General features: G+C 41.5%; 1 pseudogene; it reads right to left on the reverse strand.

Moving 5' to 3' along the window:
- Positions 1–1,197: 1,197 nt before the first annotated feature.
- On the reverse strand, positions 1,198–58,829 carry LOC126278942 (twinfilin-like; annotated as a pseudogene).
- Positions 58,830–72,089: the final 13,260 nt, after the last annotated feature.

The raw sequence follows: 72,089 nt of genomic DNA on the forward strand, positions 1-72,089 counted from the left end.
TGTCGTCGCACAATAGTTTATCACGCAGTCCCCTGGCCTGCTGTGACCACCTTGGTGGCCTGATTTTAACACTACATGGCTTTTCTCTGCTGGTTCCTTGTGTCATTTTGTAACTTTATTCTGTTACATTATTGTTGTCAGGCTGTTACCCACGTATGCAGTTTTCGGCGACTGTGACGTTGTACTGTGTCGATCTTTACAATGAACTGCATCGGACTGAAATTCATTTCTAATGTCGTTTGTGTTGTCATATGATACCAACTACATCGATTTGTCACTGCACTTACCCCACTTCGTGAACATCATCTCGGGGTACAGGTAGACCGCAACTAGTTTCCCAGTGCTGATGCAAATGGGCGACTGCCTTTCTCTGCCACATTTCTGTCAGGAACCTGATTAACCCGGTTTTCATCAGTTTGATGCCCATTTGTCAACTTTGTGTGCTGCTGTTTGCGCTATCAGGCAGTACCTACTTTCATTTAGTCTGCATTTGCTTGAATGATTATAGTGATTCTGGTGGTGGCTCTTATTGCCATTGTTCTGCCCTCCTGACAAAGTATGTAGCTTGGTACGATTTGCATCTTGATTTGGCCCAGATTTTTTGTGTCCCTGTTTTTAAATTTTACACTGTGTGTCCGTATTTTCATCCTCCATCAATGAGATCAAAGGATTCAAATATAGACACGAATTTCTCGAGTTTTGTTTTGGGAAAAAATAATAGTTTCCTCTTACGTTTCTTGGCCAATTCGTCCTTTATATTTTCAATTTATCATGGTGAGACATGGCGATATCCCAGTACCTTGTTTTGTTGATGTATTTCCACAAGCTACCTCGACGGGCATGAAACAGTTCAGTCTTGAAATTTTATTGTTGAGTCGTTCCTGTGTTCCCGCAGACCAGTATTTGGCTACAAAAGACTTCTTAAATTTTTCTTGTGTCTGGTAATACTCGGCTACCTCTATAGCCCAGTATAGGGCGTGTTCTTCACTGTAACAACTTAAAAACCTCTTTTCTGAGGATTGTTACAGGAACATGGCAATGCTCTGCAAAACGTTCAAATGAACAGAATTTTATGAATATTTATTTAAGACACAAAGGAATTACGGACATTGGCTGCGAGCCGGCATTCATTTAAATCAACGGAGAAATTTTGAAAATTTGCGCTGGGCCAAGATTCGCGCCCTTGTCTCTTGCTTACTAGGCAGATGCGCTAAACAATGTGCCATTTTTTCTTATCAATGGAGTTCCACGGTTTGGTGGGCTGTTTGGGTTTGCTAATTTTGGCTGGCGAATATTTGTTTTTGGATGAATTGCATCATACAATGCACCTTCCATGAGCTCATCTCCACCTTGTACTTCCATCTTTTGTGTAACTGAGAGAGCAATATCCTGTCTCAATGTATCCAGAAGAGGTCCTTTGCAGCTTGAATACAACATTCTCTCCTTTATCGAAAACTAGTACCTTGGCACTGAATATATGAAACACTATGGTTTCCATGCAATCCCCTTCATGAGTGTGCTTGAAATTGGCTAAGTGATAGCGGGCGTTATTAGTAAGCATTTACTGGCTTAATTTAGCTACAGGTACATTTCTAGCAGTGGCAAGATGTTTGTTTCCTTCATCGAGATCTATCCTTACATGTACATAGTTGTATGCAGCATCAAGCTTGCCGATCTTCGTTTGTGATGGGAAAGGCAACTCCTGACACAGTCTGGTGTCTGCCGTCAGCATTGACACCAACTTCAGTGCATTTGAGTTCTGCTAGTTCTTCTTCGGCTGTTGTCAAAGGCGCTGGCTCCTTTGCAGCCTCTTTATGACGCATAAAACCATGTAATGCAATGCCTTCTAAAGTTCTACCATGAAGTTCTTGTTTCACCTGACCACTACCGAATTCTCGTCTAAGTGTAGCTCTGTTGATGCATAAAGCATTTCCTGGCGGATACGAGAGCTGTTTGGCGACCAGCTAATGACTACGCATTCATAGCGAGACGTATTTCTTAAGTTCAACCTGTATAATATGTATGATTGGTGCTCATCTTCGACAAGAGGAACAGTACCGTTGTCAAAATTTTCTTGCCATGTTCCGACTGCCTCTTTAAATGTTGCCAAAGAGAGTTACTCGTTCTCTATAGAGACCTTAAATACAGGAATATTTCCTAATTCACATTTTCAAAAAAACTTTTAGAGGGCGTCATTTGCGCTTTTTACGTCTGATGAGACATTTAATACTGTAGTAAATATGAATATAGAAACAAAATACTACCCAACCCTCCTTTTCGGAAAACCTACCAAAGTATTCAATGCCATCGAGACACGGTATACATCGCAACTGCATGGAGTCACCTAGCACGCCTCCCAACAGAACCAAATTTTTAACTCAGCCCCTTTACACATTATCCTCTTTACTCGCAGCTTTTCGCCAATTCTAGTAACAGTTCGAGCTTGGTGTGCATCCGCACTGACGGGATCACTGGTTGCCCTCGCCTTACTATGTGTGTATATGTGTGTGTGTGGTGTCTATTCTTTCGAAGATGTCCAAAAGAACAGACGCCATTTTGAATCAGCAGCCACTATGAATTAAGACACAAGGCATTGAAGACATTGGCTGTGAGCAGGGATTGATTTAAATCAATCTCCTGTTTATTGGGCAGATGCACTGAACACTGTACCGTCGAGACACAATGCATGGACTACCCTGACACGCCTCACACCAGACCCAAGTTCTCATCTTACCCAAACAAAACTAACGCAGTGCCCCATGTCAACTATCCTCGTTACTCGCGGCATTTCACCGATTTCCGTATCAGTTCGCACCTGGTGCGTATCAGCCCTGAAGAGATCTTTGGTCGTCCACGACTTACTTATATATGTCCAAAAGAACAGAAACCATTTTGATCCAGCAGCCGCATGAGTTAAAACACAAAGCAATTACACACATTGGCCGCGTGCTCGAGTACTACGTGCATTTGCAATGAACACTGCGTCTGGATGGCTCAGTGATGCCAGCGCGGTAGCTCAGCATGTTTTCGGTCAGAGGGCAAGACTGGCCTCAGTAATAAGAAAAAAAAAAATAAAAAAAATAACTGAGTGAAAGGATCAACGACGAACTTGGAACGGGTTTCACCTGACGCCCACCCCTGCCAAACGCAACCAACAATACTGTACAAAATGAAAAAAGTGGTCAGCGCATGTGCCTGATAAGCAGGAGACCTGGGTTCGAATCCCGGTTCGCCACAAAATTTCCAAATTCCCCATTGACTTGAATCAATGGCCGCTCACAGCCAATGTCGTAATTCTTCTATATTAATTCATAGTGGCCGCTCGATCAAAATGAATATTTCTTTTGTGAGAGAAAATCACCTGTAATTGCCGGTGTCTGCTCACATTTTCCTCCGGCAGCGCGTAAGTAACGAGGGTGCAGCCTCATATTACTTGGTGCATCGAGCAGTATCGCCAACATCTCACATTGCCTCACTGCAGCTTGCTCCACGTAGGTTCAAAATTGTGAATACCTATCGAACTCGGTGCTGCTGCCCGCCAGTCCTTAACTCAGATAATTATTTTTTCTCGTTTTGGATTTGCTTGCTGATGGCGTTACACCACAGTTCCAAATGCTGTTCTAGTTTTAGTTTCATTTTACAGTTCCATTTCTGCATAAATGACTGGACGATCCTGTTCAGACGTAACCTCATTTTTCATTCTACCGATTGCTTTTTGGAACTTCGCATGTATTCTTTCAGTGATCAATGAGTCAGTTCCCGACATCCAGGAAGCTAATTCATCTGTAAATTTTTGTTGTTGTAAACAATATTGTTAGTGTATTGATTTCCCTGTTCAGCAGCAACATGGTTTACCCAAACTGAGAGCAGTCGAACAGTTTCAGATAGTAATTTTGCAGCTGTCTGATTTTAATGACTTCATTGCTTAATTTCTGCACGAATTCTGGCGGTGCTGACTCTAATGCTAAAATTTCAGCTGATAATCGCTCTGACACAGCGTCTTTCTTTGAACAAATTTCGGTCGAGTATAAATTTTTTTTTTTCGAAATTTCTGTCGCTAATACCTTATGCTTTTCTGAAGTCTTTCGGCTCTGCAGACACAATCACTTGCTGCAATGAAATTTCAAAAAAATGTTTCAAATGGCTCTGAGCACTATGGGACTTAACTTCTGAGGTCGTCAGTCCCCTAGAACGTAAAACTAATTAAACCTAACTAACCTAAGGACATCACACACATCCATGCCCGAGGCAGAATTCGAACCTGCGACCGTAGGGGTCTAACGAAATTTCACCTACGCGTTGTAGGACTATGGGCATTGTCGAAAAAATTAACTCTTGTTTCTTATAAACTTCTGTTAATGGATCTGTCGACTGATGATTGACTTCCCTGGGCGGTAGATTCTTCCACTGCAGAGTTAATTCGACTTCCCTAATCTAAGTGCAATACATGTCTAGTTGTTTCGATATTTTTCCTCTAACACGTACATGAACAAAATTCCAAAAAAATCAAACTTTCCTCACTACCAGACTAATTAGTAGAAACACTTGTTACTTCATTCAGTGATTGACAATAGTAAAAGTAGCGTAGTAATGACCTTTCTAAAGTATACAGTCTAACAGCCCCTGTCCCTGTTATTGGCGCTACCCAATTTTCAAGCACTAGTCTTTTAATATACTAACTGACAAAAAAGATGAAGCAGCCACAAGTGGAGAAGAAAATTTATGGAAAATTGGCGGGTTCAGAGCGTTTGTGACTGAGCTTTAGCGTCTCATTTCCGCTTCTCACTATCGATAGCTTCTAGCTCGCCTCTAACCATATGACTATGTGATTCTAGGGCCAACTTATTGTCCTGTCTGCTCTGGTTGCATGTGTTTCTAAAGTGACTTGTGTTAATAAGCTGGCCTCGGAATTTTCTTAATTTTTGCGCTTGTATGTAAGTTGTCCAATGCAAGAGAACAAGCTCGTTCTGAATTTTAATATTTGTTTTCACTGTGTTTCTGAAGCTGGTGTACTCTCTAGTATTATTACTATTCAGTCCTTCAAGTTTCCTAAGTTATGACCTCCAGGTAACGGTAATACCTTAGCGAGTTTTTACTTGTATTCCTTCCTGGAGGAATTTACAGCTCCATTTGAGTAGTTCTCTTTTACGCCTCACATTTGTAGGAAGGCTTATTTCGTAGGACCCATGGCCTTATTGGAAAGGTTCAATAAAGGCAATCTTGGTTAAAGAAGAAATTTCAATTGTAGTGTAATTCAGTGAGTCATTTTTATCTTCGGTTTTGGTTGACAGCACCAACTAAGATGCCGTGAGAGCGTTCTGTGTCGGCGGCTTACTGCCACATAGGCTTGGCTTGCTTGCAAGTGTGTGTACGGCTCTCGAGCATTTCCTAGCGCGGCTTGCTATTTGTTTGGAGTTACGTGTCCTCACCGTCTGCGCTCAAGATGAGTACCTTATGTTATCTGAGATACAATCCAAATGAAACTTTTCTGTAGGTCAAAACGAGTTTACGTGATTAATTGCTTCCGCAAGGCGAATTTGCCATTCAATGGTATTGTCCCGGTTAATAGATAATGTAACTCTTCTCTAATATCTTGTTTTAAATTATTTGGTGTAAACCCTTTGAGTATGCCGTAAAGGAGAACTGTTATATCTTGTTAAATGGTTAATATTTATCTGTTGGTTGTGTGCCTAATACTTGGTTTTAAGCTCACTCGCAGAAATTTATCTAATACTCAGTTTTAATTACTTTTATTTTTATGGTTTATTTAAATTTTTAAATATAACTTTTTAAAGCCAGAATTATAAAAAGTCTTATCTTCTAGCATCTTGTTTAAATCTATTATTACTGTAATTCAGTGACTGTGTTATTCACCATTTTGTACACTTTCAAGTGTGTAAATTTAACAAGGCAAATTAACTTGGAATTTTCCTACCTATTTTTCTTAAAGGGGACCTGTTGTTACTTTGAAAAACAGGGGCCTAGTGCTTCCATGTCATTTCCCATCATTTTACTAGTACGGGGGCATTACACAGATGATCACAAAAACGAATCCTAATTTACCGTTCGTAATGGCAGACAATGGTCATCCAGTCAGCGCTGAGCCGCAGTTCGTGGCTGTACATAATGCGATGCCGTACAGCAGCAGTCCCTGTCACGGAACAACGCCGAATGCAGCCGTTCGTATTGTGGTGTCTAACGGCAGCTTAACGCTCCGGTCAGTATACAGGGGATAGGTAAAATAATGTGCGCACCTGTACTTACTTGGGATTGGTTCATAATTAAGGGTTTGGACCCCCATTTGCCCATAATACAGCTGCGACTCTTCTTGGAATACTTGCATATAATGATTGTATAGTCCCCAGTGGAATGTTATGCCCTTGTTTGATCAGAACCTCTTGTGATTCCTGTAGTGACGAGGGAGGCGGAAATTTTCTCCGGAGTCTGCTCTCCAATACCGCCCACAAGGGTTCATTAATGTTCAAGTCCGCGGACTGTGTTGGCCAGGGAAAACGCGGCTGTTCAGCTCTGTGAATGGGTGCATTGTAGTCCTGAAATATGGCATCATTGCTGGGAGACAACACCTGAATGGCGGGGTGCGCCTGATCACCTAAAATGTTCACGTAACCTTTGGCTGTAACACCGCCTTTGAGAGTAATGATGGGACCAGCAGAATACCTTGATATGGCTGCCCACACTATCACACTTCCAACTCCGTGCTTAACCGTTGGAATCAAGCAATCAGGATTGTACCCTTCTTTTGGCGTTCTTCACACGGCCAGATGTTGCAAATACCGAAAATGTTGACACGTCGGCCAATGCGACGTGTTTCCACTGATCAGCCTTCCAGGATTGATGGTCCTGATCCCACGTTTCAAGCTTCTCTGCGTTGGTTGTCGTATTAAGGGTTTCGGTGTAGCAGCTCGTCCATGAATACTCACTTTATGGAGCTCTCGGCGGACAGTGTCGATAGATACGTGTTATCGAAGATGGCTATTGAGCTCTGCAGTCTCCTTAGGCGAGTTAGTTTTGTGTTGTTTTGACTCATTTCGTGTTAGCGTACGACGCTCTCTGTCATTAGTTTTGATTAGCGCCCACTATTACGTTTACACGATAATGCCTTTCCACGCTTTGTATAGGCTCTCATGACTGTTGAAACAGTTGCTCTTGAAATATTAAATAAGTTGGCTGTCTCGGTTACTGATGCTCCAGCTAATCGGGACCCCACGATTTGTCATCTTTGGGACTCTGTTAGGTCTTTCATTGAATGTCAATCTCGACATCTGAATGCAAATACGAAGTGTGCACTACTCGTAAAAATCCTGCGCTGATGCATGGTCCGTACTGAACATGAACACTCCAGCGCAACACGTGCATTACCTGCGTTGTTGACCGTCAAACACAACAATTCCATTGCCACGACCGTTCACATTATTTTGCCTATCCCATGTACCTCTAGTGCAGCTGCTGCTAGGGAGTCCATTACTTACACTCGCATGACAGGCGCACATGATTGTATCATGCGGTTTTTATGTGCTGCAGTCATGGACTGTGCGGATGGTCCCGGCTGAGGTTCGAGTCCTCCCTCAGGCATGGGTGTGTGTGTTTGTCCTTAGAATAATTTAGGTTAAGTAGTGCGTAAGCTTAGGGACTGATGACCTTAGCAGTTCAGTCCACTAAGATTTCACACACATCTGAACATTTGTTGTGCTTGGTGCACAATAAGGCAAACCCCCTTTGTGATGATCGATCGGAACCTTGATTACGAGTATACAGGGTGTCCAGAAAAGGGCTCCCTGATTTCAAAATTAAATGTCTCGAAAACAAAGATCGATAGAGGATGCAGTAAACGGTATGTTTATTGTGAAAGCTGTAAGAAGTTTATACAGCAGTTTGAAATAATAGTTACAAAAGCTGCTAACAGATGGCACTGTACGCTGTCCAGCTCATATCAGCATCCATAAGTGAAATAATCGTATGAAAACAATCTTTGCAAACAATCTCATAACAACCTTTTCAAAATGTTCACCATTGGCACTACGGAGGTGGCGCAAACGAAGATGAAATTCACCATCACATTTCGTAGTGTCTCAACCGAAATGGATTCACATGCCACAGAGATCGCCGATTCAAGCTCGTCCAGCATGGCGGGATGCTTCGGGTAGACCATGTCTTTCACTGTGCCTCACAAAAAAAGTCACAGGGAGTCTAATACGGCAAATATGGAGGCCAATCCATGCCTGCACCAGTAAATTTGGGATATTCTAAAGCAATGAGTCGATTCCCGAAGTTTTCCTCAAGAAAGCGAAACACTGTTCGGTCCGATGTGGTCGGGCTCCATCTTGCATAAACCATTCAGTACCTGGTCGATCCTCTAACGCTTGCTGTGTGGCGACAAATTGTTCCAAAATTGCAACGTAACGTGCACCGGTGACCGTCCCTCGAATGAAAAAAGGGCCAATAATACATCTGCTGCATACTGCAGCCCACACAGTAACTTTAGGAGAATACAGGGGTTTCGCTTCACACCAATATGGCTTTTCGGAACTCCAAAATCGCCAGTTCTGCTTATTCACGAATCCATTCAGGTGGAAGTGTGCTTCATCTGTAAACCAGATGAAGCCAACATCAAACTCTTCATATCAATCATCGTGAGCATCTGATTAGCAAAGGCAACCCTTTGTTGCACAGCTCGTACGGGTATGGCCTGGTGCGTTTAAATTTTGAATGGAAACAAGTGTAGGCTCTTTCTCAGTATTTTCTGCGTACTGGAACGCTTCAAACCAGTCTCAGATGCAATTCTACGGACGGATGACATTGGATTTCGCTGAATAATTCCTGAAACTGTGACGATATTTTCAGGCGTAACTGAGGTTTGCTTGCAGCCAACATGCCCCACTAGATCATCAGTTACGCTGCCTGTTCGTTGAAATTTTGCGAAGAGCTTACGAATAGTCTTCGCATCGGGTCCTTTTGGAACATTATATGGTGCTAGAAAAGTTCGCCTTGTTGCCGTAGGACTCTCTTCTAACCTGTGGTACTCTAGCACCAGAAAAACGCGTTGTTCAATGGAGTACATGGTTTAAATCTCTTCCTTCGGTACGCTAACCTCCTTTTGCGTTTCAATAGTGGAACTGATCGCTCTGGGCTTCGGATGACTATTTATAGTAGGCATTGCATATGGCATTTACAGAGCCATCTGTTAGCAGCTTTTGTAACTATTATTTCAAACTGCTGTATAAACTTCTTACAGCTTTCACAGTAAACATACCGTTTACTGCATTCCTCTATCGATCTTTGTTTTCGAGATATTTCATTTTGAAATCAGGGAGTCCATTTCTGGACACCCTGTATATGCCCTCACTTTCCGACGCAGTCCAACATGTGGCCTCTGTCCTGTCTGGATGCCCTGCAAATCTGAATACTACGCGATTTGAGCAGCCTGCCGTATGGATTCACACAATGAAGCACCTTTCACGCTCGGTCACGGGATGATTACGCAGTCTCACACTAGTACACGGATCTTAGAGACGATCACTCAACATCTGACGTTGTTCACGCCCTTTGATATCCTACCACGCTAGATGTGAGCACTAAACACGAACAACTCAAATGTACTACGGTGGCCACTTGGTCTCAGAGAATGGCAGCTTATTCATTTAGATACCGGTCACGGTGTACGAGTATATGATTATAGTGACATTTTCTCACGTCGTCTGGGTTCTTTAATTTTTTTAGGCAATATACATGGACAGACAGTCACATAAATTATACCTATGATATTAACACTTTATTACATTGTATACCCGTACTTTTCCATTCCCAAACCACCTTTTACTATCACGATAATTGTAATCTGATCCGTCTGGTGCTTATCTACGACAAGCATCATTTCGTCCTACGACTTATTTCGATACGTATCGGTAGCAGATACCACTCCATCCCATCTTAGGTACTAATAAAAACTGTGAACTGTGTTAAGACAGAGAAACAATCAGCGGTGCATTGAAATGAGGTGAAAACTTCTGTTTGATGTTATCGACATGCCCAGTATGTTGAACTCATTCCATAGGTACTCCTACTCTATTAGCAGTTGCACAAACTGTGGATGACGCGGCTGCTGAGATTTCTGATCGACCATTATCAGCAACGCTTCAGTCACTTTGTCTGTACAGGGTGTTTCAGAAGCGATGGTCAATATTCAGGAATATGACAGGAATGATCATTCTGAACAACAATGTCCAGTTAACAAGTGCGCTAAAATGCATACCTTAACAACTATGAGCAAAAGTCAACCGTCTGAGAAAGCGCTATTTCGAAATAATTGTCTCTCGCGATTCTCTTTCGGCGTTCGCTCCGATGCTGCAAAAGTTCCACCGCAGAAGAATTTATGTTTTCAGTGAATTTTAAAGACTTGACAAGTACGTCTGCCACCAAAGAAGTAAAAGAAGGAAAATGAAGCGAGAGACAAGGGCAGAATTACAAAGCGTTTGGATCAAAGAGAAATTTCCCCGGGAATAAATGGCAAGAGGCCTACTGAATAAGTATGGAAATTACTTATTCTATATTCAGCAGTGTAGATACAAAGGTTTTTAAATACTTTCCCATTGCGTAAAGAATTCGTCATGTCACCAGGCGTGTGGGCTCGTACCAACTTGACACACTGCTCGTTTGAGTTAAAATCTTTGCAGGGCCCATCGCTTTTTCAACGCTGACTTATCAAAAACTATTTTCTTCCATAATACGCTATTTTCCATTTAATAACCCAGGGTACCGAGTCACAATATTCAGAAATAAATGTTACCGGTGTAGTTTATAACTAAATTTTCATATGTAAGAATGAAGAACGATGCAGTGGAATTTTCAAATCATAGCACAGAATAGTTGAAGACAACACAGCAATTAAATCAAAACATAGTTGAAATGACTTCCCCTACAACTATGGTCTATTCCGAAACCGTCAGTCAGTCCCCTCACCATATGCACTATTGCCACGGAAAATCTATACGCGGCTCACATTCTTGTGGAAGGCTTGCGGTAAAACGTGACTTTGAACGTTTCAATTTCAATATCGCTCATTAAAAATTTAAGTAGACTTTCATTTGCCACCAAGGCGATGAGAAAGCTTCGAACTACCTATAAATTTGAAATTATATCCATAAATTGATCCCGTAACCTCATCAGAAATGGCTATACGTTACATGGCTACAAAGAAAGAAGTGCTTCCTGAATGGTTTTATAAGTTACGCAGCAGTATTTCCATTACTGAGAAATTTCTTCAATTTGATAGTAAAGAAGAGTTATGAATGTTTTGCTACCATCTCGCAGAATGCATTAAATTATGATATGACGTAAATATATTGGTTTTAACTCAAGCTAATTTTTCTCTGAAACACTTTGAGCCACTCAGTTCTAAGAATCTTGTCTGCTACGCTGACAATACTGTGACAGTATACTCTGGCACAGTGCACTTAAAATAGCTAAGTTTGAGTAATACGTATGCACTATTGAGCTTACAGAGAGAATAAATTACAGTGGCTAAACAGGTTAGTTACAGTTGGAGTCACTCGCCATGTGCCGAGCACACCGTCGTGCCCCATTCCATGGCACCGAACGTATCCCGTCACGAGGGGGGAAGAGTCGATTACGTGCCGTGGAAACAAAGACGACTAGCTGAACAGCATACAAGCTGGAGAGGACGACTTTCCAAATAATTACATCAGGAAATACTTCAGCTTTGTGTGTCGATACAAGAAAAAATTCAACAAAGCTGTATTCGGGCGCTTAGATAGGTAAAAAGAAAAGAGGTGCACGATATGTTTTCACAACACGAATACAAAGCAGATCGGGTTATAGATGAGAAAAGTGGCTTCAGTGTAATTTTTGTTTTCCTTTCCTGATCTATGACGTCGTGGAATAGTTCTGGTAATCTGTAATTTAATTAAACGGCACTGGATTGTGTTAACTCTCGTGTGCATAACACAAAGTACCAATGAAACACTGGAAAAGAAACGCAATAAGCAGAAAATAATTGAATATGTAGATGATTTAATGAACTCAATAATTCTGCTTTTAGACGATAATTATTGGATTTACAGTGCATCACACTAATAAATGTGCGGCGTAATTTGAGTTTCGTGAAACTCTGTGCTGTTACGTTAGCGCTGATATCTAGAATTTCAGTAATGATGTTAGGATCTCCTGTTCTGTTAAGTCTCTACTCACTTCTTAATCATGACTCCAACACACAGTCTGCAGCCCGACATTTGAAAGGGGGAGAAAAGAGTCAGATGAAAATGTCAACTTTTTAAAGAGAAACACGAATGGCTTAGTGTGTACAACTAAAATAAAAAGCCAATAGAATAGTTTACAGAATGCACTTCAGGAAAAAAAATAACCGAATGGTAAACTAAATAGTTTCAAGTATGACACATGGCTCTGTCACGGAAGGACAAAATTAATTTGGATTTGATGATATCCATCCTAGGCAATTAACAGGATAAGAAAGTAAATGACAAACAGTGAGTGAGATAAACTTGTGATGCAGCTCATTCATAGTTTCTATCAGATAACATCTAAGCCCTATTTCAATCTCTTTGATTCCCTCTATGTTTCCCTTTGTGCTCATTACGAAATTAACGAACACCTCTCATAAATTTTTGTTTCCTACTACTAGCAATTGACTCCAGATGATTTTTCTCGCACATTCATATCAATAATAACTCAGTTCGCATGTTTTTCTGCTAAATAAGATTTTTGGTTCCTTGTTGGTTCTTCCTTTGCATACGATGTCTTTTTTCGTGTGAAACGCGTCTCTTATAGCATGTCTTCTAATTTAAAACCGTTGCATTTTCCGTCTTCATCTTTTATTTCCTCCTGTTGTTACTCTCGATTTGACGTAAAGCCTGATAACGACGAATATTGGCTGACAATATTTCAAGATACTCAGCGCAGACTAATACTCAGCCTCGGGACGTACTGTGTGTGGGCGGAAATTTCGTAGCGTTTTATCGGCCTCCAGCAGCGGTAAAGCACGCCGTTAGCGAGGTGAGACGCCAGCGGCCGTCGGCGGTGAGACATAGGTGGCCGGAAGTAGGCGCAATCCTTTATTTATTGAAACTTCCGAGCCCCGACCTTACTTCCGCTGTTTCATTACGCTACCGCTACGCGTGTTTGTATGCAATGGAAGCGTGCATTATTTAGCAGCCCCCAGCTTTCGCCGACTGTTCCTCGGCCCCTCGCTCTCGATTCAGAGCACTCCCGTCCCAGACCCCTTTCTGCTACACACACACACACACTCACACACACACACACATACACTCCCGCAAGCATACCGGCATGGACACACACATATACACAGAGGAGAGGAAAAGGGAGAAAGACGAACACGCCCCTATACAGTTTCCCCCAGGAAGTGAAATAAGGAACTATGCCGTAACAGAAAGCTAAATATTTAAAGTCCGCCCAACGCCCCCACCGCCAGCAATCCTACCTCGAACCGCACACTAACGGGTTAACTTGCTTTGTTCCCAGAGAGGTTCTCCACAAAATACACTGATTTATGATTGCTGCGGATTAACCGGTAAGTATACTGTAACTGTCATTGTCATGTCTACAGGGCCATGAATACAGGGTGTTACAAAAAGGTACGGCCAAACTTTCAGCAAACATTCCTCACACACAAATAAAGAAAAGATGTTATGTTGACATGTTTCCGGAAACGCTTAATTTCCATGTTAGAGCTCATTTTAGTTCCGCCAGTATGTACTGTACTTCCTCGATTCACCGCCAGTTGGCCCAATTGAAGGAAGGTAATGTTGACTTCGCTGCTTGTGTTGACATGCGACTCATTGCTCTACAGTACTATCATCAAGCACATCAGTACGTTGCATCAACAGCTTAGTGTTCATCACGAACGACTGGGGAAGACCTGGAACGACGAGGACACCTGCAATGGACGAGCCAATTCTTCGTGCAGTTGACGATAATCCTAAAGTCAGCCTCAGAAAAATTGGTCCTGTACAAGGTAACATTGACCACGTCACTGTATGGAGAGTGCTACAGGAGAACCGGTTGTTTCCGTACCATGTACAGCGTTTGCAGGCACAAAAAGCAGCTGATTGGGCTCCACGGGTACACTTCTACGAATGGTTCATCCAACAATCTGTCAATCCTCATTTCAGTGCTAATGTTCTCTTTACGGATGAGGCTTCATTCCAACGTGATCAAATTGTAAATTTTCACAATCAACAAGTGTGGGCTGACGAGAATCCGCGCGCAATTATGCAATCACGTCATCAACACAGATTTTCTGTGAACGCTTGGGCAGGCATTTTTGGTGATGTCTTGATTGGGCCCCATGTTCTTCCACCTACGCTCAATGGAGCACGTTATCATGATTTCATACGGGATACTCTACCTGTGCTGCTAGAACATGTGCCTTTCCAAGTACAACACAACATGTGGTTCATGCACGATGGAGCTCCTGCACATTTCAGTCGAAGTGTTCGTACGCTTCTCAACAACAGATTGGGTCACCGATGGATTGGTAGAGGCGGACCAATTCCATGGCCTCCACGCTCTCCTGACCTCAACCCTCTTGACTTTCATTTATGGGTGCTTTTGAAAGCCCTTGTCTACGCAACCCCGGTACCACATGTAGAGACTCTTCGTGCCCGTATTTTGGAGTGCTGTGATACAATACGCCATTTTCCAGGACTGCATCAGCGCATCAGGGATTCCATGCAACGGAGGGTGCATTAAAGTATCCGAGCTTACGGAGGACATTTTGAACATTTCCTGTAACAAAGTGTTTGAAGTCACGCTGGTACGTTCTCTTGCTGTGTGTTCCCATTCCATGATTAATGTGATTTGAAGAGAAGTAATAAAATGAGCTCTAACATGGAAAGTAAGCTTTTTTTAAAAAAAAATGGTTCAAATGGCTCTGAGCACTATGGCACTTAACAGCTTTGGTCATCAGTCCCCTAGAAATTAGAACCACTTAAACCTAATTAACCTAAGGACATCACACAACACCCAGTCATCACGAGGCAGAGAGAGGAAAGTAAGCGTTTCCGGACACATGTCCACGTAACATATTTTCTTTCTTTGTGTGTGAGGAATGTTTCCTAAAAGTTTGCCCGTACCTTTTTGTAACACCCTGTATATGACGGCTTCCTGAAAAGTGATTCCTCCGAATCTCTTATGTGAAAACTCTTAACGCTTTACAAATAAAGCAAACGTTGTTACCATTCTACAAGGGTTGTCCAGAAAGTAATTCACTGCAGTTTTTTTCTGAGTCGAAAACAGTGCTACGAATGCGAAATGTTATGTATTTACTGGCTGGAGTCTCCTGAGCGAGCGCGCCAAGTTTCTCTCACTTTCGACACAGAGCTTAGCTGCAGGACAGTTTCTAAAGGGTGTCTGTAGGTGACGTCCGTTACAAGCAACGTGCCGTCACTTAATTTCTCACTGCAGAGAAGGAAACTGTGTAGCATATTTACAAACGCTTGTGCAAAATCTCTGGAGTATCTGCTGTCGATAGAAGTACAGTTAGTCGCTGCGCACAGAGGGTGAAGTCATCAGAAGCTGGTTCGGCGGAGCTCCAATGTTTGCAGCGGTCGGGAAGACCATCGACGGCAACCACACCTGACATGCTGCAGCAAGCTGGTGTTGTTATTCTCGAGGTCAGACGCATTACGATTCGGCAGTTGGCGCTGCCTCTTCAGTCAGCGAAGGAATTAAGGATGCTACTACACTCCTGGAAATTGAAATAAGAACACCGTGAATTCATTGTCCCAGGAAGGGGAAACTTTATTGACACATTCCTGGGGTCAGATGCATCACATGATTACACTGACAGAACCACAGGCACATAGACACAGGCAACAGAGCATGCACAATGTCGGCACTAGTACAGTGTATATCCACCTTTCGCAGCAATGCAGGCTGCTATTCTCCCATGGAGACGATCGTAGAGATGCTGGATGTAGTCCTGTGGAACGGCTTGCCATGCCATTTCCACCTGGTGCCTCAGTTGGACCAGCGTTCGTGCTGGACGTGCAGACCGCGTGAGACGACGCTTCATCCAGTCCCAAACATGCTCAATGGGGGACAGATCCGGAGATCTTGCTGGCTAGGGTAGTTTATTTACATCTTCTAGAGCACGTTGGGTGGCACGGGATACATGCGGACGTGCATTGTCCTGTTGGAACAGCAAGTTCCCTTGCCAGTCTAGGAATGGTAGAACGATGAGTTCGATGACGGTTTGGATGTACCGTGCACTATTCAGTGTCCCCTCGACGATCACCAGAGGTGAACGGCCAGTGTAGGAGATCGCTGCCCACACCATGATGCCTCGGTCGTATGCAGTCCTGATTGTGGCGCTCACGTACACGGCGGCAAACACGCATACGACCATCATTGGCACCAAGGCAGAAGCGACTCTCATCGCTGAAGACGACACGTCTCCATTCGTCCTCCATTCACGCCTGTCGCGACACCACTGGAGGCGGGCTGCATGATGTTGGGGCGTGAGCGGAAGACGGCCTAACGGTGTGCGGGACCGTAGCCCAGCTTCATGGAGACGGTTGCGAATGGTTCTCGCCGATACCCCGGAGCAACAGTGTCCCTAATTTGCTGGGAAGTGGTGGTGCGGTCCCCTACGGCACTGCGTAGGATCCTAGGGTCTTGGCGTGCATCCGTGCGTCGCTGCGGTCCGGTCCCACGTCGACGGGCACGTGCACCTTCCGCCGACCACTGGCGACAACATCGATGTACTGTGGAGATCTCACGCCCCACATGTTGAGCAATTCGGCGGTACGTCCACCCGGCCTCCCGCATGCCCACTATACGCCCTCGCTCAAAGTCCGTCAACTGCACATACGGTTCACGTCCACGCTGTCGCGGCATGCTACCAGTGTTAAAGACTGCGATGGAGCTCCGTATGCCACGGTAAACTGGCTGACACTAACGGTGGCGGTGCACAAATGCTGCGCAGCTAGTGCCATTCGACAGCCAACACCGCGGTTCCTGGTGTGTCCGCTGTGCCGTGTGTGTGATCATTGCTTGTACAGCCCTCTCGCAGTGTCCGGAGCAAGTATGGTGGGTCTAACACACCGGTGTCAATGTGTTCTTTTTTCCATTTCCAGGAGTGTATTTTCATTCTTGGATATTGAAAAGTGTGTGCAAGATGGTGTCTAACGCCGGATGACAAATCGTGAAGTAGAAACATTTGTCCTGATTTATGGCAAATGTTTGAAGCTAAGGGGTAGGCCACTTTGTCCCGGATTCCGACAGGTGATGAAACCTGGGTACACCATTTTGAGCCCGAAACTTAACTACAGTCGATGGAATGGCACCATTCCCACTCATCACAGAAGAAAAATTCAGATCAACTGCTTCCGCCGGTGAGATCATAATCACCGTGTTCTGAGACTGTGAACGTGTGATTCTCATTGACGTGATGCAAAGAGTCGGTTGCATTAATTCAGAAGCATATGTCAGTGTTACGCCATCCACCCTAGGTTGGTTGATTGTTTCGGGAATGGAGACCAGACCGAGAGGTCATCGGTCTCATCGGATTAGAGAAGGACGGGGAAGGAAGTCGGCCGTGCCCTTTGAAAGGAACCATCCCGGCATTTGACTGGAGAGATATACGTAAATCACGGAAAACCTCAATCAGGATGGCAGGACGCGGGATTGAACCGTCGTCCTCCCGATTACGAGTCCAGTGTCTAACGACTGCGCCACCTCGCTCGGTCCATCCACCCTACAGCCCTGACCTAGCCCCCTCGGACTTCCACTTGTCTGGGCCATTGAAAGATGCCATTCATCGAGGACATTTTGAGGAGGTGATTGAGACAGTGAACGACTGGCTCCGCCACTAGGACAAGGTTTGGTGCCGACAGGGAACACACGCCCTTGTTTTGTGCTGGAGGAAGCCCACAGATGGGTTGGAGATTACGTGGAAAAGCAGAGTGAGCACATAGAACACCATTCTTTCGTGTGTGTAATTCTCAATATGTTCGATAAAGAATCATTAAAGAAGGTTGTATACATGGATAAATCCTCATGATAATAAAAGATATTAGACAGGTGATATAAAGGTAAAACAGTGATTTAGGAACCAGGTTTTAAATTGTAAGACATTTCCAGTTGCAGTTGTGGACACTGACCACAATCTATTGGTTATGAACCATGGATTAATACTGCAGAAACTGCAAAATGGTGGGAATTAAGGGAGATGTGACCTGGATAAACTGACTAAACAAGTGGTTGTACAGAGTTTCAGGAAGAGCATAAAGGAACAATTGACAGGAATGGGGGAAAGAAATACAGTGGAAGAAGAATGGGTAGCTCTGAGGGATGAAGTAGTGAAGGCAGCAGAGGATCAAGTAGGTAAAAAATCGAGGGCTAGTAGAAATCCTTGGGTAACAGAAGAAATATTGAATTTAATTGATGAAAGGTGAAAATATAGAAAATCAGTAAATGAAGCAGGCAAAAAGGAATACAAACGTCTCTAAAATGAGAAAGACAGGACATGTAAAATGGCTAAGCAGCATGTCTAGAAGACAAATGTAAGGATTTAGAGGCTTATCTCACTAGGGGTAAGATAGATACTGCCTACAGGAAAATTAAAGAGACCTTTGGAGACAATAGAACCACTTGTACGAACATCAAGGGCTCATTTGGAAACCCAGTTCTAAGCAAAGAAGGAAGAGCCGAAAGGTGAAAGGAGTATATAGATGATCTATACAAGGGCGATGGACTTCAGGACAATATTATGGAGTGGAAGAGGATGTAGATGAAGATGAAATGGGAGATACGATACTTCGTGAAGAGTTTGACAGAGCACTAAAAGACCTTGCTCGAAACAAGGCCCCTGGAGTAGACAACATTCGGTTAGAACTTTTGACGGCCTTGGGAGAGCCATTCCTGACAAAATTCTGCTATCTGGTGAGCAAGATGTATGAGACAGGTGAAATACCCTCAGACTTCAAGAAGAATATAATAATTCCAATCCCAAAGAAAGCAGGTGTTGACAGATGTGAAAATTACAGAACTATCGGTTTATTAACTCACAGCTACAAAATACTGACTCGAATTCTTTACAGACGAATGGAAAAACTGGTCGAAGCCGAACTCGGGGAAGGTCAGTTTGGATTCCGTAGAAATGTTGGAAAACGTGAGGCAATGGTGACCTTACGACTTGTGTTAGAAGAAGGATTAAGGAAAGGCAAACCTACTTTTCTAGCATTTGTAGACTTAGAGAAAGCTTTTGACAATGTTGACCTGAATACTCTCTTTCAAATTCTAATGGTGGCAGGGGTAAAACACAAGTAGCGAAAGGCTATTTACATTTTGTACAGAAAATAGATGGCAGTTATAAGAGTAGAGGGGTTTGAAAGGGAAGCAGTGTTTGGGAAGGGAGTGAGACAGGGTTTTAGCCTCTCCCTAATGTCATTCAGTCTTTATATTGAGAAAGCAGCAAAGGAAACAAAATAAAAATTCGGAGTAGGTATTAAAATCCATGGAGAGGAAATAAAAACTTTGAGGTTCGCCGATGACCTTGTAATTCTGTCAGAGACAACAAAGGACTTGGAAGAGCCGTTGAACGGAATGGACAGTGACTTGAAAGAGGATATAAGATGAACATCAACCAGAGCAAAACGAGGATAATGGAATGTAGTCGAATTAAGTCGGGTGATGCTGAGTGAATTAGATTAGGAAATGACACACTTGAAGTAGTAAAGGAGTATTGCTATTTGGGGAGCAAAACAACTGATGATGGTCGAAGTAGACACGATATAAAATGTATACTGGCAATGGCAAGGAAAGTGTTTCTGTAGAAGAGATATTTGTTAACATCGAGTATAGATTTAGGCGCCAGGAAGTCGTTTCTGAAAGTATTTGTATGGAGTGTAGCCATGTATGGAAGTGAAACATGGACTATTAAGAGTTTGGACAAGAAGAGAGTAGAAGCTTTCGAAATGTGGTACTACAGAAGAATGCTGAAGATTAGATGGGTAGATCACATAACTAATGTGGAGGTATTGAAAAGAATTGGGAAGAAGAGGAGTTTGTGGCACAATTTGACAAGAAGATGGGACCGGTTGGTAGGTCATGTTCTCAGGCATCAAGGGATCACAAATTTAGCATTGGAGGGCAGTGTGGAGCGTAAAATTTCGGAGACCCAGAGATGAGTATGTAAGGTTTCAGGCAAATCCAACACCTTCCATGAAAACCCTGACATAATAAGCAAATCTAGAAGTATGTCACATAGCTCCGAATAAATCGTGACATTAAGTTAACCAAAGTAATACAAGTAACGAGTGAGCAAATGGAATGCCACAGACTAACACAAGAATGCCTGAATGCATGTCGTACCTTCCCACCGTGTTGCAGACGCACGTCCGAGGGGAGAAACGAGGACAGAAGCCGAGAGCAGAACCGTGTTAAGCTAGAAGGCCCTTCGATAAGGGACGGACATGACACCCACGTCGCCAGCCTTTCTCTAAGTCTACCACCCGCACGTTTTAGCGTGAGACTTTTTCGCGTCCCTGTTACGTCAAGGACCACCCCCCAGCCCATGTTAAAAGCTAGAGCCCTCCAGAAAAACACTATAGATCTTACGATAACACAAAAAGGGCCACTACCACCCGCAAGTTTTAGTGTGAGACTTTTTCGCGTCTCAGGTACGTCAAGGACCACCCCCCAGCCCATGTTAAAAGATAGAGCCCTCCAGAAGAACAGTATAGATCTTACGATAACGCTAAAAGGACCACACCAGCTGCAGGTTTTAGCGTGAGACTTTTTAGCGTCTCTGTTACGTTTTAAACTTTAAAAACATTGCCCCACCACGAAAAGTATAACGTTCCTCATTGGATAGACAGAATTTTTGTAGGCAGAGCTTAAGGTTAACATTGAGACCCTGACTGGTCAGATGAAAACACAGCCTGATAATTTTTTTAAACCAACTTCGGTAAATTGTAGTAAGGAGAAGTTAGGAGAGAGTTGCTTCGGAGATGGCGATGTGAGGGGAGCTGTGCTGCCCGCCGCTGCCCTGACATTGCCTAAGCACGGACAAGATAATGAACGCACACGATGGCGCATTTTTGAGAGCATAAGGCTTCACTCAGAACTGGAGAAGCCTCATCTGTTACACCCCCTTTTTTCGTAATACTAGTGTCGATCGTTAATTAAAATTCATGGTGTTCACATTTGCCACTTGGAGAACAGATCTGAAACGCGATGATTTTTCTTCTGTATAGTTATTGAGAAGCCACATCATCCACTGTAATTTACGACAAGGTAGATAAGTAATTAAGGATAATTGAGGGTCACTGTAGACCATTTTGATAGTTTTCTCTTTTGTGAAAGTTAAATTAAACCTAGATTATAGATGTGATATGGCATAGGTCATCCTTAGATCGATTGTAGAACTTGGAAATCCATTCAGGGTATATTCGTTCACATTTTTGTTGAACGCAGTTGGTTTTTACCATCCTGTATTAAAACATCTCCTTTTATCAATAGTGCAATTTATAAATGATGTTTTGTGAGTAGAATAAAATTTCCAATGGTAAACTTAACTGCTTTTTCGATGTTATTTCACCAGCTAACTAAAAATAGGAAATCCTTGAACCCCTTCCCCTAAATTTAGTTAGTATTAATATTTTTTTACAGGGAGTGCAGTGGAGCTGCTGCTGAGATCATTAAGTATTTGGTTATATTATCGCTAGTCTCACTGAACCCTTCTGAATTCTACATGTCTAGTGTAGTCTGGCGTCTCCTTACCAGCAACAGGTCCCAGGTTCAAACTAGTTAATTCCCTAAAAAACATTCTCAGAGCGTCGTTGTGCGAAAGTGATAGGGAGGCACGATATAGAACTAACAGACATCACCATGAATATTTAGAAAATGGCGACCCTGCCAGGATGGTAAAATACCATGATTGAAGGTCGACCACATGCCTAACCAGGTCAGAAAAATACCTGCTGAAAAGGTTTGGTAGTAAAAAATTTTTTTCGAAAATTGTACATAGTCGAAAACAGTAGCTGCAGCGATAGATAGTAAAAGTATGAAATAGAAATGGGTCTGGCAGAGAGAATAGCACAATTAAGTTATGAATTTTAATATTGTTAGAATTATGCTTTCTCTCCAATGCAAGTGCACAGGAGGCGGATACATCCTTTGACAAATTGGTTCTGACCCAACAAGTAAGTGAATGGATTGTCAGTCTTAGTAGTGTCAAGTCGTCTGAACAAAAAGTTTATGAAACGTGTGAGATCGTATGAGCGTATGTTGACGCGAAGTAGGGCGCGGGAATTGCTTTTAAAACAGAAAATAAGGGATTCGGAACGATTAGCAATGGCAAATCGAGACCTTGACCGAATTGAGGTAGAGACCCAGCATGAAAATCGACAGAGAATAGAGGACAGTACAACAGACGTTGCAGTATCGCGAGAAGTAGGACAGATAACGGATCATAACGAGGATTATGTACGGCAAGGCACAGAAAACCTAGGTCAGCATACGACAGAGGAGCAGGAAAGTATTGAGACAGGCGATGAGGATTCTAACTTGCGTCTTGAATACGTAGAACCCATAGTACAAGTAATCAGAGGTCCCTCACCACAGAGTACAAGGAATGCGGGCAGATACGTGTCACAGCAGAGGCCAATGCAATCGGTTGCGAACCAACACTTGGGCGAAAACACAGAGCGTAGGACGTCGGAAGAAAACGCAATAGGACCCACCAATCTGGCAGAATTATTACAACTAATTACGGAAACCATGACAAGGCAAAATAAGGAAATAGCGAACCAAATTCAAATTCAGAATGCAGAAACCATGAGACAAATGCGTGAGATTAAAGAACAAAACAAAAAAATTCAGTTACACCTAAGTCGTATTGAAGACAAGGCAAAAGAATCTCGAGAAGTGATAGGAAACTTAATAACAGGTTACAATCAATTGAGAACAGACATTGAATAGGTACAAGCGGACGTAAAAACATTGCGTAATGACATTCAGGACGAGATCAAAACATTACGTAACAACACCCAGGGAGAAGTCAAGAAACTAAAGAAACAGATAAACGAAATTACTAGACAAGCAGCAGGTACAGCGCGTGAAATGGTTGAAAACAGTGTGTTACACAAACGTATCACAAAAGCAGAGCTGAAAAGATATGATAACCGCATAGTCAAAATAGAAGCGCAAACGAAGCGACAATTTCAGAAATTGCGAACAGCGTTGTTTTAAACCATTGAAGAGCGTAGTGAACAGGATCGAACAAGCACAGAGTCTGCAACCACATCCATATCTATAACAGCACCGGAAAAACAAGCAATTGACGAAGATATTACGCATTTGCGATTACAATCACAGGCGGAATGTAACATACGTGACAATGGAAAGCCAGGTCGCGAAGAGTACAGTGCAATGCATTCAGCTACACGTTCACAACCGATGTAAGAAAATTATTGCGTACCACTCCAACGATACTACGCAAGGGTAGGCGAAAGTTACAGTGGACAATATCCAATGGATCTACCACAACCGGAAAGAACGACCGGAGAAATGATCTGAAACAAAAGTGGAGAAGAATCGCGAATTTCATATGGTACTATGACGAAGTACGACAACGATCATTTCCTCACAGTCAGAAAATTTCAACACTTTCGAGAAGGAAACTCATTACATCCACGAACTTTTATTGATCAATTCCGAGTAGGATTACCAGAACACTGGACGCTAGCACACAAATTAGACTTTATATGTGCACACATGTCAGGAACAGTCGCAGAAACCATGCAGAATGTTGCAGCGACATGCCGATCGTACGAAGATTTCAGAGAGAAATTTCTCTCACGATATTGGTCCAGCGAAGCAGAGAACAGAGTGAAGTACGAATTATTACAGAACCCATATTTTAAAAATTCAGGAGAGAAGAGTCCCGTGAAATTTTTCGAATTAATGGCAAAGAAAAATCAATGCTTAGATGTACCATACAGTGACGGAGAGTTGATTAAATTATGCGCGATGAAGCTACCATTGAAATACCATCAATCACTAGTAGGTCGCGAAGGCAATGACGTCGAAGCATTTAAAGGTATTCTAAGGGAACTAGAGTTCATATTTTCGGAAGATGACGCTAGAAAAATACGAAGCGCACGTGAAAATGAAAGTAAAAAGCAGTGGAATGCACAAGACACACTACGAAGAAACAATAATTACGAACCACGTGGTAACTACGCACCAAGAAACGACAACAGATTTCAACAAAGAACAAGTTATGGATTTAGAAGAGAATATGGTAATAACTATATTTCACCCAGGAACGGCAACAACTATTACAGAGGGAATAACGACAATTGGAACGGGTACTGGAGAACTAATAGACCGACAAATTATCAACAAAGAAACCACTATCAACAAGCTGAACAAGAAAAGCGAATACAGATAGAAGAGGTGGAGGTAAAACCACCAAAACCCGATAAACGTTCGAATTGACAGCCAAGTGCCCATGCCAAAGAGAATGATGCACCGACCCAGGACAATTGCAGCACCTTGAACAGAGAAATAAAAATCTTATCACGAGAAGAGAAGAAAGAAGAAACAAATCCGCAGGGACCAGATGAAAACGAAGATGAGAAAATAACAATATCATGTTGGGACAAAATTAATTGGGAGAATACTGACGAGGAAGAAGAATTACCAGAGGTGTGCACAACGAATGTAGGAGGAAAGGACGAAGTAATGAGTATTGCAGAGCTATTTGAGATGGAAACCAGGGAAAGCGCATTCAATGAGGATAATGCGCAGTCGACAGAAGTTGAAAATAAGTTACAAATGGGCACACAACCCAACGTATATAATGAAGGAAGTTATGAAGCGATAATTAGAGCGTTTAGACGGGATTATGTGGAAGTAGCGACGAAGATGGAGAAGATAGACGAGGATAAGAAAAAAGTAGAGGATGTAGAAGAAAGTGTAAATGAAGGAAGAAATAGAGAAGAGAAAATAAAAGAGAGAGAAGTAGCAGTCGAAACTTGTCCTACAGAAAGTTCGAATTCACAAGGGAAATTCCTAAAAAGACTCATGTATGATTCAGTGGAGGATTCGTTGATGCAAGAAGAAGAAGAACAGAACCAACCCTTTCAAATTCAACCAATTGTGAAGGCCATGGTAAAGAATATGACTGCGATCTCAGAAAATTTATTTATGCAGCGCAATGCCAATGAGGAACTGCCAGTTCTGAAAACACGTAAGATTAAAGTAAGAGGTCCTATTAGAAACAATGCTGAGGAAGTTACAAGACAAACAAGGTTAACTCTTTCGTGCCAAGGTCAAAAGATCGAAGCAAACTTCGTGATTATACCTAAACTAGCTGTAGATTTGATTATAGGTGCAGATTTTTTAAATGAGAGACGAGCGATAATAGATATGGGGAAAGGTAGCGTAACATTCGGGAATGTCACACTTCTATTTGAGCAAAAGCTAAAATTAGAAGAAATACCAGTTATAAACAAACAATTAAGAATGATGTGAGATAAAGAGGATGAAGAATTAGAATGATATGCACAAAAGAGGGAATCGCTTCAACTCATGTCAGAAGTCCATAAAGAAATCGACAAAAAATTGCAATAAGTTCAAGGTATTTCGGAACACAGTAAAAGAGAAATAGAGGGTATTTAACAAGATAAAGCAGAGGTATTTTTACCTAAGACTGGCAGTATTAAACACTTTCAGTACAAGTTTGAAGATTAATTTTATTGCTCGTAAATAATCAGCACAATATCTCAAGATTATGTTGCAGGTAAGATCATCAGGTGGAAGAAGAATGAAGAGAGAGGAAGGTGGGAAAAAGAAAGTAGTTTCAATTATAACACCAATAGTACCATAGATTAAGGTGAAGGGATAAAGCGTAGATAGTCTAACAGCATGAAATACTAAAATGCCATACACCACGACACTACACAAAAATAAAAAACCAATTTGAGGATTCTTGAGTAGATGTTAAGACTCCAAATATCTTAGAATTATAACATGGAAAGGGCGCCAAAATTTGTAAAGCTTTTTAAGAAGGCGTAAAACAAGTAGATTCTAGACATATGTTGGATGATTATAAGTAAAACTTTTTGTAAGAACCATTGTAAAAACTCTAGCAAGGAAGAAATGCAACACCCCACAAGTTGTAACGTGAGATGTATCAAGAAAGAAAAGGACGTAATTAGCAACATACGATTCCTACATAGCAGGAGAATCGAGAGAAGGGAAAGGACAGCGAAACCAACAGAAGGCCCTTGTATAGAAAGTGGGCAATAAATTTGCCCACTAGGAGGATCCCTGCTGGGATGGAACACCAAGCCGCACACTGACAGACCCCTGCAGAGACGTGACGGAACGCGAAACGTCAGTATGGACAGACAAGAAGACACCGCACTTTCGCCGTTCATAAACCCCAGGGCGCCCCCCACTCAGCGGATCGAGCAAAAAACGGCCCGACGAGAAGACCGCTTGGGCAAGCCACCGCTGGCAAAAAATATGTTTAAAAGTCACATTACTGCTATTAAACAGCACGCTGATGCATGAAACTGAAGAACTTTCACAAAGTAAAAATGACGTGCACAAACAATTTATCAAACTGTTACTAGGAGGAGAGCTTCAAAGCGACTAGTTATCAATAAATATTTCCATATCCTGCCCAGAGAAGAACCAAGAAGCAAGTAAGAAGCAGGGAAAAAGCAGGAAGAACAGAAGTTGAAGATTCGCAAGATTGAGACCAAGAATGAAGATGGGTGAAGAATGGACGACATACCTTCCCAAATCCCTATCCTATTGTAAACTAGTCGTCTGCGAAGTATTACAACGAAAAACGACCGCTTTCAGCGTCATATAACGATGACTTTCACGCATACAAAGCCAGTAAACCACGAGATTCTGCACTCCCAGCTCCTTTCCATTATGGGACCTCCACAACAGCAACACACACTTGCAAAGCCAATAAGGAACAACGAACGAAACTGTACATCAAATACTTGCCCAAGTCCATCTCGCTTTAGTCCATCACCTTCGTGCAAAAACATTTGCCAACCTCATGCTTAAACATTCATAGGATTGTGTGAACGTGTGAATTCTAATTATCTGATGTAGGAATTGTGCAAAAGAAACGTATGAAAAACTAAACAAGTTAAGCACACCAGACAGCTAATAAAATATAAAATAACAGTCATTGACTATGGACTTAAGTAAAAAATAGACTGTCTATAAAACAAGTCATTAGTTCTGAAATGGACAGTATATAAAGAACACCAAGTAAGGCAATATAAACACTAAAACTATCCCACTTACTTTCTCCTCATAAAATTAAAGAATAACTGCATTTTACTTATTGTCTCCTTATAAAAACAAAGAATAAAAAATTATCTTGTTGGATGTTTTCCTTTTTTAAAAAAACATTTGTACCAGTTATTAGGATAATATCTCAATACTTGTGTATGTATATTTCTTTGTCAAAGCAACTCTTGGAAATATTTCTATTTGTTAGTGTAACAATGTTGAAATGAGTGCCTAGAAACAAAAACATTTTTTCTTGTATGTGATATTTAGAAAATTTTTAGGAATAGATTTCACTTAATTACTACATTTATAAAAACAATATTTCTAAGCAAATCGATGTGAAAGACTCCTCACTTTCGATAACAAACTTCTTAAAAAAACTTCACATTTAAATAAAGAAACAAAATAATTAAAAATTAATAACAGTATAAAAATATTCTTCTCTTGTCATTTTTAATTATAATGTGGAAGAATATAAAATTATAAATTAGTAATACAAACTGGCATACAACAGAATAACGTGGCTGAACAGTAGGCAACCAAATTTAGACACCAGAATAATTTTTCACTGACTTAGACAACGATTCAATCATTGCCTAACTTCAGTGCAAAAATTAAGTTCGAAGGGTGGTGATATGTAAGGTGTCAGGCAAATCCAACACCTTCCATGAAAACCCTGACATAATAAGCAAATCTAGTAGTATGTCACATAGCTCCGAATAAATCGTGACATTAAGTTAACCAAAGTAATACAAGTAACAAGTGAGCAAATGGAATGCCACAGACTAACACAAGAATGCCTAAATGCATGTTGTACCTTCCCACCGTGAGGCAGACGCACGTCCGAGGGGAGAAACGAGGACAGAAGCCGAGAGCAGAACCGTGTTAAGCTAGAAGGCCCTACGATAAGGGACGGACTGAACACCCACGTCGCCAGCCTTCCTCCAAGTCTACCACCCTCACGTTTTAGCGTGAGACTTTTTCGCGTCTCTGTTACATCAAGGACCACCCCCCAGCCCATGTTAAAAGCTAGAGCCCTCCAGAAAAACACTATAGATCTTACGATAACACAAAAAGGGCCACTACCACCCGCAAGTTTTAGTGTGAGACTTTTTCGCGTCTCAGGTACGTCAAGGACCACCCCCCAGCCCATGTTAAAAGATAGAGCCCTCCAGAAGAACAGTATAGATCTTACGATAACGCTAAAAGGACCACACCAGCTGCAGGTTTTAGCGTGAGACTTTTTAGCGTCTCTGTTACGTTTTAAACTTTAAAAACATTGCCCCACCACGAAAAGTATAACGTTCCTCATTGGATAGACAGAATTTTTGTAGGCAGAGCTTAAGGTTAACATTGAGACCCTGACTGGTCAGATGAAAACACAGTCTGATAATTTTTTTAAACCAACTTCGGTAAATTGTAGTAAGGAGAAGTTAGGAGAGAGTTGCTTCGGAGATGGCGATGTGAGGGGAGCTGTGCTGCCCGCCGCTGCCCTGACATTGCCTAAGCACGGACAAGATAATGAACGCACACGATGGCGCATTTTTGAGAGCATAAGGCTTCACTCAGAACTGGAGAAGCCTCATCTGTTACACCCCCTTTTTTCGTAATACTAGTGTCGATCGTTAATTAAAATTCATGGTGTTCACATTTGCCACTTGGAGAACAGATCTGAAACGCGATGATTTTTCTTCTGTATAGTTATTGAGAAGCCACATCATCCACTGTAATTTACGACAAGGTAGATAAGTAATTAAGGATAATTGAGGGTCACTGTAGACCATTTTGATAGTTTTCTCTTTTGTGAAAGTTAAATTAAACCTAGATTATAGATGTGATATGGCATAGGTCATCCTTAGATCGATTGTAGAACTTGGAAATCCATTCAGGGAATATTCGTTCACATTTTTGTTGAACGCAGTTGGTTTTTACCATCCTGTATTAAAACATCTCCTTTTGTGAATAGTGCAATTTATAAATGATGTTTTGTGAGTAGAATAAAATTTCCAATGGTAAACTTAACTTCTTTTTCGACGTTATTTTAACAGCTAACTAAAAATAGGAAAGCCTTGAACCCCTTCCACAAAATTTAGTTAGTATTAAGATTCTTTTACAGGGAGTGCAGTGGAGCTGCCGCTGAGATCATTAAGTATTTGGTTATATCATCGCTAGTCTCACTGAACTCTACATGTCATGTGTGGTCTGGCGTCTCCTTACAAGCAACAGGTCCCAGGTTCAAACTAGTTAATTCCCTAAAAAACACGCCCAGAGCGTCGTTGCGCGAAAGTGGTAGGGAGACACGATATAGAACAAACAGTCACCACTATGAATGTTTAGAAGTACACTAAGCAGATTCAGAAGGAAGTATGTTGCAGTAAGTACTGGGAGATGAAGAAGCTTGCACAGGAAAGAGTAACATGGAGAGCTGCATCAAACCAGTCTCAGGACTGAAGACCGCAACAGCAACAACAATGTGTTGTTGGAGAAAAAATGCGAGCATTACTTTCTGGGTAATCCTCGTAAATCTTTATTGTTCATGTCTACACATTTATTGCTCAACATAGTCACCCTGGCGACGAATAATTGTTTCTTTACGAGAGACCACTTTGTAGATACCGTCACACTAGAACGTTTGGCTATGTTGACGGCGCCACTAACTCACGTCTTATAGCACCGCGTCATCACTATCAAAGTGAGCACTCCGAAGGCGTTATTTAAATTTCGGTAAAAATTATCATCGTAGGGCAGAGCCAAGTCAAAGACTGTATGGAGGATGATCAATGACAAGTCTAAGGCGTCGGATAGTTGCAGATATCGCAGCGCTCTCGTGTTTTCTGGCATTGTCCTGCTGTGCGGACGAACTATTCGAATTCGAAACACGATTATAGTCCGCTGTTACTCACGCTCCGATTGAGTTACGTTGCACACCACCATGTCACATGTTACAATTCGGAATCCTCCGGCGGTAGAGGACTGTGAATATACAGGTAAGAAGAATGAAGATGTAGAATGTTATCAGCATTTGTTTCACTTGACAAGTTTTAATACGTTTCACATAAAAAATTCTGAGACATTAGTTTTCAGCAGGCCCATCACAATCGAAAGATAGTACCTGGTCTGTCTGTTATCCTAGCCATGCCCATCCATGAAATAAAAATATTTGTGAACTCATACTCTTTCGCTGCTGTCTGTCTATCGAACAAGCTAACCTGTATTATGTGGAGAATTCAGTGCCAAGTGGCATTTAACAAAAAGCTTAAGTACTTTGTCAAATCGCCTTCATAACTTTTTCCCAAAGGTAATGTACGAGGGTTGGAACTTTAATAGTGGCAACTGTTTATTTAAAGCTCGTACAAAACCTTCAAAGTAGTAACCAGCATTGTGTATAACCCGCTGCCAGCGATGTGGAAGTCATAGGATACTCTTAGCAGTGCCAGTTGTATTGACAGTTCGAGCGGCGCAGTCTATTGCGCGATGAATTTGTAGCAGTTTTGAAGCGAATGCCATGAAGTGTTTCCTTCAGCTTAGAAGTCGAATTCAACTTACGGGGGGGGCTTAAATCAGGGGAGAGCTGTAGATGGTATAGCACTTAGCAGCCCCATCAGTCAAACAAATCAGTAACAGCTTGCACTGTACGTGCTTGAGCAAAATGATGGTCAGGTCCTAATGAAAGTGTCAGCACTTCTGTCCATTTGTTGTTCGTTTTTGGGTCACAACCTACGACCAGCTGAGAGTTCCAGCCCAGTGTCAGACATTTAAGGAATTTTTTCCATCCTGTGTCAGGTATGCTTCTATCTTTCCGTTTCCCAATGAGCCACGCAATTGTGTTCCATATTTTGTCTTTCATCTTTCTCTGCACTGTATTCATAAATTGCCACGGAACGGAAGGGGCCATAGATCCATTATTGATTATCCCTTAGTGAACAGGAAGATGGACTACTACAAAATGTAAAAGTACACAGACGTAGCGGTATAGAGACGGGTCATTTTCTGGTGATTGTAAGGTAAACATGATTACTAGGTGGAAGAAACAATTATGGGGAGTAAATTCGAAGGCGAAGTTTACGAAGTCTGCCTTTTGCAACACGACAGCGTAAGAAGTCTACTTCAGTCGCTAATCGTGCATTATTTCCAAAATAAAATTACAGAAAGTAATACAAATACGGAACATAACACCCTGCGTGATCCAAGTGGAACGGACGTAATAGGGAAGAAAAAGAGATTTAGGAGGACAATAGATATCTAAATATGGAATTGGAGATATAGGAGATTCAGTTGAAGAGAAACTAAAAACGAACCCCACTAATCTACAGCACAATACAATAGCACACTCTAAAGTAAAACCTAGCTACGCTAAGAAAGTAGTGAGAAAAGCTCACCAAGAATTCTTGTGTAGTATTCTCCGGAAATAACAACCAGCAAAATGCTTCTGCACGATCGCTCATAATAGACAAAGAACTTGGACGAAACACTATCAGTCATTATTTGTTGAACAGTGATACAATTGAACTAAAGAAAACAGGCCAGGACAAAGAACAAGATGACTAAATTACATTGGAGAAGATAGAAGAAGCATTGGAGCAAATTGTAACAACATATCTCTAATACTCTACTGATTTATTTTGCTTTTGTTTTATTTTATGTTACATCGTTGAGCTTCAGTAAAGGTTTTTGGTTTGAATCGATAACATAAAATTGTATACTTCTTTCGTTGTAAAAACTTTCATGTCATGGTTTGATTCTATGCAGTTTAGTATATCTGTCATTTAAATTCTTTGTCCCATTTGGAGGGAACAAAACTTACTGTATATAATTGTAATTTCTGTGTGAATAATTTTTTGTAGAAATGTCAATATGTGCATATGTTCTGTTTTATGCAATGTGTTTGGTTGCTGTTATGTAAACTGCTAATCCTCACTTAGGGTTCTTAGTTATTCTGTATGTAAAAGATAGTGTGATTCCCCTCGGGAACGGAACTTAGAAGCGCGCAAATTGTGGTTGGCCTAGGTAGAAAAGATAGAACAAGAGTCAGTCGGAGGCGAGCTACCGAACTGTGCACTGACATGTAAAAGTTGTATATTGTGCTGGTTCCGAGAGAGGCTTTTTCTGCCACTTTCCAGTGCCTCGGAATGTTGGGTAAATAGCTGGAACGATTCTGGAATTGGTATCTATCATCGCCATCAAAAAGGGACAGAGTCCAGCAATTCGGCCTGCAAATCCACCTACCAACATGCAGTTGCCACCACATTGCGCAATCATTATAAAGGAGCACTCATTGGATGTTTTAGTGTGCACAAATATAAGGTAACGTATAACTGAATTTATGTACCTACCTTGATTTTTTCCCTATTACAATACCTGTCTCGTTCCTCTCCATTTGAACTATGATTACCAAGTGTCCTAGTTTGTGGAAAAAATGAAAGCCTCCCAGTGATGGAAAAAGTTCAATTTAAAGTTTTTTTTTCCTGGAATTTTAAAGTCACCCATTTAATCATATACTTGAAAGTAGAAGACTGTGGTAATAAAGACAATTCTTAAATCTGAGGCTTATAAAGTTTAGTTAATGATCATAGTGCTGCCTGTAGTAAATATTAAAAGGTAAGTCACTTTCTTGTATATTTGTGAACATTGTGTCTCACTGCAGTAAAAGTCGTGAATTGCAGTTGTGGAAAGTTGGATGCTAAGCACTTGTTTCTTTTGGGTATTGAAAGTGGATATTAATAGTGTAATAAGATCCACAGGTGTTCCTTTACCTCTATTTATGAAAACAATAATTTCTTTATTCAAAAGACAGTGAGAAGTAACCTGTTAGTGAATTCCATTAAACTTTCATTTTAAATAGAATAGTATTCACACGAGAGATATTTAACCAGTGACCAGTTCATAATTTTGCAGTGAACAACATTTATAATTTTATGTCAGCTAGGAAAATATTTGAACAATAATAGTGAACCTATGTCCAATTAATGATTCTGCAGTGAATATTAATAGTAATGTTATAAAGACCATTTAGTTTGAATAAGCCCTGAAATTAATAGTGTGTTTCGTTAGCTGTTAGATTTATGCAAGTAGTTCGTTCTGCTCTGTTAGCTTCCAATCTCAACCGTGAACATATCCAGGTGTCAGAGTTCGTTGCACTCGTGTGTGGCAAAATGTAGGTTGTGTTTGTCTGTTAAGGTTACTCATTCTTAATTTCTTGACCAAGAATGTCAACCATCATCTTGCCTAATTAGGCTGGTGACCGTCTTCCTTGTTCTTTGAACATTGTAGATGGGTAAAATATTGTTTGTTACTGTTTAAATATGTACGTAATTCTGACTTTCGCTTACGATAAGCCACCTACGTTAGGTACAACACGGTCAACATAACAAAATTTCTCTCAGAGCGTAACACTGCTCTGTTTCTTCATATTGTAAGAACTAGAATAAGAATACTTTCTTTAGACGAACTGTCTTAGGCTTTGAAGTTATGGTATAGTAGTACCAGACGAAAGTGTTGTAAAATGAGGAAAAGATAAACAGAACCTGATATCTGACGAATCCCAGTCGATTTTGCTTGACCACGATCGAAGCCAGCGATATCGCCAGTAGGTGACTTGTGGACAATTGCCCTGTGGTTGAGCATTTCTTGCGCAGCGGACTACAGAGAGAGCGGCAGAAGTAGCCGGGTGGCGCGACGCGGGGTGCTGTAGTCGCAGCAGTGGCTCTGTGGCGGTGTGGAGTAACTGCGACGAACGGCCACTAAGGGAGCGTTGCGAACCACATGAGACGCCTTTTGTTGGTGAGACGGAGCGTGCGGACGTCCTCGTGAGTTCCGGAGCGTTCTGTGGCTGCTCTGAATGACAGATACTACGGTGGGCTGGAATACTGAACTGTGGGGGACTGTGCTGCGGTTGCGGATCGTTACAAATGTTTCACAGTGCCTTCGCTGTAGCCGCTGAATTTTGAATTTGTGGCCTTCCGAATATTCCTGTGTTCTAACTGACACTGTTAATCTCCGTTTACGGCCGGTTCAAGTAGAAATATAAATTTCTTTGCTAAGTTTAGAAACTCACATAGAAACTCTTGTGGCAGCGTGTACATATTTAGCCGTCAAGTTAAAATTTGTAAAAATAGGTATGAGACTGTTCTGGTTCCATGTGTGATTGACCACTACGCACATTGCACATGGCAATAAGGGGTACATATGGAAGTCTACGTCATTGCAGTTAAATAATTTCACCTCTCTGTTTGTTTTAGAAGCCTCATTATACTCTGTGCATAAGCCCCGGTTCTAGCACGGAATTGTTTGTAAATGCAAGCGGCCTGGGGCAGGTTGGACCACTCTTGTCCAGGCACGGAATGATGCGTTTTCTGGTTGCAGTTCTGTAAATGGTGGTACCCAAATTTTCCGGGATTTTAACTTCTAGAAATATTTTTTTTCTGCTTCGTATTTCTTTAACGTTACTAGGAATATCTGTCAATGATTATAAGCTTTAATTAATGCCAGTGTATAACTCTTAGATTGATATTTATAAAGTCTGAAGTGAGGTATTACTTAAAAATTATTGATGCCTATCCGTAAGGTCGTATGTGGATGTTTGCTGACGATTAAAATTTTGAGTGAATGACTTGAAATTATGGCGGTAATTTCATATTACGGACAGAGGTGTCATGAAAGTTGTTTAATAGTCAGATGTCTTATGTGTTTTGATAATCAAGCAGTTAAATGAAATTAAGCTTTTTTATTAAGAAAAGAAGAAAAGATAGCCGTAGGTAGCCTTTGATTATTATACTGTGTTTTAATGTTACTATGATTTACTTCATTGTGTTTCCTTTAATTGAATCCTGTTATCGAGCTAAAGTTTTACTAATGTGTACCATAAGTAGCAAGAAATGGAAGCTTTATTGTAGTAAATGTTTTGTTAATAAACCTAATATCTCGAGAGAAGCTTCAGCAGCATTCACGAGCAGAATCCTGTTCCCTGCCCAACTTGCTCAAGTGGCCAATAAGGCCTAACGGAGTATCATTTCTAATGATATTAACGCAAAACGTATCAGATGTGGAGGATCAATATTAGAAGTCAAGCTCTTCCATTTCCAACATTCGTTTAATAAGTGAATGGTGAACATGGATGGCGACACGTGACTCTTGGAGAGCTGCGAAAGTTATATCACTCCATAAAAAAGGAAGTAGACATGTTTGTGAAAATTCGCGACGAATAATTATGTTGAACGCCGGTTACAAATTCTGCTCACGAATAATCAATAGCAAACTGATAAGAATAACTGACGGCCCTCTTATGGAATAAAATGGTTTTAGAAATGGACGATCACGCAGTGACAGTATTACAACAGATGGGCAGGTAACTGAAAAGAGACGAGAACACAAGCCGAGGCCTTGTATTGGATTCGCACATTATGAGAGAGCCTCCGATGGAGCGAATAGGTATCTTCTGTGGATTATAATCGAGGGACGATATTATCCTTAAACATTTTATACCTGTGATAGAAAGTTTGTATTGAAATAACGAAATTTTAATTGATACAAGGAGAGAAGGACCAGTACCAGTAGCAATTAACACAGGAGTGCGACAAGGCGGCGATCTCTCGCCCACTTTGTTGAATATACACTGCAATTATGACATTGTTAAATATTATAAACAATTTGCTCTGTATCGCTTGGACTTGTAGGAAAAAACTATAATTTGAAAATATCAGAAAATAAAACTAAATTCATAGCTTTTACAAGAAAATACCTATTACCTTCTGAAATAACGCTAAATGGAAAACTAGTTTAACAGGTGCAGACGGTGGACAAAAATACCGAAACACCACAAACCTAAATCATTACCATGCCTAATACGGTGTAGGAAAACCGTTGGCACTCAAAGAAGCTTATAATCGTCTAGGAATGGATAAATACTGTTCCGGTACGGGTGTCAGTGGACTCTTATACGATTCTCACTGCAAAATAGCGAACTGTAGAGGTGACGATGATGATGGTGCATACCGATTACACACCGCTCTCTTCAGAGTAGATCCCCAAGGCCCAGTAATACTGAGACCTACTGACTATGTTACCCAGAAGAGATGTGACAGTTCATCCGTATGCTCGCAAAATCAGTCCTGGACTAAACGAGCTGTGTGAACAGAGACCCTGACCTCTTAGAACGCAGCATGATTTTTGGAGAGAAAAAACATTGTACCATGAGATGCGTCTGATCATCCGGAATGATCACATAATTCCTGGCACGAATGTGACATGGCAGAGTAGCCATACCACGATCAGGATACCAAACCACAAGTAAGCCTCCCACTATGTTTCACTCTCGGCTAGTAAATTCGGCCATATGTTGGAAACACAGCGAAACAGCACTTACCCGATCAAATGACATTCTTCCATTGCTCTGTGAGCTGATATTTCATGGCTCTGGCCCCACGTTTTGCAGTTACGAACATTTACATCACTGGTGATTTTGTAATTCCATCTCACCCTACAATTCCCTGATTATCGAGCTCCCTCCATGTTGTTTTGGTGTTGATAGGCTAGCGAGCTTTACATTCAGCTCTGCAGTGACTTTTTCAGCTGCCATCCTGTTATTCTTCGTCACAATACTCTTCAGAGATCGTCTGTCACGATCTCTCAATACACACTTTCGACCGATTTGTGGCTAAGCGCGGTATAAATCTTCTATTGGTGTCTCTTGAAACATCAAACACTTCGGCTGCCTTGTTTAAGATAGCACCCACCATACTAGGACCAACAATGTGCCCACGTTCGAATTCGCAGCTCTGAATATCAAGATTTCTGGCAAGCGATTGGGTATAGTGTCAGATCGTTGAAATAAAGGTCACGCGTTGGGAACCTACTGATTCTTTTTTAACAGATTACGCGTGAAACTCTGAAATGGAAGTGTATTTTTCTGTAAAAGAACGTTTCAGAGTTTGTAACAATGATCTTTTGGTAATCTACTTTCGCTTTGTCAGTTGAAACTAGCAAACCTATAGAGTACATTTGTGCATATAGGTGTGGTGTTATGCACACAAATGTGTGCTACAGGTTTGCAACTTTCAACTAACGAAGCGAAAGCAGACTGCCAAAATAACATTGCTGCATGGCAGAAAAATGTTCTCTCACATAACAATTTCATGCGTTTAAAAAAACCGCTAGTAGTGGTTTGCGAACTCGGGATCTTTAACACAACCATCTGACGTTCTAGCAACTCACTTACCAGAATTCATTGTGTCTAGATGTCACAGATACGGTTTCCATATACTACGTAGTTCTGACTTTACTTCTAATTACCGTTTACGCACCTTCTACTGAACGACAGCACGCTGCATAAACTAAATCGGTGTTTCGGTTGATACTCCATCGATACACAAATTTGGCACCGACCTGAGTAACTGACATCTCAAGGTTCGGGTGTTAGCTTCGACATAACGCACTCAGAACTGCACAGAACTCTGTTGTGACCATGAACGACCGTTGCAACGTATTGAGGACAATGTACAGCGTAACCAGCAGTCTTTCGTAGGGTCTGCATTTATGTCAATGCGTGCATTTCTGGCGCTGTTTCCATATTTTTGTCCATCCCCTGTGCTCACGTTCAAGCATTAGGATGTGATATAAGTTACGAACATGATATCACAATTTCAAATGGTATGATGCACTACATACTGAGGTGACGAAGGGCATCGGATAGCGAGATGCACATACACAGATGGCGGTAATATCGCATACACAAGGTACAGAAGGGCAGTGCGTTGGCGGAGCTGTCATTACTGCTCAGCTGATTCGTGTGAAAAAGTTTCCGACGTGATTGTGGGCGCACGGCTGGCGTTGAACGCAGAATGGCAGCAGGAGCTAGGCCCATGGGACATTGAGTTTCGGAAATCGTTTGGGAATTAAGTGTTCTGAGATCCACAATGTTAAGTGTGTTCCAACGTAGCGGCCGACAGCCTTTACTTAACGACTGAGAACAGCGGCGTTTGTACAGATTTGTCAGTGCTAATAGAAAAGCAAAACTGTTTGAAATATCAGGAGAAATGAATGTCGGACGTACGATGAACGTATCCGTCGCAACAGTGCGGCAAAATTTGGCGATAATGGGCTATGGCAGCAGACGACGGACGCGAGTGCCTTTGCTAACAGCACGACATGGCCTGCAGCTCTTCTCCTGGGCTAGTGTCAACAACGGTTGGACTGTAGACGACTGATAAACCGTAGCCTGGTCAGATAAGCCCCCAGTGTAGATGGTAATAGCTTACAGTAGACCCCACGAACCCATGGACCCAAGTTGTCAAAAAGGCACTAAGTAAGCTCGTGGTAGCTCCTTAATGGTGTGGGCTGTGCTTACATGGAATAAACTGCGTTCTCCGGCAGGAATCGATTATTCTCAGCTACCTGGACACCATTTTCAGCCATTCATTAACATAATCGAGAAGTCAGTTTGTGCACAAAATCCTCCACCGGCAACGCTTTCGCAATTACGCACTGCCATAGAGGCAACATGGCTGTACATTACATCCCCTGTAGGGGACTTCCAGTGGCTTGTTGAGCCCATGCCGAGTCGAGTTACTGCACTACACCGGGAAGAAGGAGGTATCCATGTAAACCAGATCCACAAAATTAAAGACCATCATCCATAAGTTTGGTTTGCTACAGAATCCTTGAACGAATCCTCAGTTCGAATACAAAAATTTTTTCTGAGGCTGAGAAGTTCATGTCCAGGAATCTGGAAGCATCGCTCGTGTGAGACTCAGCTTGCCCTTTTCTCAAACGATATACTGCGAACTATGGATGAGAGGCAACAGGCAGATTCCATATTTCTAAATTTCTGGAAAGCATTTCAGATGGTAACCATTGCAGGCGGTTGATGAGCTTGTGGGATAAGTTGACAAATGTGTGAGTGACTCGAAGAATTCTTAAGCATTAAAATCTAATATGTTCTCCTCGATGTGAAGTGTTCTTCAGAGACGAGGGTATTGTCAGGAGTGCCCCATGGAGGTGCAATAGGACAGCATTTGTTTTCTTTATACATAAATGATTTGACAGGAGGGGGTGGGGGGCAGCTATCTCCGGGTTTCCTGATGATGCTGTGATGTACGGTAAGGTATCGAGGCGGAGTGACTGTAGGAAGATACAGGATGACTTGGACAAATTTTCTAGTTGGTTTGATGTATCGCAGTTAACTGCAGATGCGAGAAAATGTAAGTTAATATGGAGGAGTTGGAAAAACTAACCTGTAATGTTCAGATGGACCACTGTAGAGTACTGCTTCACACAGTGTGTGAGACTGGAGGGCACTCTCACTTCTAATACAGTGTTCAGCTGCGTAATGTTCTAAGGCGAATTGATCCTTATTACTTGGTTGCTATACCTAGATTCAATCTGACTTCATACATCATGACGAAATGGCGGGCAGTAGTTAACGCTCTTGCTCGTGTGTTCTAGTGAAGGAATAGCGGTTAGCGTTACCTGCGTTCAAAGGAACAGGGTGCCGATTTAAATGACTGCACTAAAAGCGTGCGGCAGCTGAGGACCGAGGGGAGCATATATCTGCAGAGCCTGGGTGAAAACATCTGCAGACTGCCGAGTTCCGCGGTCTCACTGTGCAGACACGCGGTCGGCAGCAACGTCCAGGTAGGCTGACTGGCCCCGAGAGGTCGCCGCCGCAATGGGCAGAACACTGAAGATCGGCAATAAAGCATACGATGGGCCCTTGTTAAGCAGGAAGCCGAGGGAGACGACTGCGAGATTTCTTCGTGTCTCCGTTGGACAGGTCACTGGCGCCCAGACGTCCAGACTCTGTTACAAAACATATTTGTGAAAGCACGAGGCTTTTAGCGAGTTTATGGTCATTCATTGGAAAGTTCGAAATGGACGCAACAGGGGAGATAACGATCTTTTTATGGAGGGCTGTAGTTCCATCCACGTCATGTTGTTAGCAAAAGATGCGGCATAACCCTGTGGGAAGGAGGCTGCAAAAATCTATATTTTTTTCCCTTTTCTTCCAATTAAATTTAAAGTCTCTGATTAGTCAAGGGGCAGTCTCCCTTCTTCGAATGCGTCGCACCAGCTCGTGACTGGCTTGTGATAAAGTAGGATTAGTATAAGATGTAAATGTGCTTTGCTACCGAGGTGGTGAGGAAAGCTCAGAGAAAGAGAAGAGGTCACTCTTGCACTGGCGCTTCATAAGTAAAGAACTGCTAGTCTTTACCTAACTGGTGAGACTTGTGTACTTTGCTAGTGTGCCTCTTAGAGCCTGTGCCAGTCATCTTCTGAACCATGAGAGGTACTGCTTCTAGCATCACGCACACAACAAGTGATGTGTGGGTGTACTTTTTTGAGTTGGCCGTCTAAAAATTTGACATATTCCATCCCGCAAAGTCATGGGACGGAGTCAAATTGGTTTGGCGTCCAGCAAACGGGTCCACCTGCACACTGGGATTTCAGAGGCTCTTAGGAAAGTACCTACATTGCGAATTAGCCGAACGTGAGAGCCCATAATTGCACTTTTCGGGAGCGCGCCATCAATCACAGACTGCTGCCGTCCATGACTCCAGTCGCCAAACGCATCGTGGTGTGCCGCCCTGACCAGCAGGAGGGTAGAGTACTCACTGCTGCGACGTAGAGCGCCAATATATGCTTCTCAGCACCCTGTTCTTCGGTACCATATATTTCTTTAAAGAATATTAGAGTATAGGCACTTGACTGTGGAGTAGTTTTTTTGCCATTCTCTTGGATTCATGTGAATGATGTCAGATGAAGAAATTAGTGTTCTGGTTAGTGCCGTGTGTTGATCCCCAGCTGATCACTTTGTCCACTATAGACCCCATATTAGTGAAAGTGTTTGTCAAATAAAAATATTTGTGTAACGTTTCTTTAGCAACTCCTTTTTTTTGTTTCGTGGTGTTAAAAATCAATAAATATATTGTTATTTAGACCACCACCCCTCCCTGTGTTCTGTTTAACAGTACCTCTGCCATTTTTATTAAAGCCCTGATTACAAAAGAAATTAGGAAGATTGCAACAGTCAGTTTGTTTAAATATCTAGGCAAAACGATGTTAAGCGACATGAATTGGAATGAGCATGTGAGGATTCTGATAGGAAAGCCGAATGGTCGACTTCGGTTTATTGGGAGTGTTTTAGGAAAGTGTGGTTCATGTGTAAAGAAGACCACGCATAGGACACTTATGTGACCTACTCTTGAAAACTGCTCGTGCGTTTGGGATTCGTACCACAGAGGATTGAAAGAGGATAGTGAAGCAATTCAGAAGCTGACTGCTGTATTAGCTGCCGGTAGGTTTGATCAACACGTGTTAAGATGATGCTTCAGGAACCCAAATGGTTATCCCTGGAGGTAAGGAGATGTTCTTTTCGAAGAACACTGTTGAGAAAATATAGAGAACCGGCATTTGTAGCTGACTACCGAATGATTCTACTGCCGCCAACATAGGTTTCGATTAAGGCCCATTAAGATAAGATACTAGAAATTACTCATGAAGAGGCATATAGATGAACGTTTTTTGCTCGCTGTGTTTGCAATTGGAACAGGAAAGGAAATGACTTCTAGCGGTACAGGGTACCCTCCGCCACGCGCCGTACGGTGGCTTGTGGAATATCTATATACACTCCTGGAAATAGAAAAAAACACATTGACACCGGTGTGTCAGACCCACCATACTTGCTCCGGACACTGCGAGAGAGCTGTACAAGCAATGATCACACGCACGGCACAGCGGACACACCAGGAACCGCGGTGTTGGCCGTCGAATGGCGCTAGCTGCGCAGCATTTGTGCACCGCCGCCGACAGTGTCAGCCAGTTTGCCGTGACATACGGAGCTCCATCGCAGTCTTTAACACTGGTAGCATGCCGCGACAGCGTGGACGTGAACCGTATGTGCAGTTGACGGACTTTGAGCGAGAGCGTATAGTGGGCATGCTGGAGGCCGGGTGGACGTACCGCCGAATTGCTCAACATGTGGGGCGTGAGATCTCCACAGTACATCGATGTTGTCGCCAGTGGTCGGCGGAAGGTGCACGTGCCCGTCGACGTGGGACCGGACCGCAGCGACGCACGGATGCACGCCAAGACCCTAGGATCCTACGCAGTGCCGTAGGGGACCGCACCGCTACTTCCCAGCAAATTAGGGACACTGTTGCTCGTAGGGTATCGGCGAGGACCATTCTCAACCGTCTCCATGAAGCTGGGCTACGGTCCCGCACACCGTTAGGCCGTCTTCCGCTCACGCCCCATCATCGTGCAGCCCGCGTCCAGTGGTGTCGCGACAGGCGTGAATGGAGGGACGAATGGAGACGTGTCGTTTTCAGCGATGAGAGTCGCTTCTGCCTTGGTGCCAATGATGGTCGTATGCGTGTTTGGCGCCGTGCACGTGAGCGCCACAATCAGGACTGCATACGACCGAGGCACACAGTGCCAACACCCGGCATCATGGTGTGGGGAGCGATCTCCTACACTGGCCGTACACCTCTGGTGATCGTCGAGGGGACAGTGAATAGTGCACGGTACATCCAAACCGTCATGGAACTCATCGTTCTACCATTCCTCGACCGGCAAGGGAACTTGCTGTTCCAACAGGTCAATGCACGTCCGCATGTATCCCGTGCCACCCAACGTGCTCTAGAAGGTGTAAGTCAACTACCCTGGCCAGCAAGATTTCCGGATCTGTCCCCCAATGAGCATGTTTGGGACTGGATGAAGCGTCGTCTCACAAGGTCTCCACGTCCAGCACGAACGCTGGTCCAACTGAGTCGCCAGGTGGAAATGGCATGGCCAGCCGTTCCACAGGACTACATCCAGCATCTCTACGATTGTCTCCATTGGAGAATAGCAGGCTGCATTGCTGCGAAAGGTGGATATACACTGTACTAGTGCCGACATTGTGCATGCTCTGTTGCCTGTGTCTATGTGCCTGTGGTTCTGTCAGTGTGATCATGTGATGTGTCTGACCCCAGGAATGTGTCAATAAAGTTTCCCCTGCCTGGGACAATGAATTCACGGTGTTCTTATATCAATTTCCAGGAGTGTAGATGTTGATCTGTATGTTTGGTCATCTCAGTCTAGTATGGCTACTTGGTGTCGTGACTTATGCTCATTTTTCACCAGCACACCTACACCTTTCAGGGGTAGGTGGTTTCTGCCCCCACAATAACTCTACCTAGAGAGCAAGTGATGGTAAAATTGTAGTACAAACTGGTCCAGTGGTTTAGAGGAATGTAATGTCTTCTGAAAAAACACATATTATATGTGGTAAAAATGAAAACAATAATTGAACTGGCTAATTGTAATTTTATTTCTGCATGGAGAATGATTGTGTGATCTTTATGTAATAAAGATAAACCATTATGTGGCATGTTTCATACTTGTTTAGAATTATGTATGAATTTTGTTAAAGATAATATCTGTGTCGGCTAGTACTGAAACCTCCACAGACGATACTTGTTAAATTTCAAACAAAGATTTAAATATATCAAACCGAGTATAAATAGTAGTGACCGAGCATTAATTTCTCCGTCGTCTTTTTGGAGTTACGATGAGTAGGAAACGCCTGTGACGCTATATTGTATGATTGTGTAGCATTCTTTTCTCAAGACTGAGAGAAGGACGAGATTAGGCATTGATTTTTAAAGGTGTGTAAGAATTCAATCTGTCAAAATGTTTTGAATAGAGTTACTTACTGAAAACTAGCATTACGATTTGTAATAAGCTTGCCTGGTATTTCATCCCATCGTTTTAAGACACTTTCAGTTATTTAAATATTATTCGTGGTGCAGAGCTGCGCTACGAACGAACGAGCCCCTGCTGCGGCGCATTCAAACTGCATTAAATGAAACCAATCATACCGCAAAGAAGCGGACAGGTAATGCTGAACTACAATTATTTCTTTCAGCTTCCGGGATTGCAGGCCAGAGCAACTGATTTTATGATGTGTTTTACAGGTGGACGCCGGCTTCGGATGATATATTATTAACAGTGTAAAAAGAGACGAAAACGAAATCTTGCTGTGCGTAGTTCTGATCTGGCCAACATTATAGTAAAAACATTTTTTCTCTGATAATAGTCACATGTTCTCGTGTTAGTCGTGGTATTTATTGGTGTTTTACTGTTAACAAAAATCCACTAGAAAATTTTGATGTTGAACAAACATTACGTACTGTAACATCAGTACTGATAACGAAATAATTTTCAGTAACATTTTTAATAACTGTAAAGTAAGAAAAATAGGTTGAACTTTATAGCGAGTTAGAGTAACGAAACAATGTTCCCTTTATAAAATGCCAGATCCAGAATAATAAGAACATAATATTTTTGTTTTGTTGAAAATTAATGATCCTAAGAAAATCACAGCACAGCATCCCTACTAAAAAGTATTTCAGGGGCTCTTTTCGTAGCAACATATAAATTTACCAATATATCAGTTGTTACGCGAGCAAATACAAGCAGACAGCGAAAAGGAGACGTGGAACATATGTGTATGCATACACACATTTTTGTATTATGTACGGATTTTTGGCTCGCTGATGACATAATACAATGTTCTTCGGGATACAGGCAGCCGCAGGCAGGTTCACAGATTTTGTTGCTTGGGTTACCACGTCAACAAGCTGCTTTAGTTTCACAAAAAGCCTTTCAGCCATGCATGCTGTTCGAAATATTTTATCGTGTTTGGAACCTCTTTATGGAGATATGAAAACTCATCGATAGTTTTAGCGTAAAACAACTTGTCTCATAAACTGCAATTACACTTAGGATCAATCACTCCTATCTGTACGTGCACAGGCGTGCTTTCAGCTAAATTGGCAAATTGTCTTCAAAACACTTTGAAAACATTTGTAAGAGTGGCAGTGTCCTCAGAGCGTTTGGAAAGCTATGCTCGTAATTCTTTCAAGGCCAGAACCTCACAGTTTCTTTAATGGCAATGAGATTAGCAAAATGGACGTTTCTGTTGTGAGTTGTCAGGAAAAGTAGTAAGGTTATTGTCAAGCTGATGCACTCTGTAGTTGTATGACCTTGAAGAGTGTAGGGCTAGGATCAATGACATTTCATCTTGCCCTTAACCTTCACCTCCCCTCTCAACACCCTCCTCTCCCTCCTCTACCCTTCCAACCTTCAGCCATCTATTCACATCACAGTATTAAACGTGAAACAACCAATGAAAAATCCAAGATGGCGAAATAGTCCAAGTGAACTAGTGGAAAATTTAAAAACCTCTCCCCCTGTTGCCAGTCAATCACAGTCCAGTACTCCTTATCTCCAGCCAATCACAGTGGAAATCCAAGATGTCTGTAGTATTGAACTGTGTTAATCGAAAATTTAAAATCTCCCCCCCCCCCCTCCCTTATATGGCAAAAGACCAGTTGTGTGCTTTGTACCCCCTTCTCTTTCTCTCCTTTCCAACTAATCATATTTATTATCAGAAAATAGTCTCGGAGATTAAAAACCCTGTCCCCTCCCTTCCTTATCTCCAGCCAACCTTATAAGGAGAGAGATCAATTTTGTGTTGTGCTTTGTACACCCTCATTCTCCTTTTCCAAACAACTGTACTGCAGTCTAAAATTGGTGCCAAGTTACATTATTTATTTACAGATCAATTGTGTGCTTTACTATCCCCTTCCTCTTTGCTGTGCAGCATTAAAATTCCAAGATGATGGAAATAGAGCACGTGAGTGGTTCTAGACCCCACCTTATTCCTCTTTCAACTCTTTCCAACCAATTAGAGCACAGTATTAAAATGATGAACCAGATATGCAGAAGTAAAAACTATAATCTCTACCTTAAGGTATTCTTATTTTCTTGAAAGTTAAAGATATGCATTATTTGTGAGATAAAAGTCGTGGAACAACTTTATTTATGTAGCAACAAATTTTGTGCTTTGAAACCCACCAAGTATAAAAATGATGTGCCAGATACGCAGTGAACAGAAAAAATTATGCAACAATCTGTTTAAAGCCAAACATATTTCTGTGAAAGTCACATACCTCTGCTTAGTAGTATGGTGAACCCAAGGTCAAAGTTATGCACATACATTTCTCTGGTATAATCTGAAATCTATTCCAACGACAAAGATGTACACTGAGTACGTAAGAATGGTAATTTCAGTAAATACCAATTGTGTGCTTTATATGCTCCCTGTTTTCAATTATGTAACAAATCATTCAAATTATGTAACGCTCAGGACAAATTCAAACTTATATCCGCCATTATCATTGGTCTCATAACTCTGGCTTAATATTAAAGTGAAACCAAGCCAAAGTTATGCGAACTATCAAAATGATTGCAGGGACAATGATATGCATTGTATACATAAAAATAGTATCTCTGTATGTCAAAATATTCTGTACTGCTTGTGTTCTCTCTGTATTTCATACATAAAAAAAATTGTACTACTTAAATACACTTGTAACAAAGAAATCATTTTTTGTCTCTGTTACCTCTGACTTCATATCAAAGTGCAACTAAGGTCAAAGTAATGCGTTATTGACCTATGTGTACATACCTTCCTTAGCATACACTAATATGTTTCCCATGTTGAAAGGTAAGCATTATGCACATAAAAAGGGACATACACAGATCTCTATATTTCATACACCAAATATACTATATAAACCTTAAACAAATATATAATCAGTAATAAATTATATTCATTTTCCCTGAAAATTGCAACAAATTTCTCATGAAATTCCATCCTGTACTGTCTTTTCTTTTAAACTCTTGATTCAATCGCTTCTCATATTTATGTTTATGGGCATTTATCCATCTATGCCTCGTCGCCGAAATGTAGTCACCTCGTCCTGCGGATATAAGTTTGAATTTGTCCTGAGCGTTACACAATTTGAATGCTATGTTACATAATTGAAAACAGGGAGAATATGAAGCACACAATTGGTATTTACTGAAATTACCATTCTTACGTACACAGTGTACATCTTTGTCGTTGGAATAGATTTTGCTGAGGGACACTCTGCTGACAATTACGGAGGTGCTGTTGCACCTAATAACCAATAGCCAACAACGCCAGTTTGTGGAACAAAGCATCAGATGGGGAATTGTTCACTGTTCGTGTAGACATTCAGTTGCCAACGACATATTAATTTCTGATTATGATGAATAAATCTCTGAATTTAACATTATTTGTCTCGATGCGAATAAAGTATACTCGCATAGCTGTCTGATGAGGCAGGATCTCTCGTATCCAATTTAGAAAGTCTTTCTGCAGATACCGTAGAAAATTTTGATGTGAAAAGTGGTACCATCGATTCTGATACGTAGTACATATTGGAAGAAGAGGTTGAATTCCAAGTTAGTATTTACGATTTACCTTCGGAATTACCCTTATGTCGGGAAAAAATAGTAAAAAATCAAAAGAAATTGTTTCTGGCTGAATGCAACAGAACTTGTGTTATTCGTCAAAAAAACTTTGCCCGAACAGACCATGAAGGCCCAACGGTACCAACCGACCGCCGTGTCATCCTAAGGCCAAAGGCGTCACTAGATGCGGTACGGAGGGGCATGTGGTCAGCACACCGGTATCCCGGCTTTTATTCGTTAAAGAAGTTTGAAAGAATGTTTCTAAAATAAATAGGTTTAAAAAAAATTCGTCGAGTTTTATAGCAAGCCCACTAGATGAAGCCCTACATTGAGATTAATGCACAAAACTGCACTTGTGGGCACAAAGAGTTTGAGAAAAATTTCTTCAAACTCATGAACAGTGCCCTACTCTGGAAAACTATGCCAAATATACGAAACCTTCGGGACATTTGACTTTCAACATCGTGGGAGGGCAGGTTCATGGCGACTGCATTAGTTACAAGCCTAATTTTCAAAAGAGTGTTATTTTTAGCGAAAATCTTGTCGACACTGAAGTTATTAAACTGAACACTGTCTTCGACCAACCAGTCACAGTTGAAACGGCGAGTTTATATATTTTGAAAACCCTCCAGTTAAAGACAGAGTCTAGACACTTATTACGCAGTGAGCCCAAGAGATACCCAGCAAGAAATTGTCTGGGAACTTTCGACTCGTTATCATTGACTATTACGCCAGTATATATTTGATATATGAAAGCTGAATTCTCGAAAGAAAAGTTTTGGACTATGTCACTGACTTTAACATGGTTTGCGGATTGCTCATATAGGTGCGAAATGCTGAACACCAAACCTTTAGCTACTTAGTTTCGGCTACTTTTCAAGGTCACCAAAGTCCGCACTTTCGTAGACTTTTCGAGTTCACCATTCAAAACACATACAGAAACGGGAAGTAGCATATGTGGCAAAAAAGAATAAAAATGTTCTTGAAAATAAACTTTATTAATTTTTCACAATATATATTTACACACTGGCTTCTAAATTTATAGAACCTTTTGGATTTACCGAGCCTTCAAAATCTGCACTAAATTTTATATTTAGGATGTATATCCGAGATTTCATTTACAGAACAGATTGGATTGCAAGTAAAAGAATATTTAGAAGGTGTGGTTTTGGTCCCATAGAGTATATAAGGAATCTTGAGAGCTGCAAACGATCCGTCTTTTTTGAAACTGGAAAGTATCACTATGTCTTCTTCGAAAAGGCTTAACATTCCTCAGCGGATAAGAAGGAAGACGTGACCAACTGACGAACAGTTTTGGATCTGGTTTTTGTTGGAGAATCAAGTACTTTTGTAAGTGACATTGGTAGCATAAATTATGCCGAAAGTCATACACTCTGTAACTGTAGGGAGCTGGCAGGATGAGCGGTTGCGCCCTTGCCAATAAGAGCATAACCTTAACAGCAATTCAACAGCATTTCAATAAAATGAAGAACCACCAAATAAAGAAACAGTAAACAGTGTGGAAGCTCTTACGGTTCTCCGTAGGCAAGGCAGAATAAATTAATATCACAGTTCTCCTCCATGAAAGAAGTTTAGAATGACTGTTACTTACTATTCTTATACCACCACAGACAAATACAAGCTTAATAGAAGCTTGAACACCTCACGGAGGCATTAAAAACAACACAGAGCATCAAAATTTTATAAACAATCAAGGTCATCTGGGAAAGGAATAAATAACATTTCGAAAAAAGTAAACAATAAAACGCAGTATTCATGGCCAATGTCCAGTTATAGGTTTACAGTAAGTAGAATGACTCGATGTTGTACCTTGCATACAGGGATCGCAAGACTGAAATATAGCCAAGACCCACTGAGGGTAAGAAAAATAATTTTAGATCAGAATTCGTCGAAATTGGTCGGTTGCAAGTTAGAGACTGAAAGCCGCCTCACGACGGAACTACTAAAGATATAATTAAGTTTCTAAACCAAAAGGAACCGCCATCAACGGCCACGTGCAATTAGACAGAACAAGGTCCATAGAGCAAAAAAAGGCGTCTTACAAACTATATACTTAAGTGAAACGCCTGCTGGCACCAAACGGATAGGTAAAATGCCTTAAGGCAACATGCAAATCGATACTCTTAAAAATGAAGAGAAATTCTTCATAACCAATCAAAGAAACGTTTAACAGTTAACGCCACTGAACAGGGAGAAATATGAAGTCATTCAATTAACCTCCTCCCAATGGGGCAGCAGAGTCAGGCAGAACAAAATAACAGCAAATGGTGCCATTATCACAAAGGTTGAGCTCAACCAAAATGTGACTCGTGTGTTCAATAATTACATAGAATAAAAGCAGTCAAATTTAACTAGCTAACCAGCTACTTTAATAAATGGAGACACATATGTTTATTAGCCACCGCTTTCATTAATTAAAAAGCAAATCTATGAAGATCCTTCATTAGAACTAGTTGTCAGTTGAGGTGCTTGTTAGCAGAGATGTAGAACTATATAAAATGGTCCTCTTCTGGACTTCTTCGCCATGTACATACTGTAACGACAATAATAATAATAATAATAATAACAATCCTATGTTCCCGTGGAACATACGAAATTATATTAGTACAGTTTCTACTGACGCAGGCACACATGCACAAATCAGCTTTGCAACTCACACAAGGATGTAAAATGCAAACCACCAAGAAGTCTTAAAATAAATCCTGTAAGAACACAGCTCAATAAAAGTATAACAACATACTTATGTGAAGCCTATGTGAGCACAAAAGAGCTACACCCCTTCAATAAGTACTTCTCACCTGATGCAGTTAACAAGAAAATTCATCAATAACGCATGCACCCAGTGATTCACAACGCATGCTCAGAGCAGCTACAAACAGACTAATGCAATTAATACTGGTGAGTGTATTCTCACCCAGTAGTATGCAAGGAACAGAAAAGACACTTTCACCGGGTGACATAACCAGGATGACGTGGGTTCAGAACATCTCTTTAACAATTTCAGTGATGCAGGAAGATGTTCACCATAAATATTCCAACAGTTTTCAGATGAAAAAATCCCAGGCCAGGCTTCCGCCCTCAAATGGTAGAGTGACTAGTGGATCGAATTAAAATAGGTGCCTCAGCACCAACAATCGTCAGGCTAGACTGCCGCTTGTGCCCCAGTGATCAGCCCACTGGGAAGGGAAAAAAGTCAGCAGCAATAGCGACCACTGAACAGTACACTATGTCTCCAATAACTCAACTCTCTCCACACAGGCCGTGCACGCCCTGGTTTTCTAAAAACATAGCTGAAAATGGGTAGTTGAGTGACCTTGAAAAGTGTCCAAAACTACGAAGGCTTACGCATGACAAGTCTCACTTCATACTTCTATGATTGACAGGAGATAAGGAGTACTGCGCTGTAATTGCTTGGAGATAGGGGGAGGACGAAACGGTTTTTAATTCTGCACTTATGTAATTAGGCCGTTACCTCCATACTGGACATTTTAATACTGAATTACGATTGGCTGGATATTATGAGGGTGGAGGAGCGGCAAGCAGGGGTTGTGGAGAGGGTAAGTACAGGTGGGGTAATGGTAAGGGTGGTATGGAGGGTATGATTACATCATGAAATAAAGGTCAAGACCAACAACCCCTGTTTCTGAATGTAGTATACCCACTCAAACACTTGCACCTTTCAAGGTCATTTAAATGTAAATTGTGCCTACCTGCTACAAGCCTACTACCTTTTTCGTCCGTTCCGCATTGCGACAGTGCAGCACCATCAAATTAGACAAAAGTTGTTTCCAGTCTTGCATTGTCTGACTGTGAGCAGTGTGCAGCATAGTCCACTTGAAATGTGAGCTCCGCAATCCGTTCTGGATGCTCTGATTTTCTTTCTTGCTCTCCTTCCCCCTTCATAAATTCGCCAAAAAAGGGTTTCTAATCAAACAGTCGTTCCAGGGATACTCCTTAACTTAGCCAGCGTACCTTGCGCTAACGCTTCAGCTGTCCATACTCTTCTTTCAGTTCCGCCAAAAGACTTTTTCCACTGATAGTGGAATAATGCATACAACTCTAGAAAATTTACTATTCCTACCACCCATTTCATCACTTGCTCGATGTCAGCAAATTTAACACACAGTGCTCCCTGATGGACAGAATGACTGCTGTCACTGAACCACAGTAATTTCTTGCTCTTTCACCTCCAACCAAATCTTTCAATGCTGTCTGTATGGTGTTCTAATGTCATTCCAGAGCATATTTGTGGTACTTGTAGATAACAGACACTGAGAAATCCTTTTTCTTTTCTTGAGTCATTCTCATTCCTTTTTGAAGGATTGGACGATAGGTCAGTAGACTGCCCTTTTTGTGCAAACAGCCGCTGGACGTGATCGCACTTAATACGGTAAACAGCGCTAACACTACGATTTTTCCGAAGTGAAAAAAGTCATGACGACTGAAAAAAGTCGCAACGCAGTGTTAAATGGATGTTGCGCAACACCGAGTACTGCCTGGCAAGTACCAAGGAAGGCCAAGACAGGCGAATTCTTGGCAAGCACGTGTTCCACGCAACGCTCTCACACATACTTTGGCACGCCTTGGCTGATCTTGTCATAAGGTAACGCGCGTGTTCCGCTGTCAACAGAGCTTCGCTGTGAACGTGTGGGCTGGTACTGGTCATGTCCATGTGATTGGACTGTTTTTGTTGTTGTTGTTGTTGTGGTCTTCAGTCGTGAGAATGGTTTGATGCAGATCTCCATGCTACTCTATCCTGTGCAAGCTTCTTCATCTCCCAGTACTTACACCAACCTACATCCTTCTGAATCTGCTTAGTGTATTCATCTCTTGGTCTCCCTCTACGACTTTTACCCTCTGCGCTGCCCTCCAATGCTAAATTTGTCATCACTTGATGTCCTACCAACCGGCCCCTTCTTCTTGTCAAGTTGTGCCACAAACTCCTCTTCTCCCCAATTCTATTCAATACCTCCTCATTAGTTATGTGATCTACCCATCTAATCTTCAGCATTCTTCTGTAGCACCACATTTAGAAAGCTTCCATTCTCTTCTTGTCCAAACTGTTAATCATCCATCTTTCACTTCCACACATGGCTACACTCCACACACATACTTTCAGAAACGTCTTCCTGATATTTAGGTCTATATTCGATGTTAACAAATTTCTCTTCTTCAGAAACGCTTTCCTTGCCATTGCCAGTCTACATTTTATATCCTCTCTACTTCGACAATCAGTTATTTTGCTCCCCAAATAGCAAAACTCTGTTACACTTTAAGTGTCTCATTTCCTAATGTAATTCCCTCAGCATCACCCAACTTAATATGACTACATTCCATTATCCTCGTTTTGCTTTTAATGATGTTCATCTTATATCGTTCTTTCAGGACAGTGTCCATTCCGTTCAACTGCTCTTCCAAGTCCTTTGCTGTCTCTGACAGAATTACATTGTCATCGGCGAATATTAAAGTTTTTATTTCTTCTCCATAGATTTTAATACCTACCCCGAATTTTTCTTGTTTCCTTCACTGCTTGCTCAATATACAGATTGAATAACATCGGGGAGAGGCTACAACCCTGTCTCACTCCCTTCCCAACCACTGCTTCCCTTTCATGCCCCTCGACTCTTATAACTGCCATCTGGTTTCTGTACAAATTGTAAATAGCGTAAATAGCCTTACTACCTGTATTTTACCCCTGACACCAATACAAGTTTAAAAAAGAGTATTCCAGTCAACACTGTCAAAAGCTTTCTCTAAGTCTACAAATGCTAGAAACGTAGGTTTGCCCTTCCTTAATCTAGGTTCTAAGATAAGTCGTAGGGTCAGTATTGCCTCACGTATTCCAACATTTCTACGGAATCCAAACTGATCTTCTCCCAGGTCGGCTTCTACTAGTTTTTCCATTCGTTCGTAAGGAATTCGCGCTAGTATCTTGCAGCTGTTACTTATTAAACTGATAGTTCGGTAATTTTCACATCTGTGAACACCTGCTTTCCTTGGGATTGGAATTATTATATTCTTCTTGAAGTCTGAGGGTATTTAGCCTGTCTCATACATGTTGCTCACCAGATGGTAGATTTTTGTCAGGACTAGCTCTCCCAAGGCTGCCAGTACTTCTAATGGAATGTTGTCTACTCCGGGGGCTTTGTTTCGACTCAGGCCTTTCAGTGCTCTGCCAAACTCTTCATGCAGTATCCTATCTCCCATTTTATCTTCATCTACATCCTCTTCCATTTCCATAATATTGTCCTCAAGTACATCGCCCTTGTGTAGACCCTCTATATACTCCCACCTTTCTGCTTTCCATTCTTTGCTTAGAACTGGGTTTCCATCTGAGCTCTTGATATTCATACAAGTGGTTCTCTTTGCTTCAAAGGTCTCTTTAATTTTCCTGTAGGCAGTATCTATCTTAACCCTAGTGAGATAAGCCTCTACATCCTTACATTTGTCCTCTAGCCATCCATGCTTAGCCATTTAGCACTTCATGTCGATCTCATTTTTCAGATTTTTTTATTTCTTTTTGCGTGCTACATTTATTGCATTTTTGTATTTGTATATCAATTAAATTCTATATTTCTACTAGGCCTCGTCTTTTTACCTACTTGATACTTTGCTGCCTTCACTACTTCATCCCTCAAAGCTAACCACTCTTCTCCTACTGTATTTCTTTCCCCCTTTCGTGAAAATTGTTCCCTTATGCTCTTCCTGAAAAGTCCGTACAACGTCTGGTTTAGTTAGTTTATCCAGGTCCCATCTCCCTAAATTCCCACCTTTTTGCAATATCTTCAGTTTTAATCTACAGTTCATAACCAATAGATTGTGGAAAGAGTCTACATCTGCCCCTGGAAGTGTCTTACTATTTAAAACCTGGTTCCTAAATCTCTGTCTTACCATTACATAATCTATCTGATACCTTCTAGTACCTCGAGGATTCTTCCATGTATACAACCGTCTTTTGTGATTTTTTAACCAAGTGTTAGCTATAATTAACTTTTGCTATGTGCAAAAATCTACCAGACGGCTTCCTCTTTCATTTGTTACCGCCAATCCATATTCACCGACTATGTTTCCTTCTCTCCCTTTTCCTACTCTCGTATTCCAGTCACCCATGACTTTTAAATTTTCGTCTCCCTTCACTACCTGAATAATTGCTTTTATCTCATCATACATTTCATCAATTTCTTCATCATCTGAGCTTGTTGGCATATAAACTTGTACTGCTGTATTAGGCGTAGTCTTCGTATCTATCTTTGCCACAATAATGCGTTCACTATGCTGTTTGTAGTAGCTAACCCGCACTTCTATTTTTTTATTCATTATTAAACCTTCTCCTGCATTACCCCTATTTGATTTTGTATTTATAACCCTGTATTCACCTGAGCAAAAGTCTTGTTCCTCCTGCAACCGAACTTCGCTAATTCCCACTATATCTAACTTTAACCTATCCATTTTCCTTTCCAATTTTCTAAGCTACATGCCCGATTCTGACATTCCACTCTCCGATCCGTAGAACGCCAGTTTTCGTTCTCCTGATAACGACGTCCTCCTTAGTAGTCCCCGCCCAGAGATTCGAATGGGGGACTATTTTACCTCCCGAATATTTTACCCAAGAGGACGCCTTCATCATTTAAGCATACAGTAAAGCTGCATGCCCTCGGGAAAAATTACGGCTGTAGCTTCCCCTTGCCTTCAGCTGTACTTTCTGCATAACACGCTCGGTGCCGGAAATAACTGTATCTTTCTCCGTAAAGTATTACAGGAAATATTGGAGAACGATAATTTTATAAATTCCTTCAGATGCTTAGGGGCGCTGATATATATCAACGGGGACAGATTGTGTGCCCCGACTTTGACACGAACCTGGGATCTCCTGCTTACATGGCAGATGCTCTATCAATCTGAGCCACCCAGTGCACAGAGTATAGTGAGACTGCAAGGACTATCTCGCGCACGCCTCCCGCGAGACCCACATTCTCACCTTGTATGTCGACACAGTACATTCGTTGTGTCTCAGTCTAACACACTCATTACTTATGGGAGACATTCTTACCAAGTCCCGTAAGAGTTCAGGGGGGAATATGTGTGCATCCTCTGTGAAGGAGAATGTCATGTCCGGTATTGCCAGAACTATATACTCACATTGATATGGTGTCTGTTCTTTCCTTCGAAAGAGCTGACACAGTATCCACAGAAGTATATACTGGAGAATGTCCCACCAGCAATTTAGCAACAGTTATCATTTCAGTATGATAGGGCTTAAGTATAGTTTACCGTTCGCATCAGAGAACATACAGATAAAGCTTTCCACAGTTATCGGATTTGGAGAGGACCGGCAGCAAGCTGGCTACCTCGTTTTCCGGTCCCCAACTCTATGGATCTCTGTTTATGGCGAGAGATGAGGAGTTCGTTGTACGGGACACCAATACACATCCACAAGAGGTGGTTGCCTTTTTGGCTAGACGTATAGCCGCTATTTGTGAATCATCTAGTTGATCTGAGGTTTCACAATCATTAGCACAAGGATACCTGTTGTGCATTAATGAGAATGAACCATATTTTCAGCAACGTCTCTAAAACGTAATTCATCTGTTAGATCGTCGCCGCTGAATATTGCTAGCGTAGAAGTTTTCGTGGACCCGTAGCAGAGAACCAGTGTACTTGCGCCATTTTTGTCACATTAATACTGATTCTTCTTATCGCATCTAAACACTTTATAATTGTATATAAGTAGGTTTCTAACCAATATATACAGGGTGTTACAAAAAGGTACCGCCAAACTTTCATGGATCATTCCTGACACACAATGAAAGAAAATGTTGACATGTGTCCGGAAACGCTTACTTTCCATGTTATAGCTCATTTTATTACTTCTCTTCAAATCACATTAATCATGGAACGGAAACACACAGCCACAGAACGTACCGGCGTGACTTCAAACACTTTGTTACAGGAAATGTTCAAAATGTCCTCCGTTAGTGAGGATACATGCATACACCCTCCGTCGCATGGAATCCCTGATGCGCTGATGCAGCCCTGGAGAATGGCGTATTGTATCACAGCCGTCCACAATACGACCACGAAGAGTCTCTACATGTGGTACCGGGGCTGCGTAGACAAGAGCTTTCAATTGCCCCCATAAATGAATGTCAAGAGGGTTGAGGTCAGGAGAGCGTGGAGGACATGGAATTGGTCCGCCTCTACCAATCCTTCGGTCACCAAATCTGCAGGAGCTCCATCGTGCATGAACCACATGTTGTGTCGTACTTGTAAAGGCACATGTTCTAGCAGCACAGGTAGATTATCCAGTATGAAATCATGATAACGTGCTCCATTGAGCGTAGGTGGAAGAACATGGGGCCCAGTCAAGGCATCATCAACAATGCCTGCCCAAACGTTCGCAGAAACTCTGTGTTGATGACGTGATTGCACAACTGCGTGCGGATTCTCGTCAGCCCACACATGTTGATTGTGAAAATTTACAATGTCATCACATTGGAATGAAACCTCATCCGTAAAGAGAACATTTGCACTGAGATGAGGATTCACACATTGTTGGATGCATGAACCTTTCGCAGAAGTGTACCCGTGGAGGCCAATCAGCTGCTGATAGTGCCTGTACACGCTGTACACGGTACGGAAACAACTGGTTCTCCCGTAGCACTCACCATACAGTGACGTGGTCAACGTTACCTTGTACATCAGCTACTTCTCTGACGCTGACATTAGGGTTATCGTCCAGTGTACGAAGAATTGCCTCTTCCATTGCAGGTGTCCTTGTCGTTCTAGGTCTTCCCAGTCGTGAGTCATAGGCTGGAATGTTCCGTGCTCCCTAAGACGCCGATCAATTGCTTCGAACGTCTTCCTGTCGGGACACCTTCGCTCTGGAAATCTGTCTCGATACAGACGTACCGCGCCACGGCTATTGCCCCGTGCTAATCCATACATCAAATGGGCATCTGCCAACTCCGCATTTGTAAACATTGCACTGACTGCAAAACCACGTTCGTGATGAACGCAAACCTGTTGATGCTCTACGTACTGATGTGCTTGATGCTAGTACTCTAGAGCAATGAGTCGCTTGTCAACACTAGCACCGAAGCCAACATTACCTTCCTTCAGTTGGGCCAACTGGCGGTGAGTCGAGGAAGTACAGTACACACTGACGAAACTAAAATGACCTCTAACATGGAAATTAAGTGTTTCCGGATACATGTCCGCATAACATCTTTTCTTTATTTGTGTGTGAGGAATGTTTCCTGAAAGTTTGGCCGTACCTTTTTCACCCTGTATAATGAAAATCACTGAAAGCACATTTTTAAAATATTGAGTGTTAGTTGTAAAGATATGGGGCGTGATACGACTTTTCCATTACTGTGTTAGGATTTACTTCAAGACTAGAACACTTTTACGAACTACGTTATTTCATCTCTGGCCCCTATACTTAAGAATACACGCCAGTTGCCGATGAAAAGCCGTCGACATTCAAACATGTCGGCAATGCAGAAAAATAACGATACACCGGAACTTCAGAAGAAGATTATTCCATAAACCTAGCGTTGCCGGCATTTTTCTGGTGTTTAAGCGAAAAACACTTGAAAGTATGAGTGGGAAACTCTGAGGACCACTGGGAGTAATGGAGAGATTTTTCGTACTTTGTGTAATCGTGCAAGTCATCTAAACCTCTTCAGAATCTTGAGTGCGCTGGGGAAGCGGATAAGCCTGCGGAGGGCTTGTGCAGCGACGGATGTTCAGGCGTTGCACGGACTGAAAAGTCTGCCGGGATTGGAGAGTATCACGTGGCTGTGGCGCACTCACGCACGCACGCACGAGCCGTAGCATTAATATTCGGCCCGGCTGAGCTGCGAGTGACGTGTGCAGGGCCGTCCCACCTGCCAGCGCAGAGCAGCGCCAGGGGATTAGGGGGTTCCCATTCAGACGGAAGTCACTCTCTCACCCGCCGAGGCGCGGCGCTGCTGCGCATTTCCAGCCGCCTCGGGGATTCCCCCGGCTGCCGCACGTGTGAGCCGGCTGCCTCTTCCCGAGGATAATCGCTGCCTCCGCCTCCAGAACGTTAACAAATGGACCGGCAAATCCCTGTTAGTCCCACTAAGACGCCCCGCCGTAGTCCTTATTGCAGCCATGTCCCAAGTGCTACGACGAACTTGAGGAATTAACTAGAATGGAATCAGCCGCAAGGCAGCCTGCATTCATTCGATTTACGTTAACAGCAGTACGAACACTAGTACGAATGCGGCCTCGTCCGTCATATTAGCAGCACCGCGTACAGCATAATTCCACTATTCCTGCACTCGTACTCCATCAAGGGATTTCTTGTTTACAGTGTAGACTTATTCAGAAGAAACTTCAACATTCATTCAGTGAACATCAGACGGAAAATTGATGCGCACTTGGATAATATTTCTTTGCAAATTGTGCAGTAAGATGCGCACTACTCAGCAGGTAGGTTTCAAGCAGATCTGTAAAAATGGCTGCTACGCTCCAAGTCTTCAAATTTAAGCTCAGAGTTTTCCTTTTAGCAGTAGCATATCTTTCGTATTACCTACAGTTGATCCTGACACAGGAACTTTCTTTTGGAATGTATTACTTATTGCTATATACTCTCTCATAATATATCTGTATTTTAAAAACTCTTTGGTTTCTTATGTGTATGAACTTGCTAATTAGCTTTCTGTAACCCTTCTGGTACCACTGGAGTCAATTTGACCCCATATAATCATATCTTCCTTAACTATGTAGGTTTCCGACGCTGGTGTCATAGTAATTAAAATTCCTTAAGGTGTTGTACTGCATCATTGTATAAACTATTTTAACTATAAAATTAAAACCAAAATTTCGACCATACTAAAACCGTCATCCTCAGGAAAAGTTTCGCTCTGAGGAAGGCCGTCTTAATACGGTCGAAATGTTGTTTTCAAATTTTTTGCTTCAAGTGGCTCTGAGCACTATGGGACTTAACGTCTGAGGTCATCAGTCCCCTAGAACTTAAAACTACTTAAACCTAACTAACCTAAGGACATCACACACATCCATGCCCGAGGCAGGATTCGAACCTGCGACCGTTTGGCCTACGACCGCTCGGCAACGGCGGCCGGCTCAATTTTTTTATTTAAGTATCTTATACAATGACGTGATACAGCATCTACAACAATTTTATTTGCCATGCCTCCCTCCCTTTCAAAGATTCTTTTCTTAAGTTATAATTTTCTCTCTGTACGTAAATTGTATCCAAAGATATTTTGTTCAGTTTTATGTTTTCCATAGGTTAAAATTTATTAATGGTGTTTCGCTCTGATTGGTTCCATGATCATGGTGGCTCTGCTTCACATCATCCCGTGGGATTTGATAAAAAAATACATCTTTCTAATTTGTGGTCGAAACAAATAATATTTTCCGTTATCATTACTTGTTCCCAGTTTTGTATTATTTTCAATGTTGATTACACTTCATTTGCTCCTTCATGATGCCATAAACAAATCAGTTTAAGTTACTTACTTTGATATTCCTTTCGAATCCTCGGACATTATTCTGTGTCATTTATTATTTCCTTCTGACTGATGCTACACATTTGTTTTCTCTTTCCGATATTTTCTGCTGTGCAGACCATGGCATTCACTATTTCAGAATGCAGTAATCTGTACTTTTGTTCCTCTGGACAAATTATTGGTACAGTCAACTGATTTTTCCATCAATACTACGCAAAACAAAAACCTTGCAAAATCTTCTGTCTAGTAGCTGAAAAATAATAATTTTAAAACGAACTTACAAAAAGGATATCTGAGCTTACCAACAAAGCTACCACACAGTACGAGCTATAACAGTCTATCAGAGAATCCCAAAGCATTATCAGCGTTCAAATGCAACGACTATAGCTGAATAAACCGATCGATGGAACCATAGAACATGGAACTTGTGGAAATCATTATTGAGCTCACCTCCTTGGCAAATACTCACTGGTCTCTCTGAAGCGTTGTAGATGGTTTACAATTGGTACCAGGAGGTCACGTGAGCCCCACAGCCGACGTAAGTTATAACATTGAAATGTTGCGTATCTGACAATCCGTTGAATGGATTCGTTGCAATGAGGTAAGTCGACACGGACACGTGAAAGAATATGACAAAGGATCCATCGTGCTCCATCGTGCCTGTAACTACAACGTAACTGAAGATTACCGATTTGTTGTTGAACCAAGAGGGACTCCCCACTGTGGCTACAAGGAATGGTGTATCACTCACAGCCACGTAACACGGCGTAAAAGCAGTGCCCGTAAGAATAACTTTACTCGAAGACTACTATCACGTCTGGTAAATGCCAACCGGTTCCCAACTCTACAGAAACTGCTGGTGTCCATTTCAACCAGATTTCGAGCGAACATTACTAAGGAAACTGCATGCAAATGAATATTTGGTATTGGATTCGAACATAAGGCCATTTCTCGCAGTGGCCCATAAATCTGTACATCACCAGTGGGCCATAGAGCACAGAAAATACATAGTAAATTACAGGAGGCGTGGTACTCATAGGCGGCAAAATGATTCTTTTAACGCACAGTGTGTGTGGGATTTACGCCAAGTAAGAGGTAGCTTTGTTACTTTTGGGATATTTTTAGCGTAATTAGTTAGACACATGCATTAATGTTACCCCGATGTTATCAGAATGATTACTTCAATTGTCACTGACCAAATGTCTGTTATACACTGAAACATCCCCTTAGAAAAATTTATACACGACTGGTCTATGTGAAACGTCCTCTTTAAACAGTTATACACGACTGTACTTAAACTGACACACAGTAGTTTTTAGCGCAACGCAATCTGACTTTCAATAATCCCTACAAAAGAATGGCCCTGACTAACATTAACCTATACGTTTCACAAATCACTTACCTCACAGAAATCTTCGTTATTCAAGCTACTGCAATACAGAGAGCGCCACTACTGCCAGCTAAATAAAAGATTCAAACTACTGAACGCACTAACTACTGATAGGCATAGTTAGCAAATGAAAGATTTTAATAGAGAACAAACAATGTATTTACCTCACTAGTTATAATATATATAGCAGTTCATGACACCAATTCTTACAAATTTCAAAACTCCGCCATCTCTCTCCCCACGTCCACCACTGCTGGCGGCTCACCCCCAACTGTGCAGCGCTACGAGCTGTTAGCATCCAGCTGGCGCTGCCCAACACTACAATGGCAGACAACAATGCAAACCAGCCACAGACTGCACACCGCACAGCCAGTGATTTTTCATACAGAGCGCTACGTGGTGTTGGCGTTACCAATAAAAATACTTAAAACAGCCTACTTACATAGCCCCCAAGCTCCCCACAAAAAAATTTACAAATTGTTTTCGGCAGTGGCCAATACAGATTTGAAAATTTTTTTCATAGTTACAATAACAAAGATATCAAATGCACACACTTATTCATACAATGTTGGTCAAAAGCTAAAATTTTCTCACAGTCCATAAAGACAGTCCTGATCGTTCATCACAGTAAAATTACAGTGTTTTTCTCAGAGTCTGAGCAATAAAAGAAATTGCACTTGGAAGTAGTGGATTTCTAAGCAGTTTTGAAGAAGTAGTGTTGTCCTTCCAACGGAAAGACTGTGCTGACTCTTGACATGCAGACAGGTAATGGGCCACAACAGAGCAAACCCACAGCAGAGTCAGTCGAAGTTGAAGACTATTGGTAGGTAGGTCATCACAGAGCAGACCCACTGTAGTCCTGGTAGAGATTAGGGTATTGGTGGACCACCAGAGGTACAGACCCACTGCAGTCCATGTAGAAATAATGGTATTGGTGGGCCATCGAAGGTGCAGACCCACTTCAGTTCTTGTAGAGATGGCCAACAGCCATCTGTTGCGAATGTGCAGGTGCACAATCACCCTCGAAGAGTCTTGCGGAGAATATAGCAAGTCCATAAACCAACACTTGTCCAATCACAAACAATTTGTTTGAAATGTCCTTAGAACCAGCAATGCTGTTGTCCAGTCCCTTGCTGAATTATTAACACATGTGCAAACACTAACAGTCCCTACTTCTCACATATTGTCCATATACTATGACCAACAGAAACGTGTGCAGTGAAATGTAATTTACAAGTTACTTAATTTGATGAACTGGTGTCAATTACAATTTTATAACATAAGAATGCAATAACAAAGGTACAAAATACATCTTTAAAGAACATAACAATACAGATAACATTTGCAGTAGTACAGGCTTTACAAAAGAATCGAAATAGCAAATACATCAGTGTTACAAAAATTATAAGTACACACATAAAAGATCAGAATAACTTTTGAAACATCAACTTCACACATGAGCATTAGAACAAAATAGAATAAATAATATCTAAACATCTTTACAAAGTAAATAACATATTATTAATGCATATTATATTTGAGGATAACAGTATTCCTCATCATAGTGAATGTAGCTGAATATTAAAAAATTCTACAACATAAGTCTTATCAGATGAATATATAAAGACAGGAAGAACATAAATGCACGTGGGTACACAAACACATAGTGGGATAACACAAGGAAAGGACAGGGTTTGTTTTACTGCAGTATTTTGCAAACAAAACTTTCTTTACTTCTCGGAGATCTCCCTTCATTCTTCATTATTTCCAAAAAGTCCTATCTATACCTGATTTCTGTACTTTTTTCGTATAACTTCTCAATGCATTTCTTCCAATCCATCGCAAATCATTCTCTTATATAGGCTACCCCCTCTTAAGCTAACTTAAATCTACTGAGCTCAGATGCTTAACTAAGGGATGAGGCAATGCAGCAGCACAAAACAATTTACACAAACAGCAATGTTAAAAAATGGAAATTGGCAAAAAAAGGCAGCAATATTACAACTAATATAGGGCAATGCGCAGCAAACAAGAAAAATAAATCAGTAATAAAATTGGCTTAACCTAGTAATACAAAGTGACATTCAGTAGCACTATGAATGGCAAACAGCCGCAGCAAATGCTATAACTTATACCTAAACATGACAAAGCTCAATCAGAAAACGTTTTACACTAAAGACAACAATGCAGATAAGGACAATGTCTATTCACATCTTAATGTCTATGCAATTAAAGTGGTGCACCACAAAAATTTATTGTAAAAAAATTTTACCATGTACTTGAAAAGACAACTCTGTATGCAATTTCTGTGAAGGGAAATGTCTTTTTGTGCTACTTCGTTTTTTTAAGTACATCATAAAGTTATTATTTACTGGATCTGTAGGCATAAAACATTTATATTAGTACATCCATAAAATTTATTTTAACCAATGCTTCAGTGCAGTTAGAAGCTAGATATTAAACAAAATGAGTAAATAAATGCATAAAGCAAGCCACATGGCATTTCTCTCAACTAGCAGGACAATAGCCATGAAATGTTTCTCATCGTATCATTAGGCATTTTAGTAAATATCATAAATTAAGAGCTCCACAGTGTAATCATATGTTTCCAAGTTTGGGCGTGTAGTATTTGCGATGCTTTCTACAAAGGAATCTCAATAGCGAGGATAATGACCTCTTTTTTTTTCTCCACCTGTGCCTCTGACAGGCACACACTAATGGCTTTCTTTTGTCAGGTGGTTGTCGCGCAGCTGGGTGCCCACGACGCATTACATGCATGTGGTCACTTAACTGTCTTATCGAAATATTTACGACACCAGTTTCCGCTACAGTGGCAGTCTCATATAAAAAAATTCACAGGTCAAGAATTTGCGTTACAAATATGTAGAAACAAAATCCTTTAAATAGAATTGTGTCCAATTAATTTTCGCCAGCATAGTGATACATTCATGCATATACACTCATTTCATAATTCTTAAAGTACGATTCTCGGTTTCCAACATCCTTTTTCACAAATCAGAGTCCCTAACCACTACTCATTATTTCTTACCTTATTACACATATATATATTCGTCGACACTTCTTCAATATTTCATCATAACAGATACGTAGCATAACCAAATAACTCATATAGCATCAGCTTAAACATACCTCAGCAGCATAATTCAGATCGTCATCGTAATAATAACATCATAACACCACAGTCGAATTCACAAAATCTCCATAGCTTCCTCCAATAATTTCAAAACCTAGAAAAAAATTCTCTGCTCATGTCAAAAGTGTCATCTGCCTCAAACGTACTTTAAAAATCGTGATCCCATAGCAAATATGTCATTCAAAGCTCTCATAGTATCACAATGGTTCCGAAAAAAATATGAACAGTTCACAAAGTACAGACAAAATACAACTTTGTAAGTGTGAAGCTATCCAACTGTGTAGTTACGTAAACATCTGTCACTGATGTAGTATAATAAATGTTTGTCTCTCTCAGTTAAATGATCAGATAGCTGTGTAATTTATGTGTTAGAGAAATATGGTACTGATGTGTAAATTTCTATAAGCAAATACCATATTAGCTAGGGCTCCTTGTGCTTGCCATACACATGGTACATAAAGTAAGCGTGCACCCCCCTGAGGATTAATGTAATTATATCCTCAGGTGTTACAGATTACAGCAATGGAATTAAATGTATTACGGAAAACCTTTGTATCATTGAACTTCAAATATCTTTAAAAATAAATGTTTTAAGTACAAAATTAGTCACTCAAATACGGGTACTGTAGCGCTAAACTGTGCGTCTTGTTGTAAGATAATCTGTGTGGAAGTGTCGTAGTTATCGTCCACCGAAAGCTAAGTTCTGCAGAAGTCAATGCACTTACCTCATGATAAACAAAAGTGAAATGCTTTGCGTATAGATATCGTAGTTACTACACTTATTGCAGTGATGAAGTAAGTACTGTACTGTAACGTATTGTTGTGCTACGGAAAAGGCTGTTTTACTTTCCAGAATAATATATAAAACTGTGCAGACAAAAAACAGAAACACCGCAAAAGCAACATTGTAAATTGTCTCATTAGTAGCGTCGTGATATAATCGTGTAGATGACACATAAACTAACCACTGTGTCATCTGGTATCTTGCAGAAAGTACTTTATATCCAGAATGCATTTTCAAGTAAACCAAAATGTTGCATTAAAATCTCATTAGCAGTATATGTTCTAAGTATGTAAGCCATATAGTCGTTACGTAATCGTGCAACTAACAAGCAAGAATGTACACACGAAATAACAAAGTGATGTCTGTTCACTATAACAATGCACTCGTAAATACTGTCTAAATATGTTCCGTAGGTTCTAGACTGGATAGTGAACTTCATATCATTGTTGCATGTTAACAGTTTCTAAGTGTGACAAAGCATACTAGAAATGTGAAGTGAAATGTTTTATGCCAAAGACAAAGTTAAAAAGCAGATTATCTCTTAATAAACGGTTTTACATGTAAAATGTGGTGTAAACCTTTACTCTTCCCAGTACGCAGACTGTCAACTGAAAAGCAATTATCATGTGGTTACGTCGGTAAGGAACATTGGAATTTTGCTCAAGGTTAGCTTATGTTATTTTTCTCTGAGCCAGCCGGCGCACGCGGCTGCCTGCGGTGCAAGTCATTGTCTGTTTCTTTGTTGGCGCGCGTCGTTAATGGGATTAGGAGACCTAACTTCTACAAATTCACCTTGCTGAGAGGGCCCTGCTCTGTTTGAATCCCGCCAGTTCTGATGCAATTCAGGTCTGTCGTTACGATCATATCGTATGTTGTCATGTCGATAATTTCTGTAATAAATTTGTTGTCGGTCACGTGGTGGAGAATTTCTCCCTGAATCGTAACTGCGCGCTGGACCGTTGGGTCTGAAGTTATTCCGTCTCCCTTGATAATAATTATTTTGGTTCCCGTATTGTCTGTTTCTCTGATTGTGTCTGTGATATTCATTACTACGGAAATGCGATCTTTCTCTGTAACTATTACTCTGCCAGTGGTTGTCATATGGGTGGTGTCTGTTTTGGTCACGATTTGTGTTGTGAGAATGGCCTTGTCGTATCTGTCGTATCCAGTTATTGTTTGTTTCATCGCGGAATTGCGGCGGATGTGACCTGTAGTGATTGTTTTCCTGTTTTCGCATCCCGCGACTGTCTGTGTCAATTTCTCATTCTTGTAAGAGTCCCTGCAAAGCTTCAATGTCGTCTTTGCAACGCCCTGCCAAAATAATATTCCTTAAATGTTCAGGCAATTTCATTATGCAAATGCGGATGAGTTCTGTAGGGCTATATGGGTTTGACAGGTACTGATTCTTGTGCAACATGTCTTCAAAATATTTCACAAGACTGGAAAATTCAGATTGTTCGAAATGTTTCATCATCATGATGCCATGTTTTACTCGGTCTTGTGTGGCTTGGGACCAATATGCTGAGAGGAAGGCATGGTAAATTGTCCTTCACTGTGGCAATCGTGAATGACCGATCGCATTCTTCCAGCTGGTTCATTCTCTAAGTAGCCACACATAAATTCTAATCTGTGTTCTAATGACCAGTTGGGAGGAAAACAATGAGAGAATTGATGAAGCCACGATTGTGGATGAATGTCGTTGCCAGAATTCCTGAATGTTTTGAATTTACGTGTAGTAATGAACAGCTTATAGTCAAAATCATCGTCTCGGCGGGTAGCATATCGGTCATTGTTACGTCGTGTCGGCGGTTCCATCTCAGAATTCGGTGTACCTTGCCTATTTCTTTCATAATTTCCGAAGTGCCCTGTGTTATTATTTTGTGGCTGTTCCGTATTTCTATGTCCCTCTTCCCATATTGGAGCGCGAGTGTCCTCTGAAATACTTAATTGTTGTATTACCTGTGTCAGCTGATCTTGTACTTCCCGGATTTCTCTTTGGTGTTGCGTACTAATTTGATTCAGACTTTGAATTTTCTAATTTGTTCACACTCTTCTGTGTCATTAAAGACTACCAGTTTTGTGTCATTCAAATTATCATCTACCTTCGTAGATAAATTATTTAGCTGATCCGAAAGTTCAACTACTTTCTCTGATAATGAACTAATGTCCTCCATGTGTCTTTCTGACCCAATTTTCAGAGTATCTACTGTGTCCTTTAAGTTTTCTTGAGTTTTTGCAAGTTGCGTAACCGAATCGGTGGATGCAACTGAGTCAATTTTAGCTTGCAAGGTCTCAAGATTTTCATGAACAATTGTTTGCAGTTCTTTTATGGCTGCTTCGTGATTCTGTAATGCATTTTCATGCCGCGAAAAAATAGGTTGGAAATGCTCACAAATTTGTGTTTTTACGTCATTACAGACTTTTTGACATTTCGATTCGATTTTATGTAATTCAGTAGTTAAATCTTCACGTGTTTGTTCAAGTGTATGTTCCACTGAGTCTAACTTTTGAAGCTTTTGCTCCATTGCGTCTAACTTCTGCTCTTTTTGTCTCTGATTTTGTTCCATTGTGTCTAACTTTTGCTGTGTTTGTCTCTGATTTTGTTCCATTGTGTCTAACTTTTGAAGATTTTGTTCCATTGTGTCTAACTTTTGAAGCTTTTGTCCCATTTGTTTCTGATTTTGTTCCATTTGTTTCTGATTTTGTTCAAGCGTTGTGTCTAACTTTTGTAGCCTTTGTCCCATTTGTTGCATTAACTGTAATAACAGTGCACTGGTGTCTGAAACATGTTCCTCAGTGCTTTTCGGCAGTGCATTTGAACCGGCAATATTCGCATTTTGAAAAGCAGAAAATGTGTCTTGATTTATTTGAGAAAACGGTGAGGACGCAAAATCTGAATCTACAGTATTTGCAAGATTGTGTCCTGTCATTTCGGAATCCTGAGGCGAGCTGTTGCCGACCGATCGATCGATAACGCTTCCATGTTCACTAATTGTTTCACTGCCTACACCATTATTTGCAACCCGCTCCATTTCCCTACACACAATTACCAAATTACTACTTTGAACATTAGTTAACTCATTACATGGTGACGCTAACACACTGCTTTCGTCTTCACTGTCATTTCTCAGTTTACTTTGGAGCCTAGTATTACGTTTTTCACACGCCATTATTGTCACAATTTTTCACACGACAACACAAAAAAACACAATTTTAAGAACAAAAATAAGAGAACACATTAACATAGCACTGAAAATAATATGTAGTTAATTGCAAGCGCAGCTGCGAAATACTTCATGCAAAACTACATGCATGCCACAACTATTTTACTGTACAACAATGAAAGACTGCAACTACAAAGGAAATTCTCTCTAAGATTACGCGCTAGCAATAAACAAAAGCTACACTAATTACACAAACTACAAGGAAAAAATCAGAAGATTCCAGTGAGGTATCCTCGGCTAAGGGTCGACATATGAAACGTCCCCTTAGAAAAATTTATACACGACTGGTCTATGTGAAACGTCCTCTTTGAACAATTATACATGACTGTACTTAAACTGACACACAATAGTTTTTAGCGCAACGCAATCTGACTTTCAATAATCCCTACAAAAGAATGGCCCTGACTAACATTAACCTATACGTTTCACAAATCACTTACCTCACAAAAATCTTCATTACTCAAGCTACTGCAATACAGAGAGCGCCACTACTGCCAGCTAAATAAAAGATTCAAACTACTGAACGCACTAACTACTGATAGGCATAGTTAGCAAATGAAAGATTTTAATAGAGAACAAACAATGTATTTACCTCACTGGTCATAATATATATAGCAGTTCATGACACCAATTCATACAAATTTCAAAACTCCGCCATCTCTCTCCCCACGTCCACCACTGCTGGCAGCTCACCTCCAACTGCTCAATGCTACGCGCTGTTAGCATCCAGCTGCCGCTGCCCAACACTACAATGGCAGACAACAATGCAAACCAGCCACAGACTGCACACAGCACAGCCAGTGATTTTTCATACAGAGCGCTACGTGGTGTTGGCATTACCAATAAAAATACTTAAACAGCCTACTTACAACACACTTCAAAAAAAGTTTTTTCATCACCTCGGTTCCAAGACTGCCGGAAACTATACAGAAAATGGCAATAGAGATCAACATAAACATCATGTTCATTGTTCATGAAAACCACACATTACATGTTGTACCATCATACAGCGAGACCCTTAGAGGTAGTGTTGCAAATTGCTGCGAACACCGGTACCTCTAATACCCAGCACCACATCCTCTTCCATTGATGCATGCCTGTATTCGTCGTGGCATAATATCCACAAGTCCGTCAAGGAACTGTGGGTCCAGATTGTCCCAATCCTCAACGGTGATTCGGCGTAGAACCCTCAGAGTCCTTCATGGGCCACGTCGTCCATAAACAACACTATTCAATCTATCCCAGGCATTTTCGATAGGCTTCATGTCTGGAGAACATGCTGGCCATTCTAGTCCAGCGATGTCGTTATCCTGAAGGAAATCATTCACAAAATGTGCACGATGGGGGCGCGAATTGTCGTCCATGAATACGAATGCCCCGCCAATATGCTGCAGATATGGTTGCACCATCGGTCGGATGATGGCATTCATGTATCGTACAGCCGTTACGGCGTCTTCCATGACCACCAGCGGCGTACGGCGGCCCCACATAATGTTATCCCAAAACAGCAGGGAACCTCCACAGTGTTTCTATGGCTTTCAGCCTGAGCGGGGTGCGTCTAAACACGTCTCCGATGATTCTCTGGTCGAAGGTATATGCGACACTCATCGGGGAAACAGAACGTCATGCCAATCCTGAAAGCTAGTTACAAAGCGACGAAGAAAACTGGAATTTCCCGGAAATACTGCGACTACAGTAGAGACTGAAAAGTGAGTTATGTGTTTGGAGTCATTTGAGGAAGCCTGGGTGCTGTGTGCTTAGTGCAGACGGTGGGGAAATGTTGGATGTATGGACGAGCAGAATATTTTGTATTTTACGCGCTGTCTCTGTAAAAGAAAAATGAGTCAAGGTTGGTGAAATGAGCTGAAATAGTAACAATAAACTCCCATTTCTATGTGTTCTGTTACTATTCGGTAAGTTTTAGTACAGTGTATGATTTACAATCTAAGTTGACACAGAAAAGAGAATCGCTGATACTGCAAGACACATTTTACAAGCCTTGAAATTGTCGATCTTTGACTTACCATTTAATGAACTGCTATAATATAAGTAAAAACATTAAACTGTGCAGTTCATGGGACATGTCGTGATGTAAGAGAATGGTATACTAATATTCCGATTACCCAGCAAAGTCAAAACAATGGAACCGGCCGATACCTCACGACTGTTTTCCATGCTGTAAACTCTCCTGTAATCCAAGATGAAAACGGGTGTTTTTACAGGCATGCGAGCATACGTCCCTGGCTTGACAAACATCAAGTCACGCTTCGCAAATCGATTGGCACGCTGGCTCTTCTGATCCCAGTCCAGTAGAAATCGTCCGGGACTGTCTGGAATAGCTGGTGAATCTCAACAGTCAACATTTCGGCAGTTTTGCAGATCTACTCACCAACGTGTGGCTCCAACTCTATAAGTCATCCCAGAAGAAAGTCATGCACTATCTTCATTGTCGAAGTGAGGCCCTCATCAAGGTCAAAGTAGATGTTAGGTGGTATTAGGGCGATGTCTCCTGGGGCTGGTTACGTTTCTGGCTGTTGTGTTAATCATACAATGAAGGCTTTTACGACCGTATATTTCAACTGCCGAGAATTCTTCCGGTTTGTATGGCCATGGTGCATGGGACTTTTCTGTCCCTGACTTTTCGTCCAAAGTTACGTTGGACATCTTCGGAGGTGCTCCTGGTTGTGCTGAGCACCTCTGAAGATGACCAAGTAGCTTTGGACCACGGCCATACAACCCGGAATTTAGGTGTGTTCATGTCGTTATTGGATGTTATAAAATCCGGCAACCCAGCCGCATGACGTCGACGTTTTGGTCACTTTATAAAGTTGCAATTAATTAAACCTCCCGAAGAAAATATTTTTATGCGGTGTGTTTGAATAGATTTCCTGCTTACGTGTTGATGAATTTGGTGACAGCGTAGTGGCTGGTTCCTATTGTGTGAAAGAGAGCTAACGTGCCAGTGAGGCAAGCTACAAGCTAATGATTTGGAAATTTGTGAATCTTTATTTTGAGTCCTCTGTTGTCTGTGATGAAGTCGCACCGAATCAAAAACTGAATAAATGTCCCATTATTTGCTTATATTACGCAAGTACTCTACCAGAGGAACCACCCCAGCATTAGCCTTCACCGACTCACGAGAATCACGGAAAACCTAAATCTGGATGGCCGGAACGAAATTTGACCTGGCGTCCTTCCAAACACGAATATAATGTGCTAAACCACTGCACCACCTTCTTCGGTACATCCGATAGGAGCCGGCCGTTGTGACAGAGCGGTTCTAGGCGCTTCAGTCCGGAACCGCGCTGCTGCTACGGTCACAGGTTCGAATCCTGCCTCGGGCATG

This window comes from Schistocerca gregaria, chromosome 6, assembly GCF_023897955.1.
Source record: "Schistocerca gregaria isolate iqSchGreg1 chromosome 6, iqSchGreg1.2, whole genome shotgun sequence".
In the NCBI taxonomy this organism is placed as follows: domain Eukaryota; kingdom Metazoa; phylum Arthropoda; class Insecta; order Orthoptera; family Acrididae; genus Schistocerca; species Schistocerca gregaria.